Source organism: Mustela nivalis (assembly GCF_964662115.1).
Source record: "Mustela nivalis genome assembly, chromosome: 18".
NCBI lineage: Eukaryota > Metazoa > Chordata > Mammalia > Carnivora > Mustelidae > Mustela > Mustela nivalis.
Window position 1 is genome coordinate 22,975,467 of NC_139037.1, and position 72,089 is coordinate 23,047,555.

The following is a 72,089-nucleotide window of genomic DNA, read 5'->3' on the forward strand; positions in this document are numbered from 1 at the left end:
CCTGTCCCTTTTTGCAAAAGTCTCTCTTTGATACAGGTGGCCTGATAGAAAGAAACTCATGGCATATTTTTCTGTACCTTGTTGCATATCAGATTTGTTATATATACCTACTAAAGGTCTTCCCTGGGCCAGATAATCTTTGCTTTCTTGAATTTTAAATGTTAACATGTCATTAAGGGAGGTTTAATTAAAGTTCTCATGCTAGACACTTAGTGACAGTTAGGTATTTGTACTACTTAATCCATGACATTCTCTTTCACTATATATACTCATTACGTGAACAACGTGTCTTGGCCGTATAGCCTTTTACAATACATTTCAAATTCCTAGTGTTCCATTACTATTTCTACTCACCCATTTTCAAAAAAGCACTCTCTTTTTAATCCTGTTGATGCTTGTGTTCCTACAAGACTTGTTAATGTACTACAGTCAACACAGAAATGAGATATCAAAAAATTTTGGAACTAGAAGGAAAACTAATATTTACGAAACATCCACAACGGGCCCAACAAAAATCTCATTTATACTTTATGGTAGTTCTGTGCTATTGTTACCAGCAATCCCATTTTAAAGGTGATGAGACTAAGGTTCAAAGGAACACTAAACTGGTTATTTCTAGGTATAGAAGCAAGCCTCCAATCCATAAGTCACCAAAGCACAAACTTTTCCTCAGGTTATTTTGAAATATTTCAAAAGAGAGCAGAAAATAATAAAAGGGTCCTTGTTAGGGAAATAAAGGTCAGGAACCACAGGACCATCTGGCCATGGTCTTCCAAACCCACAGCGTTGATTAAATAATAATTGACTAGCTATTTATTATTAATGAAAAACATATACAACCCAGAGATCATAACCTTTTTTTATTTACATGAGGAAGCCAAAGTTATCAGGCTTAGTTCAAATAAGAGCGCCCATATTAGCAAAAATATGAGGATGCTTTGGCTCAGGCAGGGATTTCCCCACTTTTATCTATGATTCTTAATATATTTTTAAAATCTACTTTTAAAAAATAGGGTAAAGAGCCTCATTGTTATCTCTGTAGAGATAGAGATAGATATTTTAAAAAAAACAAACTTGAAATTTAGGAACTTGATCTGGAATCAATGGTTGGTTGACCTTCTACTTACTTGAGTAAATAAACCTTAGTTCCTCAAATGCCATAAGAAATTAAATGGAGAGCTAGAATTAAAACTGACATACTCTGTCCCTTTGACCATTATTCTCATGATTACTTTGTCTTTTTGTCTCTTCTTCCATGATCCAAATACTATCTAACATTGCATCTATTTTATGTCTTTAGCCTCACCTCCATATATACTTTTTTTGGTGTGTTTTTTGGCCCACAAAAGTCTTAGTATAAAATCTGAGAGAAGAGGTCGCAGTTCTAGAGAAATGGTATAACTAGGGACTCCTAGATGTTTATTTTTAGTCATGTTGCTTAAGGCAGTTTAAATAAGATGTCCCTCTCTAATGAATTCAGAAAGTCTACTAATTTAAGAAAGTTTATAAAAATAAAATAGAAAGGAAAAGATGGTGAGAGATTTATTGGCTTCTATAACTCAACAGTTCAGGGATGGTCCCTTGTGGCTCTGCCGGATTCAGGCACTCCAGTCATTTTTGTTGAACTCTGTAGCTCCTGCATTTCTGGGTGCAGCTGTCTTCTGTGCAGATTTCATTCTTGAGAAGACCTTACTCATGCAGTTTGGAAGATGTCCAAAAGTAGACCTAGGTTTAAATGGTTTTTGGAACTTCCCTTCCCGGATTTACTAGACTTACTATACTTTGAGATGAATCTGAAGAGCACTGCTCTGGTCATATCTACCATGCTCAGACTGGGAGGTGAAAAAATACCCTGTTTGCTCCATCAAAGTCCCTTCATTATACCTGCAGCCACTGTGATTGGGAGTTTACAAAAAACATGTGAGGTGGGCGAGAGGTAGTGCCCCAAGCTAAGGGAACATGGGTAAACATCTTCTATTGCAACTTTCCACGGGAAGCACCAAGGGTATTACAAAAGGTCCTTTCTTTGACAGAGGTCATTTCCACAGCAGACTCTCTCACTGAAGGTGAATCTGCTGTTTACTTTCAAATGGCTCAGAACGAAGTTCAGTAACCCACATTTTGCTTAAGGTTTAACTGACCCTAACAATAAAGGTTACATAATTTATATCCTTACGTAGTCGGAACCTAGCATGTGTGTCTTTTTCTAATGCCACAAATGGAAAATCGCTTGGCCTATTCTTTCATGAAGTAATGATCATATCAATGATACCTGTAATATCAGTATCAATGCACCTTCCACAAGAGGAGCATCAGAAAGTCTTGTTTCCACCCTCAAGGTATTTTATATATTTCTTATTGTAATATGTAGTTTAAGGCATAGAAAGCCCAATTACTTTGGTGAAAATCAGTCTCTACATAAGATTTCTGGACTGCCTGCTTCAGATTCTCTTGGAATGAGAGGTAACAAGGAGATTATAGTCCTCTGTCTCTAAATTCCTAGGGGAGTAGGGGGAAATAATTTGCATTTTAACAAGCACCACTGTATATGAAGCGTCTGGGATGAGAAACAGTAAAACCCAGATGAATCAGGTACAGGCTAGCCGTACTCCTCAACTTTTAATCTTTTCCATATGTTCATGTACCTGTATTTATTCATCCCTGTATCACTAAGCATCTAAAATAGCTCCAGGCATTTGATAGGAGTTCAATAAGATATACTCACTTTTCTCAAGGAAGGAGAGATTGGCAAGAAAATCAATGATTATAATGCAAAATATCAAGTGCTTTGATGGAAGAAGTAGAACAGAGAAGCAGAACCTAATCAAGTCTCAAGAGGTGCTATGGAGTATTTACATAAGATGATACAGGAGACAATTCACAGTGGACCTCTTACCCTCCTATACATCTTTCTGAGTATGTCAAAATTGCAAGGCCCCAATTCTCATGGTTCTTGCACCCAGACCACTTCTCAGGATTGATTATGTAGTTGTAAATTCCGAAAATGAGAAAACAGAGTGCACAGCACTGTGAGGTCCTACACTGCACCTGTGCTGTTTCTATTAACAGGCTTGCTTACATTTGCTATAAAAGGAGAGGAAATTTACCCTAAAATTGTACTCAACAATACACAGACACATAGGCATAAAGAAATTCATCATAGCATTGTTCATAACTGCTTATAATCTCCTGTAGGTCCTTACAATGAGGAGTTGACAAAATTCTGTTACATCCACACAATGGACTACTATGTAACTACATACAAAAAATGAAATTCTATGAATAAATAAAAAGAGATTTCTAGGATATATTCTTAAGTGCAAAAACAAAATATATTCGTATCTTTTTTTTTTTAAGATTTTATTTATTTGACACACAGAGAGAGATCACAGGTAGGCAGAGAGGCAGGCAGAGAGAGAAGGGGAAGCAGGCTCCCCGCTGAGCAGAGAGCCCGATATGGGGCTCAATCCCAGGACCCTGAGATCATGACCTGAGCCAAAGGCAGAGGCTTAACCCACTGAGCCACCCAGGCACCCCTATTCGTATCTTTATCATGCTATCTTTTTGTGAGAACAAGGAGAATCAGGAAAATAAAAAGTGTCTATTTATTTTTAAAAAATGAAGAAAGAAATCCAGACTAGTGAGATAGTTTATCTACAGGGCGTGGGTGAGAACAAAGTGGAAAATGACAAAAGAAATGTGAAGAGGGATGAGGACACTTCTCTGACTATAGCTTCAGTACAGTTCTGACCTCTGGAACCATGTTTATGTGCTGTACATTCTAGAATGATGAGTTTCTAAAAAATTAACAAGACTGGGTACAAGCCCCTAAATCACAAAAACAAATGAATCAAACCTTCTTTCAAATGAATAACACAATCTCACCAAAATGGGAAACAGAAAATAATTTTGAACATAATATTGATAGAACTGTAAATAAATATTGAACTCTAGTTAAGAGGTGTTTTATTTTACAGTAATATAGGTTAACAATTGTGACACTACATTTTGTATATTCTAGGATTAAGCAAATTCATTAATATATTATAGATAGGTATCTGCCATGTACCTTCAAATGGCTCAGAATAAAATTTATAATTATATACGTGGATGTGTGGATGCGTGTGTGCGTATGTGTATGCATGTGCATGTGTGTGTGGATATCCATGAGTGTGTGTGTGTACTACAAGGACAAATGTAAATTACAAATAAAAGGCTTAATTCTCCTGGTTGAAAATAAGGGAGGTAAGGCCCTCCTTTTACCTTAGAGCATTTACTTTAAAATATATGTCATTGTAAGTTCTTTCTCCGTCTTTTTGAAATGCATATAGCTCTTTCAAAAAGCTAAATATGTCTCTTGCTAGCTTTATAACTCAGGACTGTCCCTCAAGATCCTGGGAACAATTTCTTTGAAATATAATCATCAAGGAAGATAGAAAGCACCCTTTTCTCCCAGTTTCTGTGGTGGGGTAAGGACCCTAACTTTGGTGCTCTCCTTCATACCAAGGTAAAAATAGCTCTTATCATAAACACATGAAGAATTTATTTTTCCTTTAGTTAAAGCTAATTAACAGAGATGGTCATCCCCATTACCAAGTGAATTTAGTATGAAGCATGTGTAATAGTGCTGTCAAGTCTTCATACTTGAGGACTAGGTATGGCTTATCTTAAGAACACATATACAATGGCTATATTGTATCTCCTTGGCTATATGAAAGGCTGAGATTTCTATCTGCCTAGGCAATCTCTTAGCACATTGCCTATGATGTACATCACATTCTGGTTGCATGCTTATTCAACAATACAACTATTTTCTTTCTGAGGAGTGACATCAGCAAGATGGCCAGAAAAGACAACCTTCACTTATATTCCCCACTCAGCAACAACAACTTAGCATTTACCCATGGACAAAAGTGTCTTTGTGAGAGCAATGGGATGCAGGGGGGTCTCACTTACCTGTACGATGGGTAACAGGCAGATGGAATTCGGTCCTGGCTGTAGACTCTGCAGTGGCCTGTAAATCAGCTCCAGCCTCTGACTGTAGCAATCTGGGAATCCCTGGAGAGTGCTGTCTTAGACTGTTACCCACAGACAAGAAGGCCTTTGTGGAAGTCCAGGAGCACAGTGGAGAAGTTCCAGCGCACTGTTAGAAAGAGAGAGAGAAACAAACACACAAACAAACAAACAAACACACAAAGACAAACAAAGTTGAATGCAGTGAAGAGGGTAAAAGGAACAATTTGACTTTGCTCATGTGACCTCTTGCCCAAAGAGGCATAGCACACTGCCAAGAAGACCTTCTTCAGCCCTAAGTTTCTTCCCCTAGGGGTAAGTGAGGGTGTGAGAGCATGAAAGTATACACCCCTGCCTCTGCAGCTGTGTGGGATGCTGTCAAAGACAAGAGATAACAAGTACTGGTGAAGACAGAAAGAAAAGGAGACTCTTGTGCACTGCTGGTGGGAATGCAAACTGGTGCAGCCATGACGGAAAACAGTAGAGAGGTTCCTCAAAAAATTAAAACTAGAACTACCACATGACTCAGCAATCCTGCTTCTGGGTATATATCCAAAGGAAATAAAATCAGGACATCGAAGAGATCACTCCCATCATCACTGTGGCATTAGTCATAATAGCTAAGATATGGGACTCACCTGCCCGTGTATAGGTGAATGATTGGATAAAAAAGATGTGCTTCTATGCATATCAATTTCACCATCAATATTTATATTCACCATACTGTATTATGCATTGGAATGTTGCTACAAGAGTAGGTCTTAAATGTCCTCACCATAAAAAAGAAAGAGTAATTATGTGAATGGATGGAGTTGTTAACTAATCCTACTGTAGTTATCATTGTGTAATACATAAGTGTATCAAATTATTACATTGTATACCATAAAGGTTATATATTTTCGAAAAATTTAGGATTCCCTATGCTACCTATACTATAGGTTCCTCTCCATAAGACATGCCCCTCCCCCGCATGTGCAGGATTCACCTGGCCCTTCATGTTGACTCCTAGGGTTAAGATTCAGGGTAATCAGCATGAATGGTTAGCCATTAGGAAGATCATCGTGATTAACAGTGTAGGATGCTGGCACCAACTGGTGTTCTTAGTACATATGTTAATAAAGTGTTGTGATAAAGCATGTGCAGTGAGGGGAATGCTGTCTTAGTCAAGTAGAAGTCATCAGAGAGAAAATGAGAAGGTAGGATTCTTGACATAGTCCATGTCCCACAGGAAGCTGAGAAGGCTATAAATGTCAGTTATTAGAACTGCTGGCAATATTACAGTTCTAGGAGGGACTGGGGTCTGTGCTGATTTCATCAAGAAGGCGAATCAAGCATACTTTGTCAGGTGGGACAAGTTACTTGGACCACCAAGCAGTTACTAACACTGTAAGTCACTCAGATAGACCTTATATCAAATTTTAGCTTTAGCCACATGCATGATCTAATATAGTTCTCACATGGAGCCATGTTATAGAAAAGAAAACTATATGAAGGTTAAGTAACTGAATGAAGCCCAACATATTTAGTGTTCTGCTTGGTGTGTAACAAATATTAATTTCAATATATACTAATAATTACAATGGAGAGGAAGAGGATGATTCCATGATTATCTATGTAAACTACCGAGCACAAAACCAAACAGAATATTCCCAAACCTCTCAAAATTCATACACAATGGTGAGAAAAAAAACACGTTATAGATTAGGAAGCAGACTTAGAAATGTTAATTGACTTGCCCAAGGTTACACATCATGATTGATGAAGTTGGAATGTGCATTCATAGCTGTCTCAATACAAAGGCAGTATCTGAATGACATTTCACATATCTATACTGAGCTCCATCATTATTCAAGTGTTTTACGCAGGCTGTGCAAAAGTCCCTCCTCCCTCCCAAAAAGCTAACCAGAATAGCCTCCGAGTACTTGGTTTCCACACATAGGCATCCCTTCCTTGAAGCAGTATTGTTGTCTTTATACAAAATGAGCACGCTTTCTGGTCTCACAAGTATATCTGTGAGAGACACCATGTAGTTCTGACATCTGTTACTAATTTGTGACTTTAGGGCTCAAAATGCTTTAAAATAAATGAAGTACCATCAGATGTGTTTAGATGAGGAAGCTGAGAAAATGCAGTTCCTTTTTTTTTCTCCCTGCCATGAATCTAATATTTGATAAATAGTCATTATATGTCAGTACATATCTTATCTCACTTCATGTTTTTTTTTTAAGATTTTATTTATTTATTTGACAGACAAAGATCACAAGTAGGCAGAGAGGCAAGCAGAGAGAGAGTAGGGGAGGCAGGCTTCCTGCAGAGCAGAGAGCCTGATGTGGGGCTCGATCCCAGGACCCTGGGACCACAACCTGAGCCGATGGCAGAGGCTTTAACCCACTGAGCCACCCAGGCACCCCTTACTTGGATGTTTTAAAATTAACTTCTGACTTAGTTGTTTTAATATAATGTCAGCTATTTTAAATGTAGCATCACCATTACACTTTTACTAGTGGGAGTCAGGATCTTACTTTCAGTGATCACATTTGTGCACAAGTGTATGCACACACTCACACAAAAACATCAGAGTAAAGAAGGAGATAGCATGCTACTTTTTAACATTTGGTCAAGATAAGTTGTAGGAGGGAAAAAAGGACAAAAGTTGCCATTGTAATGTTCAACTGATCCTCATAGTCTCACAAGACATGTGTCCTTTTACCTAGATTTCAGATCATTCATACTGGTCTTCATTATTGCTCTACTGAGACAAAATGACATTCATTTGCTTGGATCAAAGAAAACTAATCCCTCCAGTCTGCCAGTCCTACTATTTCTCCTCCTTTCTCTGTTCAGCTTTGTTCCATTAGGCACCCCTCTGAATGAGTGGAATGGATTAGATGTTTGTCAAAACTTTAACAAAACAAAGATGGACGTTCTAATCAGGGATTATGACTATAGTCATGCAAAAAAAAAAGTCACTAATAATGCAATTCAGGGATGAGCACAACACCTTTTCTTCACCTTGATTAGTCTAGCTTATTATACGCATCCCTGAAGGTTGGCTAGAGATGGTGGGGGAGGGAAAAATGCGGTGTGTCTGCACATAGGTGAGGAACAAGTTCTTGGTATTTATTACTTTCTAAAGATTTTGTTTATTTATTTGAGAGTGAGTGAGCGAGAGTCTCAGCATGCACTGGGGAAGGGGGGGGGAGAAAGAGACGGAGAGAGAGAATCCCAAGCAGCCTCTGGGCTAAGCTGAGTGGAGCCTGCTGTGGGTTTTGATCTCAGATCCTGAGATCGTGACCTGAGCTGAAACCAAGAGCAAGATGTTCAACCGACTGAGCCACCCAGGCACTCCTAATTTCTTGGTATTTAAATGTCTCGCTCAGTGTGATCTCTTCCACTGGGCCCCCCAGCCCCCCCCCTCTCTCTCTCATCTTTATCTTGATCTGTGCCCCCAAAGACTTTCCTATTGCAGTGTCTCAATGGGTTCTCCATGCTCTAGGTCATGGTTGAGTTAGACCAGTGAGAGATATGGGAAGGAAACTGTAGGGTAATAGGACAGTGGAGTTAAGACAGGTAGTCCACAGTGCCCTGTTCGTGGTGTGCCCTTGGTCTGGTTATCTCATGGCCATAGCTCCCTAGGTGACCCTCTCTCATCAGCTTCTCTCAGCACTCAGATATTGACTCTGTATCCTGACTCTCTTATGTCTAGAAGTATATCTCTCCACTGTTACAAGCCCTATAGTATTGTAGCATCTATTATTTCTTCTTCTGAATGCTTCTGGTTTTCTTCCCAAATAGCCTGTTTTAGCCTTCTCCTCAAGCTACCCAGTTAGAAGGCACCGCCTTTTCATGTCATGACCATGACTGACAGACTCAAACACATCCATCCTAATACAAAAGCCAAAAGTCCTTCTTGGGGAGATCACAGTGCAATGTGTAAGTGTTAATGGGTCTGTTTGACTTCCCCCCCGCCCTTTTTTCCCTGAAGCAATTAGTACAGTTCCAGGTACCAAATGAATATTAAATAAACATTTAATGAATAAATGAGTCCTGAATGAATGAATGAGTGGATGAGTAAATGAAGAGACGGATGAATGAATAATAAAAAAACATGAGATCGTCATTTAGCCATTCACTTTCTAAAAGCAAAGACATGGTTCTGCTGATTTTTCTTATTCTTTTAAAAAATATTTTTTTATTTTAGGGATTGAGAGAGAGCACAAGCAGGGAGGGAAGGGTCAGAGGGAGAGGGAGAGAATCTCAAGCAGATTCCCTGCTGAGCTTGAAATCAGACTCAGGGCTTAATCCCATAACCCTGAGATCAGGACCTAAGCCCAAATCCCAAACTGGTTGCTTAATGATTGAGCCACTCAGGCACCCCTCTGGTAATTTTGTTTTTTCTTTTTTAAAAATTTATTTGAGAAACAGAGAGAGTGGGTGTAAGCACAGGTGGCGGGGGGAAGGGGGGGGGCAAGGGGAAGCAAGACTCCTTGCTGAGCAGGGAGACCAACATGGGGGCCCAACGCCAGGACTTTGGGATCATGACCTGGGCCAAAAGCAGATGCTTGACTAGATCACCCAGGAGCCCCTGATTTTTCTTATAATTTATAAACTTAATTGCCTGTGAAAGATGTAGATCTTCGATAATGAATGTCCATATCTATGCAATTTTTACCCTCTTTCATCTCCAGTGGTTAAGTGACACATCTTTTTCCTTGAGGCTTCTGATTGTTATTTGCTTTGTCATCTTCAGGCACTTAAAGATAAAAACCTTTCAATGTAATTAAAACTGGGTTTCAATTAATGTTACAAACTTTCAACTGGATAGGAGTTATTTTTTTCCTTTGTTTCTATTTTTTTATATTTATGCATTCTAAGAAGTGAAGTTTGGTATTGATGTTTGATCAGTTATTTAATGTCTTTAATAGTGTTATTATTAGTTATATGAATATGAGTTTTATCTTGGCCTACAGGACATTGAGATATAAAGTTAGAATACTTATTTAGGAAAGATGTCATAACATAGGGATTTAGATATACAGTAACTTTCTGAATGAATATTCAGAGTCATTTAATGGGAATAAATCACTACGGTAAGAAAACCACGGGAAACCTCTACAGATTGATGATTCAAGTAGGTAAAATCTTGGGGTTCTTGACTAGTTCAGTTGGTAGAACACATGACTCTTGATCTTGGGGTTGTATGTTCAAGCCCCACTTTGGGTATAAAGCTTACTTAAAAAAATATTTAAAGTAGTCAATCCCTAGATTGAATACCTCTGCATATATACTTAGAGTTGTATGAATTAATATCTTCTCAGCATGTATTTCTTGTATATAAAATAGTAAGGAAGGATTATATGAGATAAGACATTTCAGTTAATATGTGTTGAGAAGTTTCCTAGTTACAAGCACTGTTGTTATTTCTACTGATGTTTGTCATCTTGCTAAATTAAAAATGTCTAACGTCCTTTGTAAAAGTTTCACTTTTTTTTTAACCTGGAAGCATTTGAAACCTTTAATTTTAATTTATTTTTTGAATGCCATAACACTTTCACAGTGCTTTGGCTACATGCACTGAATAGGTTGGGAGACCCAGTATGTTTATCAGAAAATTAAGAAGTTCTTAATCTCAAAAAAAAAAAAAAAAAAAAAGATCTGGTATAAGCATTATACTTAGTGTCCCCAGGACTAACTGCACACCTTGAAACATGGAATTTATGTAATGTTTCAAGCCATTAGGAATATGGTTCATAATCCAATCATTAATTCATCACATTGACTTTATAATAATTAATGCCTGCTGCAGAAAGTTTCTTTTGCAAATATTGTTTTGAATATTAAGCAAAATTTGGAGCACCTGGGTGGCTCAGTGGGATGGGACTCTGCCATTCGGCTCAGGTCAGGGTCCTCAGATTGAACCCCGCATCCGGCTCTCTGCTCAGTGGGGAGCCTTCTTCCCTCTCTCTCTCTATGTCTGCCTCTCTGCCTACTTGTGATCTCTGTCTCTCTGTTAAATTAATAAATACAATCTTTAAAAAAAAGAATATTAAGCAAAATCTTATAATTCTGTGATAATTAATTTTAACATTTTAATAATCATAGAATTAAAAAGCAAATATCCAACCCATCCCACTCTCCAGAATTAATTCTTTTAATTTATATAAAACCCACTTAATATGACCATTACGAAGGTTACATTAACAGAGAAAAATCTGGTGCTCAGAGATACTGGGTAACTTGTACATGATTACTTACTACATGGAGTTAGACATTAAACCCAAAGAATTTAATTCAATGGACTGTTAGACTTCTCCCTATTATGGTTCCTTTTTCATGGGTTTTATAGAAATGCAATTGTCTTTGTCACCACATATAGATATACTTCATTTTATAGTCTATATATTATATCATTTTATACAGTACCATATTTTCTTTAGAAGGTGAAAAACTTTAAAATACTATAAATGTTCATCAGTAGGTAAAAATCATAAACAATTCTACAATATTCTTATACATACCATTGGAAATAGACAAAGATATCTGTAGAATAAAATTATACTTTTAGTTTTACTAACACAAAGTCTCTGTGCACTTCAAGTTTGGCAAATATTGCACAAGTGCCAAATTTGAATAAATATATATTATCAGCAATGATGTATAAGAGTTTATATTTCAGTGTATCTGCTTCAACACAAAGGAAATTTGTTATGCTCTTTGAGCAGAAGGCTATTGGGCTGACTTTGCTGACCCATCATCTGGTTTGACATTTTTTGGGCCATCTACAAATAACACTCTTTTTGAAACAGATGAATGATATCAATATTAAATATTACTAGATATTAAACATCAACTACTTTCCACCTATCATATTAGTTGGCTTAATCTGGAAATGTAGGGTTGCTGTCAGTTTCTAGGGAAAAAAATCTCATTGAAATACTGATTTAATACTTTCATCAATAAGTAAGTCTTCCCAGCAAGGGGAAAAAAAAAAAAAAGAGCTTTTTTTTGTTGTTGTTGTTTAAAGATCGCACTTGAAACTATTTCAAAATCTTTGAGACCTCGCATTGACATGTTTGTCTCCAGTATGTGATTTTTCTCACTAGTAGAGCAAGAAGCAAGCAAATATCACTTAAACACCCCTTTTCAAATAAAATAGCATAAAGTGGAAACAAATGAAGTTGCCTTTTAGACAAATGCAAGCTGTCCGCCCAGCATATGACCTTTTCTCTGAACTTTCTTCTCAAGCTACCCCAGAGGGTGGCATATAAAATAGTAAGGATTCTGCAGAAGTGTAGGAAGGATCGGGGGGTCGTGTTCACATCTGAGCCAAAAAGACACCCGACAGCCTCTTTCCAAGTAGAGAACACCAGCTTTTAGCCTAACATTTAAATTGCAAGTAGGAACAAACAATGTCTGGAAACTACACTGATATCAAACTACATCACAAAGCTCTGTCCCATGTCTTATATGTATATTTCGGTGTATGTTTATGGGGGTATCTTAGATTGCAGAGGCCAGTTACCACATGTTAACTTTGTTTAGGGGATGCCTTGACTATATTGATTCCTTGAGTTAAGACTTCCTGCTAAATCATATCATGTTCATAGTTTGGAAGAAGAGGAGAAACATATCTAATAAAGTAGATTATCACTATCAGCTACAATTACTGTTTGTTTTCAGGGTGCCTGGTTGGTTCAGTTGGTTAAGCGGTGGATTCTCAGTTTAGGCCCAGGTCATGATCTCATGGATTGTAGGATCAAGCCAGGCATCTGGCTCCGTCTCAGCAGAGATTTTGCTCCTCTCCCTCTGCCCTTCCCCCACTGTGCACCTACGCTCTCTCCCAAATATATAAATCTTAAAAAACAAAACAAAACAAAACAAAACTTCTCCAAATTTGGAACTAAAAAAATATAGATGTGCTTTAGGCTGTGTGTGTGTGTGTGTGTGTCTAGGGAATAAAGTCCTGGTTGAATGTAATACTATGAGACATTTATCAGACCAAGTTACAAACAAAAATAACGACAGAATTCTGAATTCTGTGCATTGGCTCGGGGGTAGGACCTAGAAAAATCAAAACTAGTCACCTGCTCTGGGCTGATACTACAGAAGCAGGAGCCGAAATGCCCTTTTATCTTGGAGCGACTCTGACAGGTCTTGAATCTCCCTCTGCCCCTCAACACACTTAGCTATCAGAATGGAACAATTTCAAGAGCTGAAGTGAGATAAACAGTAGGGGTCAGAGTCAAGAATGAGAGCCAAAATCAAGCACAAAGGGGAAAGTCCTATATTTCTCCACTTTATGAAAGCAAACCACTAGCGAGATGAATGATCATAAGCCAGATTTAGAGCAAGAGAGTCACCTCCCAGATCTGATGTCTAGCCTAGATTCTTCAGCGCAAACATCCCTGATGACACTGAAATGAGAGTGCCAAATATTATCACATCCCAGCCACATGGTATAAATGTCCTGTCTGTAGGACAGCCTCCAGTTCCTTTGATGCCTTTATTGTACTGGTCTTATTGGTGCCCTCCTACATAGTCTGACACACCACTCCAAAAGGGAAGAGTCATGAGTAAAACACACATGTTGAAGAAAAAAAATATTGATGCTTTTTTTTTTAATCTGTTGTTGCCGTTGCTATGTGTTTATTCTATCAAGTACTATGTTCAGCACCTGCTAAAATACGCCAACTCCCAGGTACTGAATCTCTTTAAAATCCAAACTCACTTATTATCTGTGTAGATATGGGTCAAACTCACTTTTCCTACAAAATGTAGATAGTTCTATCCCACTGGATATCTTTGTGAGTACTTTAAGAGATAATACTACTATGGGGTACCTGGGTGGCTCAGTGGGTTAAACCCTCTGCCTTCGGCTTGGGTCATGATCCCAGAGTCCTGGGATCGAGTCCCGCATGGGGCTCTCTGCTCAGTGGGGAGCCTGCTTCCTCCTCTCTCTCTGCCTGCCTCTCCACCTACTTGTGATCTGTCAAAGGAATAAATAAACTATTTTAAAAAAATAATAAGACTATAAAAAGTTGACATTTAATAAGCGCATCCAATGTTCCAAATGTGGTAAGCCCTAAAATGGAGTTTAGAATAGTGACAGTTATTCTTTGAGATAGATGGTATCATCCTTATTTTAGAAGAAATGAAAACTCAATGTGTTTCACGTGACTTAGCCTGGGTCGCAGTAAAAATAAATTGTTAAGATGGCATACAAACCCAACTCAAACCCTGATCTCCCCCTAGGACCCTAATCTTGGACAAGATGTTCTATCTATTCAACTTCTAGGATACTTCCTTGATTGTGCAAATAATCTATATCTTCAGGGTGCTAGTACTTTTTATTGTTACTGGGCAAGAAAAATAAGAAAAAACTTCTACGTTAATTCTTAAAGATAATCTTTTTAAAATATTCTCTTTTTTAAGTCTACAAGAATATTGAATGCTTTCCATATTATCACTAATTATATTAATAGATATGTAGAAACAGGGTATTAATAGACACGTGGAAACAATGTAATGGCTTCATGTAGTATTAATGCACTAATGGATATGCCAAGCTATTATTGTCATTCAAATTGATAGGGCATTTTGTCTTTAATGGCTTTGAGTGTTCATCTCCTTGAGAAGGTTTGGAGTCCATGCTAGTGTTTTAACATAAGCCCTTTCTGTTGACTTGATATTTCACAACTAAAAGGAAAATGTTCTGAAACTAACATATTTAAGGAGTAATGAACAGTATCTTATTGAAGATAAGTTACAATTTTGAAGTCTCTGTGTTAACTTTCAGTAGTCAAAGTAAATTAGTATTTAATTACGGGATGCATCTTGATCTGTGATTTGGAAACACCTTAGCTCTACCAGGGGAATGGAGAAACTGCAATAATTATCTAAATTAATAATGAACTTTTGCTTTTTAGGTGAAACAAGTATTTCAGAAGTGTTGGAAGAAGAGGCAGAAACAGAAAACAAAACCAAAACCAGACAGATGTAGAAGTTATAACTAATTGTTTCTATCTGTTCTCGTGTCCTAGTATCTAACAGCTAATCCTATATGATGAAAATTCTGTCATCCTAAAATTCTTCTCTATCAAAATATGCCAGTGGATTTATTTTTCTTGTTTTCAAATGTATCAGTCATATTGTATATTGATAATTATAGACACATTAGTTAAATACAATTACATCACCCATAAACATTAGACACATATTTTCTTTCTTCCTTCCTCTCTCTACCTCTTTTCATCTCTATTTTTCATTTGAGGTTTCTATTCAAGAAAGAATCATCTCTGTTTTTGAAGGAAAGTTCCTCATCAGGGCTTGTTTTATAAAACCAAAGTTGCTTTTAAAAATTCACAGAACCACCAACTAAAGTATTATTTTAGAATACTGACACATAATATAATTATAGAGCTCAAACAATGTTTGGATAAAATAAATCTATAACTTTGATACTTCATAACTTCCAAAAAATGAGAATTGAATCTGTTGGAAATAAGTCTCCCTAAGCCATCTGTAACTTATGTATTAAGCAATTCTCTCATTTTGTTGATTTAGTAATTTCCTCAGAGGATGGAAAAGTTTACAAAATCTTGTGGTTTAAATGTTTAATATATACATGAGTACTAATATTTTCTTTAATGCATAACACTTTTTAAAAAATCAATGAAAATGAATGCATTTTCCCCAGAATGTGGCAAATGTTTAAATTAATGTTACCATGATCAAAGGTGCTTAAAACACTTTCCATGCACTTTAAAGTATTGTCTTGCTTTGCCCATCAGATCTAGCTTCATGGTTGACCATTTTGATATTCTCTCTAACAAGTTAACCTTAATGATTTCAAGATGTCAAGATATGACACTGTGTCCAAATTAAATTTTAGAGAAACATTCAATATTATCTTGGATTCAACAAGTTTCTGAATCCCAACAATAAGGGAATGAAGGAATTTAATATATTGAAGATAGAACATATAGTCTCTATATGTCTATGGTCTCTAGAAAGTTTGTCCAAAGTAGCAGGGCACCAGATAGTCTGTTGATGTTGAGGAAGACGGCTTCTCTGTCAAGTGTCTGATGTAAACAGACACTCGGCAAGGACTGTCTTATCAGGGCTAATGGAAATTAATCCTAATTCCATTAGGGTGGCTCAATCTGTTGAGTGTTTGACTCTTGATTTTGGATCAGGTCCTGAGCTCAGTTTTGTGAGACGGAACCCACTGCTGGATTCCATGCTCAATGGGGAGTCTGAGATTCTTTCTCTCCCTTTCCCTCTAAAATAAATAAACACAAGTTAAAAAAAGAAGAAAAACTGGGTGATTAGATGAGGCATGTGGTCTTATAACCAGGAATTCTTATGTATCACAAAGTGAGAAGCAGTTCATCAATATCTGACTATCGAGTGACAGTTAAGTATTGGTAATACAGGAGTAAATATTTAAAGTTGGGCTCTTAGAAATCTTAACATCCTGTTGAGGAAACCATCAAGAAAACAAACAATCTGTGAATATGTTGGTCACCAAACTAAGAGTAAATTAAGAGCAAGGGATCTAGAAGTATGCTTTAGATGCTACAGGAAGTAAATCCTAAATCTTTTACATGCTTATCTGTCTTGACCTTGAATAATGAACCAGTGAGGGAAGAGAATCCCTTCTGGGTGAACACAGGGGATTTAATATTCATGATTTATTACAAAGATATTAGAAAAGCTGATAGGACAAAAGTGACAAATGAGACAACCAAGAGATTAGAATCCATAGGAAGCCATTATCACCTTTATAGCTTGGGAGATAAAAAGAAAGGTAGAGTTACGGGCCCTGAGGAGCTGAAGCCATTTCACATCAGTGGAACAATGCCAGTGGAGAGGCTGTTCAGTAGGCAGTGAAACCCTGAAAGTAGTCATTTCTGAAGATGCTATGCCATATAGAGAGAAGGAATGGGGTTATGCTGACTTTTTACTGTGCACCACCCTTCAAACTGTCCAGTGCCTCCTTCTATACAAAAGAAATTGGAAACCAGTTAGTAAGGGAAACTAGGAAATACAGATTTCAAGACATTCTCCTCTCTCCAGGACAGAGAAAGTATAAGGAAAGTATCAGAAAAAGAGAAAAATGACTGTGACTAGTGCAAATTATTTAAGATCTATGAATTCTATAAAAGTCATTCAGTGCCTTCCCATGGCAGTCAGACTAAAATACTTAGATCCTCACCTTGACCAAAACAAAACCACCCCCAAGCCCCAAAACTCCATGTGTTGCATTCTGCATAGTATATATACTCCCCTACTCCTACTGGAATTCAAAATTCATTTTTATATCAAATTCTTCATGTTCAAGGCCTGCTCTTCCCTCTACCTGGAATGGAATTCTTCCTAGCCCTATTGGCTGGTCCCATATTGTCATACAGATCTGTTTCAATATCTCCATGCAGCATTTTTTCGTGGACTACCTGGTATATAATAGATAAATCTCCTTTCCACCCAATCACAATCATGTCAGCAGATTTCAATTCCTTACAAAGCTCTTTTACTATTTCATATCAAACACTGAATTATGAAGCTATATTTAAAAATTTAAAAACAATCTGCTAATTCCTATAGAATATAAATGCTATGTGAGCAGGGACTCAACCTGCTTTATTTGGTATCTAAAGAATGCCTTTCATATAGTTGATCCTCGAAATATATATTTTCAGTAACTTGGATGAACAAGAGGTGTTATGAGATTTTCAGTCCCACTTTGTATATGAAGAAATTAACGTTTGGAAGATTTGAATACAATGAGATATGTGAACCTACATAGAGTAGATGTGTTTTATGTGCAGGATCTAAAGTAAATAATTATTCAATCAGAAGAATTTTCTTTCTTCTTCATGCCAAAGAAAAAGAGAAAGATAGACTCAAATGTATGAATCTGTCTTATTTTCAGAAAGACTGGAAAAATCACATCTCTAAGGGTTTGACAAATTCCTCAATGAAAATATATTTTATAACAACACTTCAAGGAGGGTTCCACTGTTTAATTACAGCATTATTAATCAGATAGATTTATTTGATTCATTTTATTATTAAGATTTACTAGGGTGATGCCTGGATGGCTCAATTAGCTGGCTTTTCATTTTGGTTCAGGTCATGATCGAGTCTGCTTTATGATTCTCTCTCCCTCTCCCTCTGTCCCGTCCCCCCTCTGTGGGTGCTCTCTCTCTCTCTCTCTCTCTCCAATAAGTAAATCTTTAAGATAAAAAGATTTACTAGGATTATGTTGATCACTATCATTTATTAATGATAGGGATTTACTTATTTATGTTGGGTGATTTTATTATAAATACATGCATCATATGATGCATGATTTCTCTTTGATACTATCTACCAACTACCAGGTTGAAAAAGGTCCTGTGGTAATCTGAATATAAAGCCCTATTATCCTTTTACATTCTACTTTTCATCTTTGGAAATCCTTTTCACTAGTCTCCTCAGTTGTTCTCACAGAATAGGTTTATATTGGTTTGATTTTGGTGAAAATATATATTCATTTCAGTTTGAAACCAATATACAGTATAGAGGGGCACCTGGGTGGCTCGGTTAAGGCAGTCAGTTAAGCATCTGCCTTCAGCTCAGGGTCTTGGGATGGAGCCCCACATTGGGCTCCCTGCCCATCAAAGAGTCTGCTTCTCCCTCTTTCTCTGCTCTCTCTTCTACCCCTTCCCTCACTAATGCGCACGCTCTCTTTCTCAAATGAATAAATAAAATCTTTAAAAAGTAATAATATACTGTACATGTATTAGAAATTATGAATGACACAAGGCTTGATTGCACAATCCTGAGATCATGACCTGGGCCAAAAACAAGAGCTGCATGTCCAAATGACTAAGCCACTCAGGTTTTTAATTTTTTGAAGAACTGCCATTCTGCTTTCCATGGCACCATTTTACATTTTTGCTAATAGTACACAGAGGTTCCCATTTCTCCACGTCCTAACCAACACAGGTTATTTTCTGTTCTCCATTTGTTTGGTTTTTTTTTTTTTTTGTTTTTTTTTGTTTTTTTTTGATAGTAAACATCCTAAAAGATCTGAGACGATACTGCCAAAGATTGCCAACAATCTTCCCATCCATATATATGAGCATACCACTCTCTTCAAGGCGTGGAGTCTATTTCTGGCTTTATAACTTGTTTGACCAATAGAACGCGGCCAATGTGACATTGCTCCAGTTCTGGGTTTAGTCCATATGGACTGGGGAGCTTCTGATTTTGCTCTCTTGGAAACCAGCCACCATACAAAAAACAAAACAAAACAAAACAAAACAAAAATCCAACCCATGCTAGTCTACTGAATGAGAAGAGGCCATATGGAGAGAGAGTCAGAGAAGTCACATGGACAAAAGCCACAGCTCCCCACCTGGTTGCCAGCACCAGTGTCTCAGATATGTGAGTGAGGTCATTTCAGTTTTCACTGTCCTGGCCAAGTTCACAGCTGAAGGAAGCCACCTCAGTGACTCCAGGTGGAGTGCAAGGGAAACAGAACGGCCTAGCTGAAGTCAGCCAACCTACAGAATTACAAGAAATGACAAAACATCACTATTTTAGGTTTCTAAATTTAATGTGTTATTAATATTATTATTATGAATTAATATTAATAAATAACAGATGTTGGGACTATTCACATTCTCAGAGTATAGCTGGGTCAGATATAAGGAGAATGATAGGTAATGGGGGTGAGAGTGAAGTGAGGGACATTTCATATATGGAAGCTGAGAACTTTGCTGTCAATCTTCTTCATTAGACTCTCTGTCTTCATGGGGAATCAGCCTCACAGTTTGTGCAAGGTAGAGAACATTCACTAAAATTCATCATGGCAGTTCAACTAATATAATTCATGGTGCCATCTCTTTTTTTCCCAATATATACATGTTATTAAGTGGGCTTTATTTGACATCTGCATTATGAAAATTAAATGATAAAATCTGAGTGACCTTTATGATTTTGCATGGGGCTGTTCTCATCTGCTTATCTCAGATTTTGAAAAGGTCATCACCAGTTGTACTATGGGATCCGTTAATAATGTATTAATATTTGCTTTGTAGGCCAAGGATTATCCACAAATCAAAACACACAAACATTATGAAAACAGAGCTTACAAATAGGTGTGAAGCAGCTCATGTGGAATGGGTAGGTTATCTTTATATAAATTCATTGCCTGGCAGTAACTACAAGAGATTAATGATATGGGTATAAAACACTTTTAATGCACAAGCCCTACTGAATAATGTGGTATGATGATGGGGGAGGGGGTTGGTGGTGTTGGATTGAAATTGAGACAGCCTGGATTCCGGAGCCAGTTCTAACACTGATTATAGGACTGAAAACAAACTCTTCTTTAATCGCCTAGTCTACAAATGGGGATAAAGCTCCTTTTCAGGCCTAACAATAGTATAGCTGTGAAAATCAATTGCAATACTGTTCAAAGTGTTTGTGAACCACAGAGCTCTTTATTTCAAAACTTACTCCAAACTAATGAATGTTCTTGTTCAATAGAAGTTGTTCCAATCTTTTCTTTTCTTTCTTCTTTTGTTTTCTTTTCTTTCTTTTTTTTTTTTTTTTCCAGAGAAACTATGGGAGGGGTGGGTGGTTGTAGGTGGTGGACAGAATTGAAATTGAACCCAAGTTAAACTTGGGCTCTCACTCTTCCACTCTGACTCTTGATTTCTTCAACCGAAATATGCAATATTTTTAGGGGTGCAGTGAGACTGACCTGAGGTAGCGTGTCAATGCAGATTGTTCTCCATTTCCTCTGAATACTCACCGTTCCTCCTCTACACTTTTGCCTCACTGATCCATGGTCCCACAGGCTGACCTCTACAGACTGCACAGTCTGGGTCCTCCATGCTCTTCAGTTTCTTGTGGGGTCCAGCCAATGAGGACCATTTATAGGGGATTATACAATAGGAAGAAAGAGGTCAGACTGTGTACCACTGGCGCTGTCTGAGTTCCTCCAAGGCTAAGGTCCCTGATGAGATGAGAGTTCCTCTTCTACCTCTCTCTCTTTGACCTCCAATAAACTGCCTTCTTTTGCTTCTTCAGGTTTTAGGGTATCAAAGACTTCTCACCAAGTCATCCCTTAGTGTCTTGCCACCTCTTCTCTGTTCTTTCAACTCTTTACATCACTTTAATTTGGAAATGTTTTCTTTATAAACCATTTTAAGCATTCCATCTGTTTTCCTGACAAGACCTTAAGGCTTTGAAGTGCCAGTCACATAAAAATCTCTAAAAGCTGTTAGAATATGTTATTATCGTAACTGTAATATATAAGGTAGAAAAAAGTCAGGTCATTACAAAGCTATCCTTCTATTTTTTTTCTATCTAACTTTTATATTGTTTGTTGGAGTGTGGTGGGGGACTTTAAATATCTGGAATCATTAGAGAAAGAAAACACTGCCCAAAATTGTGGGACACAACTTAGTGAGGAAGAAGTCAAGGGAGAGTATCTGTCAAGGAACCAGACAGAGATGTTGACCCCAGACATTTTGGCTGACCATTGTGAATGATTTGGGCGTATGTATGACTGCAATAAAAACACGCTATTATAACAGTTGGACCTAAAATCCAAGTTTACATTTCACCTATACCGACACTAGACTGGGGATCAGAACAGAAGCATATGAGGACCCAAACTGTGTCAACTCACATACCAACCCAATGCACATTTTGGCGAGATTTAACTACTCTTTTTGCTCTTTAGTTCTACAGTTACATTAAAATGACTTATATTTCCTTGAGCCTATTAAGAATTCTGCTAAACTACTCCAAAGATTTATTCAAAGTTGCAACTGTCTTCATAACGTCCCCCATTCACCAGGTAGGAATATTAATTTATATAATAGGTATGCAGACAAATAAATACAATAATATTCAGCTAACAAGCTTATTAGCTATTGAGAGGGTAGATAGATGATAGACCGCTAAGTAGGTAAGATTATAATTAGATCGCATTTATTCTCTATGAATATTTAAAATTTATTTAATTCAAATGGCTTTTCATCACAACCCTATTAAAAAAGAAACAAACCTCCTATCTCTGTTCAAAAATTTTCTAGGCCACTAAACCTTTATTTCCATGGGTAATTCAGTCAATCTTTCCTTTAGGGAATATAATTTTCTGTATTTTTACTCCCACTTTTCCCTAAAATCCCCATTAAATATTATCCAGAACACTTTATTTTGATCCACCCCTATCTCGGCTCCTTTCTTTTTGTTTGCATCTGAAATGGAGCAGACATCTTGTTTACCAGGGACCATAGGAAAGCGAATTCACTTATTGATTGACATTATCAAGCAGTCAGACAGACACTATCGTAGGTAAAATTGCTTTTTTTGTGTGTTGTTGTCTGCCAAACTTTAACAGAGAAAGTGATGTGTTTTTGCCAGGCAGGGCTACTCTATGAGCAGGTAATGGGTCTTAAAAATGCTACAAACGTTAATGGTGTTAGATCAATAATATTACTACCACAGGTAAAATGCTATTGCATGTATTATTAAGACATGGTTCAAAATGGAGTGACTCAAAGGACTTTGAGAATGCATGAGTAATTGCTGTATCATTGGTACAATAAAATGCTAATGGAAGTTTTGTCATACAACATGCTGTGTATATATTTTTTTTCACAAGATTTCACACAGAGTGGTTCTGCATTAATGCATCACAAACTAATTGCTCAATTGCAAGCCCAACTACTCCATCATAGCCTCATCCTCCTCCTAAACATGAGCCAATGGAAAAGGCAGAAGATATTTTTATTTTTCTACTCATTCATTATTTTTTCCAAAATCTCTCATGAAATGAAAGGCAAACAATGGTCCAAGCTCTGCTATTATTCTTTATTTTTCTAAATATTTAATATATTGGTTAAATAAAACTGGCCTTAATACTTCTACTTGAGCAGAGTATAATATCAAATGTCAGCTCGAGACCATTGTAGACGGCCACAAAAATAATGTCTGCATTGACTAATTGATTCCAAAGATAGGCAAACATGTTCCTTCAGTGAGATTGGTAAATCATGAGCTAGACTATTTGGATGTTATACAATGCATTCCTTCAGTTAACTTAGTCCTTCTGTGTTCTATTTAAAGAACATATGCACATACATGCATGACGAAAAGTTAAGTAGATGAATGGAAAGCTCATTAGATACGAGAAGATCCCAGATTCAAATAGTGTAGCTCTTTTTCGAAATCTTATACACTTGTTTATTCATTTTTATTGCCTTAAATATGTATCATTGAATTTTTTTCTCATTGCAATTCTGTCTTTTTGAAGGAAAAGATAAAGAAAAACAGACAGGAAGGAAGCATGGAGGGAGGGAAGAAAGAGAAAGAGAAAGAGAGGGAAAGAAAGAATCAGATAGGTAAGCAGTTCAAGTAAGAAGGGAAAAAAAATCACTTAGTAAGGAATATGGAAACACAGGCTAGATAAGGGTGAGATAGACTTATAGGCCTTTCAGGAAGAATTTATCCCCCATAACTTGTATTCAATTCTATTTCCAGCTCAAGCAACTTGAGCACTGTATTCCTGGTATCAATTTTAGCTTGTACAAAATACAGCTGTCTAATTGCTAACTGAGAGGGGAAAAATATATTTTTTCCTCAAATTTCTGATGATCTTCATTGGTTTCTAATCCTGTCACATCTTTATTTTAAAAGTGCATCCCTTTTGTCTTTCTTAATAACTGGATGAATTTGTTATTGGAATAGATGCCTATTATTTGCGTATTCTAAATTATGGAGCTTATAATACAAAAGAGTACACTGCTAGTTGGTAGAAATGGGAAATGATTTTTCAACTCTTCAGAATTCTCATTCTATAAAATATCTATGTAGATGTATGTCTGTTCTGACTATGAATTAGGCAGGAGGATGAAGAGACAAATTATTCCATGGCACAGACAGCAGCCAGCTTCTGAGCTTGACTAGGATCTCTGTCAGTACTAAGCTTTTAGAATTAATCAGATGGCCCATTTATACTTCAACCTTGGGTATGGTAATGCTACTCCCCAGCAGGAATCCCAGGTTAACTACAGAGATGCCCAACCTGAAAATAGTTTCAAGAACAAACAGATAAGTACAAATTTACCAAATTTTATGAGGGGACACAGATAATAGGTATGTAAATGCAGAGAGAAAGAGATGGAGAGATAATCAATTAATCTGTAAGTTAAAGTAGGGGGAGCAGGAGGTTTGACCTGAAATGATGGGGATTGCCAAGATATCACATATATTCATAGACTTTTTGTGGCTGCTGGAGTAGATCATCCCTGGGGGCCTTTAAAGATACAGAGAGGACTGGACCCTATATCCACAGTCCATTTCTATTTATATCTATTGCCATATTGATGTATGTCACCTTCACCCATCAAATTCTTTCTGGAAATAGAAAAAAATGCATATATAATCAAAGTGAGGATACATCTATAGAATTTAGCTATTATCAAAGTTGGGAGAAGAAGGGTTCATGAACCAGAGGAGAAATGACTAAGAATGGTAGCTTGGATTTAGCAGGTATTAACTTGAAGTCCCTGGCCACAAGACCAAAAGGGAAACATGATGATACACAGAGTTTATGTCACGAAATATAGGGACTAGATGAGAACACATTTTAAAATTTTGAATTATGTCATAAAATTGATCCAAGGGTAAAAAAATACCCTATCAGAGGATATACTATTAAAACTGTTTAAATACCTTTCTCAAGTATTGGGAAGTACTTAACAAATGAATAATTAATGATAATGACTTTAATGGTCTAAGCACTCTGTGTGAATTATTCCATTTAACTCTCAAATAAGGTCTACAACATAGATGTGAATAATACCTCCATTTCTAAAGGTGAGGTAAAGCATTTTCCCTAAGATCACCTTGTACTTAGTGCATCAACACCTGCAGAACTCATATTTGAAACTAAGCACGACTGACACCAAAGGACAATGGCTTTACACTATCCTTCATATGTTCAATTAAAAATATATATACATATATCCATCTTTACTAGTATGGAAAATGATGATTTAAAATTCTGGGGATTTTTTAACCAATCTGATGAAGAGCTACAGGAGAGTTTATGAATCAGTTCAACAGTCAATAAATTAACCATCCTTGTTTTAAAAATCCAACAGTGGCTTTATATTTTAAAAAGAATACCTTTATTTTCATTATCCACCTTAATATGTATTTATAAATTAATATACATAGGTTACTTCTACAAAAGAATTCAGAATAGCATCTGGAGAAAGAATCTTTATGGCACATGGGGCCATTTTGGAACAAATAATGCATTTAAGTGTTTGTAATTATTAAGTGTGTCCAGGGACAATTGCCATTTCACACAATTGTTCTCTTTATACTATCTTCTAAATGTTGCTCGTCTCATTACTTTAATTATTTTTGTAATTGATTCCTAAATTTTACCATTAGGTAATTTAATTAATGATTCCATTGATAACTCCATGTTGTTAAAGTATTTTTAATGCAACCTTTCCGTTTGGGTAAACGAGCTGTGGATTTGAAACTTTTTTTTTTTTTTTTTTTGGTTAATAATTATGAAATTTGTACCCAGAGTACAAGAATGACCCTTGGGGGATTTTCTGTTATTGTAAAGTAGATAGCATTAAAAGAACACTGAGCATTGATCAAGTGGAACAGTTCTCCAGTGATTAAAGCATCAATGAAGATAATTCTCTATTCCTCCTTCGATGGGCAAAAAGGAGAGCAAAGATAATTACAGTCCAAGAGTTATCCTAACCATTAATTAGCTTCCTTTTCTAAGTAGGTTTATATCTGGGAGGAGGGGACTGACAGCCGTTGTTTTCTTTTTAAAGCATGTATCTGATAGTATCACCCTTTTGATTAAACCATTTGAATGAATTGCCATTGCACCAAAGATGCGGTGGACAAAGATGAGCTTAGTTACTTTCGAAAGCTCTGCCTCCTCTAGGCAGACCTCTCTACCCTGTTATCCTGTGCTGACCTCCCTGTCCTGAGACTCTCTAGTCCTCACCTTATGGGTTTTTTTTTTTTTCCCCCTTTTTAAAAAAAGATTTTATTTATTTATTTGAGAAAGAGAGAGAGAGAGAGTGAGAATGAGCACAAGCTGGGGGCAGAGGCAGAGGAAGAGGGAAAGGAAGAGGGAGAAGCAGACTCCCCACCGAGCAAGAAGCCCAACACAGGGCTCAAGCCCAGGGCCCTGGGATCGTGACCTGAGTCGAAGGTCATGACTTGACTTAACCAACTGAGCCACCCAGGGGCCCCACCATAGGGCTTTTGTATGTTACCTCTGCCTGGAAATCCCTACTGTCTTCTTCTAAGTTACTTTATCCTTTTAAAGTGACGTCGTTCTTGACTACTCAGATAATGCCAGATTTACTTTTTATTAATCTCTGAACACTCTGCATATCTCACTTTCAGAAGTCTGAATTAGAACTTTACATTTATATGTATAAATTGAATAAAGTATGTCTCCCTTTTTAGACTGTGAGCTTCAGGTAAAGCAAAGACCATGTCTGTTTCTACTCACCAATGGTTCCATTTATGTATTATAAAACATAGTTCATTGGAACTATTCAACAGATTAATGTAAATGAGCAAATGAATGAATGAATGAATACATACTAAACTTTTGGATATTCCAAAAATAGTACAGTATAATAAATACAATCTAGTTTAATTGAAGGATAATACAATGTGTTTTAGAGAAAGAAACATTCATGTTCAAATGATGTTTCTTCAATTTGACAACTATCTCATTTGTATAGTGGGCATAACGCAAAATGGGGCCATTCTGAGTATTAAATGAGTTAATTTTGTCATTGTGCTATAACCAAATTTTGTTAATTAATTGTTATGAAACACCACTTAAGTAACTTATTGATTGATTGATTCAATAGTAAACATATATAAATATCTGACTCTGTGTTGTAGGTCCCCCTTCCCTTCCTGTGCTGTGGGTTTTATTCTTTCTTTCTTTCTTTAAAAAATTTTTTTATTTTTTATAAACATATATTTTTATCCCCAGGGGTACAGGTATGTGAATCGCCAGGTTTACAGGGGCACGTGCACCCGAATGTTTATAGCAGCAATGTCCACAATAGCCAAACTATGGAAAGAACCTAGATGTCCATCAACAGATGAATGGATCAAGAAGATGTGGTATATATACACAATGGAATACTATGCAGCCATCAAAAGAAATGAAATCTTGCCATTTGTGACAACAGGGGTGGAACTAGAGCGTATCATGCTTAGCGAAATAAGTCAAGCAAAGAAAGACAACTATCATATGATCTCCCTGATATGAGGATGTGCTGTGGGCTTTAAAGCAAAACTCTTCAGGACTATTCCCTGGCTTCATAAAGCTTTCCTGATCCTATACGAACTGTAGTATCACTATAGTTATGAAAAGACTAAAAAAGAAATCCACATGAGATCATATAAAACTGTAACACTTTAGATACATATAAATTATGTATTATTATCTATTATGCCTTTATTTTAGTGATGAAATTATAGTCATAATTTAACTTTTGAAATACTGGAGCTCCTTAACTAAGTTCAGATCCGCAAACTCTAATATGTCATTACAACCCCACGGCTTTACATCTGAATGACTTCCTAGAAATTTACTTGGAAAATTTTTTGTGTTTTGCTTTGTTTTTCCCAGGTTTCCCTTGACTGAACAATTACCTCTTGATTCAATGACAACTCACTAAATAGGGTGGGAACGTGTTGAGTAATATGAATCATTTCCAATAGGTCATGAAAAAATGGGGTGACCCAGATTGAAAGTACAAAAATAGCAAACTACACATCATTGGCAAAAGTTCTGCATGGAGCCTGAGGTAGCTGATCTGCTTATAAAAGAGAGAAAGTTTAAGTGGTAAGAATGTTATGGAATTTGCAGCCCATTTTACAAGTAGAACTTTAACAGTCTAGAAAGGGACTGTTTACAGGATTGATTTTTATTTTATTTTTTGAACTATAAATGGATTTGCACATGAATCCTAAGCTATACTTTCGGGATATTATGGTATTATTGATATAAATATTCAGGCAAAGTACAAGGTAATACCTGAAAACAACATTTAAAATGAGACCAAGAAAGAGAAATCTTAGCTACTCAATCAATTGTGCTAGACATTTAGTGTGAACAGAACCGCCGATTATCCTAACAGCCACTAGACCAGCCTATTATTTCCCCACACTTTATGGGTGGTAAAATTAAGGCTTAAAGGTGATAAGTAATTTGCACAAATAACATGACTAATTATAAAATTAATTCTTTCCTCTCAGACTGTCTGAACTAGAATATCACCTCCATGAGAGCAGAAACACAAGTTCCTATTTCTGAAAAATCCTTGGAACCTAAAGGACGTCAAAAACAAAATAGGTATTTAATACTATTTTCTTGAATCAATGAGCTTTTTATATATTTTAAATAGTTGTGACAAATTATGATGATAAAATAATATAAAATTAAAAGGGTTGCACAGCTTTATAAGCTCAATAGTTTTTTATTAACTTTACTCTTTTAAAACTGTGAGCTCCTTAACCTTTTTAATAATGTAATTATTCTTCAAATTTGTGTACACTGTTTGAACTTAATAATTAAAAAAATTAAACACTCTATCAATTTTTTTTTCTGATTTTATAATTTACAACTACATGAGCGGAACTTGAAGACAGGTTAATCATCAGAGTGCCTCCTGATGTTTTCATTTTCTTCCATCTATGAACCTCATTATATTTGTGCTATATCATATTAAGATATAATGCAGAAAACAGACTAACTTCATTGTGTCTTCAGCAGTGTTTAAACCATTTAATGTGGGGTTAGTTACTTCCTACCTCCCAAATAGGTGTCTTCAGCATCAGAAGTTATAGTAATTTGTTCTGCAGTAATTTGTTCTGCAGTATATTGTATGGTCAGCCCAATTTCTCATCTCTAGACATATATCCACTGCAGATTTTTATAGGTCAACAGGTCAAAAACAGAAGGGTGTTAATATGGATCAGGAAAATAGTCCAGAGGAGATGCAAGTAGGCCCACGTCAACATAAAGGCCCTGTGGTAGCTAGAGGGAATTCCTCAGCAGTTGGGTTCTTCTACTTAAAATAGATCATAGTAATCACTATAGAACAACATAAATTCACTCAATGAAAGTCCCTTCACACTAACTCTACTAAGTTGTTTCACATAGTCTTTTCCTAATCAGTTTCTTTGATGGTATCACGAGATATTGTTACGTAAATCAGACTGTTGGTCATGGAAACAAAGAGTTGGATTTATGTTATAGTTATGGATTTATGTTATGTTATAGTTGACAGATACTCTGTATACTTGACGGATACTCCAAGGGGTGGAGAGCATTCAGTCTGTCAGGAGGGGGAGGGAAAGAACTTCTTCAAAAGGCAATAGGGGTTTATTGTTTAATTGTCCATTTTAATCCTGTGAATGGCTGGTTTTATTTGTTCCTTTCATGTGTCAGGCACTGTACAAGACAATAAATTCAGGGGCTCAAAATAAGGAAAGAACAGATCTACTCAATCGGTGGTATTTTTATAGCATGCCTCCAGATCTGCACGATTTCCTTGGCAGTCCTAGCTCTCATGGTGGTCAAAAGTAAGGCCCAGCAGCAGGGTCCCCAATCCAGGGGGGGGACCTACTCTACTCCTTTCCAGGGTTTTAATTCTTATTTTATTTCACATATTGATTGGCACAAAATTGCAGTTGAAGCTTAAATTCAGTGGCTGCAAAAATGTTAGAAAACCGCTACAAGAATCATGAGATGAGAATAAGAATCAATGAGACTGTAAAATGTGAACAGGGGGAAAGAATGTTAAGTCCTAATGTGGCAACTTTGATTTAGAAAGTCGTGTCCTCACAGATGTTCATTAAGGCAGATGTTTTCAGTTTTTCAGATGAGGGAAGGGAGGGTCAGAGGCAGTTCATGACTTGTCCAAGGGCAGGGCTGTGCTGTGACAGAGAAGCTCCCAGTCCTCTTCCTATCCCTCAGGGCATTTGGGAAATATTAAGCCATCTTTCCACCCAGTGCTCTGAGAGGACAACTACTCCAGCCCCACCTTCACAGGAGACTGTGAAGAATGATGTATCGCTAAAGCAAATGGAGCCTCTTTAGTTATGGCCAGAACACTTGCAACCAATATGAGATGATACTCAGAAGCGTGATATTTGAATCAAAGGAAAAATCTGAATCTTGATCTTATTGTTTATGAATTGCAGTAATGTAGAAAAATTACTTGCTTCCTTTGGGCCTCCATTTCCTCATCTATAATGTACAGGTAATAGCTACCTTATGGGACTATTGTTTGCTCAAAGTCCGTAGTTAGGAATAGAGTCACCAAAAAACAGATGCCAGTTTCGGGGTGGTCTCCTTCAGGTTTTACTGCTACATCTATAAATATAAATCCCAGTATGGAAGCTCTAAAATGTATTCCATAATCCGCAGATGTGCTCAAAATGTTCTCTGACTCTTCATTTATAATACTGTTAAACTGAGAGCAATGTAGGTGTCCAACAATACAGAAACATTTATGTATGTCATTATTTATACCGCTTATCTTCAGTATATGTCCTATTACTAAAATAGATATTTTCCGTATCTCATTATGTCTTCTTTAATATAAAAAAATACAGGTAAAAATGAATCTTAAAAATTGACCTATGACTTAAAGAGTCCACGGATATCATTCTGAGGAGGCTCTGATTTAAAAATGTACCCAGAAAAAAAAAATGTACCCAGTGTACTCAGTGGCCAAAGCAAGTATAGGACCAAGGTTGGAATCTGTTGGGAAGGGACCATACACAATGGTAGGTACTTGGAAGAAATAGAGAGGACTTATTGTTACCATATTTGCAAACAATCTATTACTCAGATAGGTTAAAAAAAAGTAACACCTACTTTATAGACTGTTGGAGATTAGGCAAAATAAATCATGAAAAGATGCTGAGAACAGGACATGACTTGAGGTCAACATTTATTAAGCCCTTATATTTGAGCTCATGTTAATAATGAGACACTGAAGATAGGTAAACTAGAAATAAGAAAAATATAGGTACTGCCTCCCTATGTTTAAATAATCAATCTTAAATGTCCTAACCCTCCAAATTTCTGGTTCTGGCATCTAGCAGCATACCAAGGGAAGAAACAAATTTTAAATTGCTATTATAAATACATAAAACACTGCAACTACTATCAAGACAGCCACAAAAATGCTCACTTTAACATAAAGTATTTTATTTTTAATACTGTGATCAAGATCCTATGCTGGAAGTCACTCTGGAAAATAGCATGGAGGTTCCTCAGAAAGTTGAAAATAGAACTACCCTACAACCCAGCAATAACATTACTGGGTATTTACCCTAAAGATACAAATGTATCTTTACAAATACTGGGTATTTACCCTAAAGATACAGATATAGTGATCCGAAGGGGCACATGCACCCCAAACTATGGAAGAGCCCAGATGTCCATCAACAGATGAATGGATAAAGAGTATGTTTTATATCTATATATCTATATATATAATGGAATATTATGCAGCCATCAAAAGCCCTGGAATCTTGCCATTTGCAACCACGTGGATGGAACCAGAGGGTATTATGCTAAGCGAAATTAGTCAATCAGAGAGAGACAATTATTATATGATCTCACTGATAAGAGGGATTTGAGAAACAAGTCATCAAGGATCATAGGGGAAGAGAGGGAAAGATGAAACAAGAGAGAGGGAGACAAACCATAAGAGACTCTTAATCTCACAAAACAAACTGAGGGTTTCTAGAGGGGAGGACAGTGGGAGAGATGCGGTGGCTGGGTGATGGACATTGGGGAAGGTATATGCTATGGTGAGTACTGTGAATTATGTAAGGCTGATGATTTACGGACCTTTACCCTGAAGCAAATAATACATTATATGTTAATTTAAAAAAAAGATTCTATGCTGGAGACAGAATATACTTAAATGGCTAGAGAGCTTATTTTCCCTCTTTGGATGGAACTATAATGCAAATTAGAAAGTGATTTTTTTTTTGAATACATGAAAACCATACGCATTTAGGAGGATGAGGAGAGAGTTCACAAAAGGAGGAATATTTAGGACATGTTGAACCTCGCACTTGAAAATCTCTGTCTCTTCTTCCACGTATATCTACCCATGTGTCTCTTCACATGAAGATACTTCGAAGCATGGGATTGGAGGTAGAGTAAGGACTAACTCTTTGGTATTACTGTCCAAGTGAGTTGGGAAAACAAGGAGAATTTCCTATGGAATGGTACGAAACAGGATCATTGTGTAGACAACAATGTGCCTTTTATTTTTTATTTATTTTTTTAAAGAGTTTATTTATTTATTTGACAGAGAGAGATCACAAGAAGGCAGAGAGGCAGGCAGAGAGGCGGAAGCAGGCTCCCTACTGAGCAGAGAGCCCAATTTGGGACTCAATCCCAGGACCCTGAGATCATGACCTGAGCTGAAGGCACAGGCTTAACCCGCTGAGCCACCCAGGTGCCCCCCTTTTATTTTAAAATATGGAGAAAGAGCAATGGAAGGGAGAATTTTGCTGGGTACTAAACTATTTATGAATAAATCCAATACCTTTCCATTTTCCCATCTAGAAACTTGATAGATGTGGTCAAAGCCAATGTGCAGTGCTCCTTTCTGAACGTGAAGCATCAAATTAAATGTAAGCCCCTGGCCTTCAATAATAGAATATTAACATCTGACTCAGACCTACAAAGACTGATCACTTACCCAACTTCATGTGTACTGCAGCTCACATGCTATGGGCACATAAATTAGATCCTGAAGTTTTGGTTTTTTGGGTTTGGTCTTCTTTCTCCCCTCACTTCTACAAATACATCCTCCCTTAACTTCTATTTACTGAAGATGAACTGGGAATGTTTCTCACATTTTTGAAAAAAAAATCAATAAATTCTTTCAATGTTACCTGAATGAATTTTCCTTCACACCACAAAATGACTAATTGCAAAGAACTCATTTGTAATCTGTTAAATAATGAATTCTTTTCATTATGCCCTTGGTCTAAAAATGTGCTTTTTTTTTTTTTAAGACAAAAATGGCACATGGGTTCTTTACTATGACACTTATGTTGGCGTTGATAAGAAAGCCCTTGGTTGAGGGTGGGGATTGATGTCAAGTTACTAACAAAAATCGTAAGTCGGAATTGTGTATTAATTCCTATATGAGGAATAATATTAGTGGTATTATTTAGGATTCACGGGCTTTGCTATGCATTATACAATATCTGAAAAATATTTCCTTATGCAAAGCTCCATTAAAATTAATGATGTAAGGCAGCAGTCTCATAAAGTTATGCACTCATAGTCTCATAAAAAGCAACAGCAATTGTGCTCATGTGTACCAGGCAGCTCTGAGGTGTAACTTAAGATACTGTATCTGTGGGGGATTTGCTCAGTGGCAGTCTCTGTAGTAAATCGGATGCTAAAACTCTCCTTCTGTGCATTAATTCTGCTCTTGATAACAAAAAGTCCCCTCCCTTTAACGTGATAAACATATGGTCTTATAGCAATCTGTAAATTCATTAAGTAATTACTTGAAATAATATTTCAAACTGTTAACGAGTATTAGACCCTTCGTTAAGGAATTAGTACAGTTATAATCCTTCAGTGGGTAACAACCAGGGATAAGACACTTAAAGCTAACCCCAGCATAAGATAATTTGCCTCTCTCTTGTATAAAAAATATTAAATATTATTGGAATGTTTCTGTCACTAGTATATATGAATTCAAGTCCAGACTCCCACCAATTATGAAACTTGTGACCATGCAAGTTGGGCGGATTAACTAGTTGCTGTGCATACAATTGGCTTAGAGTTCCTAATTCAGGGCTTAGTGATTTGTAAAATATTGGATGGGAAGTGGTCCCCTGGAAAAATCTTTAAGTCCACCCCTCAGGATAAAGTCCAGGTATCAGGGAGGAAGACAAATTAACGAAATCATCTCTCCTGATGGTGTTACTTTAAAAAGAAAAGGAAAACCGTACATCAACAACAAAAATAGTGCCTTCCATACCTAAAAAGAAACTGTTTTGTTTATTTGATTTCACCCATTCCCATCAGGATCTCATGATTGGTTTTGATTAGAAGAATTCAAATCAAAACAGCACAATGTTATTTACAACATGGTGTGTGCCAGGCCATGTAGTAGGCAATGAGGATGCCAAGAAGAAGTATTTTGTTTTGTTATCAAAGAGCTCACATTCTCAAAGTGAACCATGCACAGAGCAATGTTCTCAAAAGCCTGTTCCACTATTTTTCTAGAAACCATGTTTGTATTTGTTGTCACCTGTAATAATGGTAACTCAAGAGGATTCCCAGATATTCTGCTTGCTCTTTATGAACTTGGAATAAGTCTGGATGGAAGCTAAGCCAAACACTCAGGTAAACAACTACTAATCAATTTATGAGTATGCCAAAATAAAGTTCTAAATCTTTCTGTTCTACATTCAGTTTACAACTAGAAATATATGATATTGGCCATTTTGTTGGAATATGTTAGTATTTTGTCTCTTTACCATAAAATAGAAATAATGGCTAACTCATAGTGTTGTTTATTTGAAATGTTATTAACACTTGCTATTGGGTCAGGCGCCATGGTAGTCTCTAGAATGCTTTGGTAATATAAAACTGGTTATTTCCCTAGCTTTGTGAAGTATATATTCTGAAGATTATGCATATGTAAGAGCCTACCTCCTACATTTTGCTCCCTAACACAAACTTCTGGGAAGAAGAGAGTGAGATAGATTATTCTCACAGGAGACCTCATTTTCCACCTTATTTTAAAAATCTAGTCTTCTGATAGACACCACAAAAACATCCATAGCCAACAGAATCTGAAAACACGTTCTTCTTCTCCAAAAATCCTTGCTGTGTAGGCTCAGTAATCCATAATTTTAAAGTGACCTACGAAATTCAAACGATCAGTGGAGATTTGGTATTTTACTTTTAATTAAAAAAAATCTCAGGGGAATGACTTTAAAAAGTCAGTCTCTTGACGTCATCTTAGGATTCCATTTACACAATATTCTTGAAATAAATTTTATAGATGGAGAAAATATCAGCAGTTATTAAGTGTGAGGGATAGGAAAGGAGTGGGTGTGTCTACAAAAGCACAACTCAAAGAAGTGTGGTGACGGTAAAATAGTTTTGTATCTTGTCTGTGTTGAATCATGAATCAACATAAATAACATGTACAATAAAATTCTATAGAAACACACACACACACACACACACAAGTAAAATGGGTAAAAGCTGAATAAGCTCCTTGGACTGTACTAATATTAATTTACTGGTTTTTGATACAATACTCAAGTATTAAAAGGTGTTTCCACTGGTTATTGTACCTAAGACCTCTTGTACATTTTCCTAAAAGTTCCCATGAATCATCATTATTCATTCTAAAGCAAAACATTAAAATAAAAAAATACTTATTTCAGAAAGAGCAACAGATAAATAAATAAAATATTAAAAATAAAACCTCCTTGTTATTGGTAATTCCTTTGCCTAGGCAACTAAGTTAAATGATGACTACAGACAATGTCCAGATTGGACATAAATTAAACTATTATATGTATACCTATTCATGCTGTAATTTTGAAATTCCCCAGTGCTGTTGACATCTCATAGAATTCATTTATTCAAGTCACAGTCTGCTAATAACTATTCAACTCATACTAATGCTACAGATTAAAATTCTATGGAAAAAATATGCAATTTATGACTCAGTCTCAGACAGATGGTCTAAATGATTATTCCCCAAAGGTTCAACTTTGTGACAAGATCAATTGCTATGGCAAATATATATGGTGTTTCACATCTCACTCAGCTTGACTATGCAAAAATGAATATAGGAAAACCATCCAATATTGAATATATATCCCATGCTTGCCCCTATTAAAAATGGATCTCAACATTCAATGATGTGGGTCTCTTCCCTGAATTTGGGAGGATAAAGAGAGCTTAATTAATGGCACAAGTGGTGTGAAAATATTGCTGTGTGACGGGAAGCACATGGAGTTTTTAACTGTGCAACCAAAGAATTGGCAGGGATTTCTCATGTCCACTGCCAGCAGTTCTCTTCCTCTGTTCCTCCAGATTTTGCCAGCTGGGAAGCACAGGCTGTGCTGTCTTTCCGCTTTCCCCCAAGCAGTGAAACTGGCTTGGCTGTTAGACACCCATACAGATTCACACAGATGAACCTTGCCTGGGTTTCAAGAAATCAATAATTCAGTGCATTGAAAATGGTTAAAAGCAACATACAGAAATAAAGGAATAGGAATTTCTTATTGATTTATTTAAGCATCTTTCACCTGGTGGTTTTTCTCATCAGGAAAACAGACCCACTTGCCAGCCACACAGAAGAACTTCATGGTAACGAGTTTTCCTTCTTAAAGTTTTATCCATAATTTTTCCCAGCGTATGTTAATCTTTCTTCAGTATTTGTCTCATTTGCTTATCTTCTTCTTTAAATGTTTTCTCTTCTGTACTTAGTGACAAAAAACTTCCTAGAAAACTTCTCCAATTTTATGTACCTTCCTATTCAATATCTCCACCCCCTTTCTCTTTTAAAATTTTTTTTTTAAAGATTTATTTATTTATTTGACAAACAGAGATCCAAAGTAGGCAGAGAGGCAAGCAGAGAGGGAGAGTGGGAAACAGGCTCCCTGTTGAGCAGAGAGCTTGGTACGGGGCTCGATTCCAGGACCCTGGGATCATGACCTGAGCCAAAAGGCAGAGGCTTTAACCCACTGAGCTACCCAGGTGCCCCCTCTTTTTAAAATTTTGTAACAGTTTTAAATTTAGACAAGAATTGAGAGGCTAGTAGAAAGAGTTACCATATGCCTGACATTCAGTTTATCCTGTGATTAATATCTTGTGTTAGAGTGTTAATTTACCATAATTAATAAATCGTCTTCAATACATTATCATTAAATAAAGTTCTTTTTTTTTTCAGATTATTTAAGTTTGTACCTAATATCCTGGAGTTCTCTGGCTTTTAAAATGGTTTTTTTAAAATGTGCATACATGAAGGATGCTCTTTGTCCTATAAAGTTCTCTGGGTTCTGATAAAAAAGAGCAAACATTGTGTCATGTTTTCACCATTAGAGTGTCATAACAATTTCCACACTCTAGCAACCCCTTGTGTGTCACAAATTCAACAGCCTTCCTAAATCCCCTGCAACCAGCGATTTGTTTACTATCTCTAAAGTGCTACTTCTTCTTGAATATCACAAAAGTAGAATTTTACAGTATGTAGCCTTTTCAGAGTGGCTTCTTTCACAATTGCAATATGCGATCGAGATTATCCATATATTGACATAGCTTGATAGTTCCTTCCTTTTCATCCCTGAATATTGTTCCATTGTACAAATGCACCAAAGGTTGCTTATCCACTCATCTGTTGAAAGATAATTGTATTGCTTCCAGTATTTGGTGATTACAGAAAAAGCTGTCATAAATATTCACAGGCAAATTTTTGTGTAGACATAACTTCCCAAATAAGATGATCAAAGACCAATGAGTGGGGCACCTGGGTGGCTCAGTGGTTTGGGCTGCTGCCTTTGGCTCGGGTCATGATCTCAGGGTCCTGGGATCGAGCCCTGCATCGGGCTCCCTGCTCCGCAGGAAGCCTGCTTCCCTCTCTCTCTCTCTCTCTGCCTGCCTCTCTGCCTACTTGTGATCTCCGTCTTTCAAATAAATAAATAAAATTAAAAAAAAAAAAAAAAAGACCAATGAGTGTGACAGCTGGATTGTACTGAAAACCACATTTGGTTGTGCAGGAAACTGTTCCACTGGTGTTTCTACCAGTGCCACTTGGTGTTTCTACCAGTAACGAATGAGAGTTTGTCGTTGACATCCTCTGCAATTGTTACTGCCATTTTTAAAAATCTTTAGTCATTCCTATAGGTTCTAGTGACGTCCCATTGTTCCTTTAATTTGCATTTCTCTAGAGATAGAGGAGGCTGAGCATCATTTCAAATGCTATTTGCCACCTTTACATTTGCTTTGGTGAGGATCACCAGCTTGTTCCAGTACTTTAAATTGAATGCTTGTTTTCTTATTGTAGTTTTAAAAGTTTGTTGTGTTCATTTGGGCCTTTAACATTGTAAACTGATATCTTAAATTCGTTCTCTGATAATTCCAACAATTGTACTGTATGTGAATCTGGTTCTGATGATTGCTTTGTCTCTTGAGATTTTATTTTTTCTTGCCTTTGGCCTGTCTCTGAGTATTTTTGTTGAAAATTGACATGTTCTATTGAGTAACTGGACCTGAGATACATCGACATTTTATATATTTATGTTCACCGGCTAAGAGTTAGGGTGAGTATAATGGTTTTTGTAACTATACGTACTAGAGCCTTCACATCCTTTTAATAACTTGTGTTTCCATTTCCTGTTTCTTCTGGGTTTTCCTAGATACTCCCTCTGAGAAAGTCTATGTGTTGAAGTCCCTTCATCTGTAGTCCACTGTTTAAACACTAGATTCCTGTTGTAGTATAAAATGCTGGTGATGGGAGTATTCTACATCCGACTAATTTAGTTTTTGTCTTTTCATGGAGCTGTGTCTTGACATTATGACCTTAATAAGCATTTTTACATTGATATACCAATTTTCTCCTGACCATATACTTTCCCTGGCTGCAATATCCCCAATCAGTTTCATTGAATTTTTTTTTTTAATCCCTTTTGACTATGTTTTCTTGTCCCTCTCATTCCATACAAGAACAGTAGCAGTGTCTGGAGAGAAAAGGCTCTTTCTCTACCATTTGGAAAGGCTGTGGCAAAGTTTTGTTTGTTTGATTTCTTCCTGGATGTACGCCTTTGATATGGAGAAGGTTCTGGACACATTTCACAACAACTTCTTTTCCCTTCTCCTCCTCCTCTCTAACATCAGAGAATCACCAGGACACCTTTTTCAGATCTTAACTGTGAGAACCTGGTGGGATTCCTGGAGATAAAGGCTATTAAGATGTAGAAGCCTCTAAGACAATGGCCTCAGCTCTTTCTCACTCTCAAGAAGCCAGTCCACAGTCATTCTACAGAAACTCGTCAAAAATTACCATTTAATTGTACCTAGACTTTGTGGTTCCCGTGGCTTCTGCTCAGGGCAGGCAAGATCCCCACTGTGTTTTTCCGGATCTACCTGCCTTTCTAGGTTTTGGTTTCCCTATTTGCCCTGAAACCTTAGTTCTTTGATGAGGGTCAGAAAGATGTTGGATTTTCAGTCTACACATCTTGTTCTTGCTATAAGGATGGGGGACACAACTTCTAAATTCTTTCCATGTTATAGCTGAGACTGGAAACTCTCTCTTTTCTGGCTTTTTCACTTCTCATTTGATACATGGCACATTAGATACACTACATGACTTCTCTCCTTATGAGATATCCTATCCAATATACTAGGTTTAACGGTAATACCTGACCAAGTGTCTCCTATAGCTAAATCTTTATTATTTTCCCACCAAGTGCTCCAGCTTCTGATTTTTAGCTACTTAATACAAGGATGGACATCAATGAACTCCTGAAGATATGTTTAAATTTAATGTTCAAAACTAGACTCATCTCTGCTACTTCTACTCAATACCCTTTCTAAAATTATCATGTGTATTAAATAGAATATGTTTATTCCTGTAACCTATGTTCTGATCCTCACCACTATTTTTGGATATGTGTTACAAAAGGGAAATGGGAGTCAATTTACAAACCAGGCATTGTAAACTTATACCATAGTCTCTGCAACAGCTCAAAAGACACTGGGGCTTCCCTACTTCTCTTTGTAATTTCTAATTCCAAACTCCCATTATCCCTAATTTTAACTCTTAGGAGAGCCCCAAATTAGTTCCTGATCACTTTCAGTTTCTTGGGTTTCTATAGACTCTTTTTTCCAGGCTGTTTTCAGATTACTTGCATGCAATGGAGATCACTAAGAGTTTAGACCTGAAGAAGAAGTGGTCAGAGCTCTGGAATCAAAAGTGTTGTTACTTTGCTCAGCATCTCACTCTTTTTTTACTTCCCTTCCTGCTACTACCCTCCAAGGATCACATACCTCAAGGCATTTAATTCACATAATACGAAATGCCTGATTTTTCATACTTTTCATCCTTTTTACATTTATTAGCACCATCCCGCCACCCAAGACAGATCAACACCCCCTTCCCATGTGCAAACTTTACCCTTCTTTACCACCAAGTTTAAAGTCACCCTACATGATAGCTTTCTTGGAGCATCCATCCAAGGAGTAAGTTCTCTCTATGAAGATTTATGTATTTCCTAAAGCCATCTCACATCTGTATTATACATACACCTGTTTCATATCTCTGTGGCATCATCAGTGCGTACTGTACACACTCAAAATAATTTCAAAGGATGAATAAGTCATAGCATAAAATTACACTTTTGTAAACTGAAAGCTAAACTTGAAATTATATAAAATGCCAAGTATTAAGTGTGGAATCTGAAATAAAGTGATGACCATGACAACAAAAACAAAATAAAACAAAAACCAGAGGTTTTCCAGGCTGTGAATGCCTTAGCCAAATGACCTCAACTCAAGTTATACTTGTGATTCGACTTTCAAAATGTTTAAGTCATTTTTTAATCCCTTGATATGTGAGCAAAATGAGGTGTCAAAATTTGGAAGGTGTGTATGGTGACCATTTGTCTTGAAACTGAATTAAGTGTTTGGGGGTCTGTAGAAGCAAACATTTTCAAGGAACGGTGTTGTAGAGGGGAAAGAATATATATCCATAAACTGTGATGAATGTTTAAAAGCTTTCAAAGGATATCTCTCAATATGAAGAAAAAATGCAATTCTGGGAAATTCCTGGAAAAGAGCAACAAGCTTATTAAAAAAATGACCGTGACTACGATTATGGTCTGTGTTTTTCTCATGAGCTTATCTCAATAACATGACTCTGGGAGAATATGTCAGTGAGGTAAAGAGCTTTACTTGCCCATTCTTCAATACAGAAGTGAGAAAAAAACCTTTAAGAAGAGGTACAGTCTTAACTGAGAATTAGTTTGAATTCCATTTATTCAAGGAGGGTTACTGAAACATGAAAGTATATACCAGTTTATCAAATGTGCATCTAAAAATAATGGCAACTGGTTATCATCAGTGAATCAGTCCATTGCTCTGCTGTTAGCCCATGTCTGAGAACTTTTTCTCATGGTTAAATAAAATGAAATAATTAAATATTGTTATGGAAAACTGAAATGGTGTCATCTATAGAAACCATCTCCAGAGAAATAGCATTCTGAGCATATACCTAAGTCCTAAATTTGTGTAAAAGTTAATTAGCTTGTCTAAAGAATTAATCTTTGATGAGAAGTACTTATGTATGAATAATACTGTATTTTTTACAGTATCTGCAAAATATTACTTTAGTATTGAAAATTCAGGCAGAATTCTGTAGAGCAGAGCCTTAAACAAATTATGTTATGCTCATACAAATTATAGTAAGTATATTAAGGATTCTCAAAGCACATCAGATGCTTCTGAAGTAGAAAGCTGTGGGCACTATGGCATAAATGGGTTGAAGAATAACAAACAAAGTTAAATATTCTTGTTCTCATGACTTAGGTATAAAAGATGACTTCCGCTCGATGCAGGGAGTGCTGAAGCCTGCCAAGACGAATGCAGATATATGAGGCATTGTGAAATTGCACTCATATATTTTTCCATGCCTGTGATTATTTGCTGATTTACTGTTGTCAAACTGTGGTGCTCATTCATTTAATCACAAGTCCCTTCACGACATAATTTAAGGTGATCACTCATGAGGATCTGGGGTGTGCCAGGAGCCTGAGGAACCACAGTGAGTTAGTGCTCTTGTGGATTCCTTGAGGAGCAATGAATTTCATGACTCAAATGGGTCCAACATGAAAATGAGGTTAGTAGCCATGTGTGCTTGCAGATTTTCAAGCACTGACATACATTTTGGCAGACTGGGAAAGATTTCTTCCCAAGAGACTTCTGGAACTTGAGTCAGCAGGCTGGTGCAGCCCAAGACTACAGAGTTTCTGAAGGCCTGTGGTTAGAGCACTGGCAAAGGCTATCCCTCTGCCCGAGTAAAGTGGCTTCAGGCATAATAGTCAACTGTCCCCTACCATGTTTCAGAGAGATTGAAAATAGATTCTCACTTACAATGTTGTGCCCCAACTACTTGTGTGATTAAATGGATAATTGAGTTGTCATAAAAAAAAAATGTATCAGGCAGAGATCAGATTTTGTTTAAGACTTCTAAATTTTTATGTTTATGGTTAAGAAATGATGGTGCCTATAAACCTTGGATAGCACAGCATGACATTTTAGTTGTATTTTTAAGGATCCATGGTGTTTATAATACTGTATTTTTACTGGTTTCAATTATTTCCATCCAAAGTCCAAACTCTCAGCATTGTGAAACTCTCTTTATGAACCACAGATCCAATGATAATTCTACCCAATGTCTTTGACAGATATTTTTAACAGTTTTTACATATTCCCTAGCTCACCTCTTAAGAAAAAATGTTTCACAGAATTTAAAATCCATGGGATACTTGGGACACAATGGATTAGTAACATTAAAGTGTTTACATAAGCTTCTCAGAATTTTTAATAAGGGAATACATCTTACTAATATCCAAGAAGAAAAAAAAAATGAAACACACTCAGAAGAAACCACACATTATTTAGAGCTTTGTAGGACTAAGTATTCAATTCTTATACTCCAAAGATATTAAGTCACAATTTCTTCTCTTTAACCAATGAACTATCAACCCATTAAATGGGATAATACAGGCAAAATCACTTAATAGGTGCACACTAACTATCAACCATTATTATACGGAACAGCTCTTTTTTGTTTTTTGTTTTTTTTTTCAAAAACATCTTTAATTTTTCTGATTTGTATATAGCATAAAATGTATAATCCTTTACAATGGTTTAATTTTACCTCCCTTTCCACTTCCTTGTGCCTTTCCTCACTTCCTATCTTCTTTCTATCAATACACATTTCTTTGAGTCCCTACTATCCTCCCACTCCTCCCTGAGTTAAGGTCTTCACGTTGGCTGCTTTTTCAGCCTAGCGCATTTTATAACCTCACTTCCTCCCTGCCTGGTTAATCCCTACTGATAACCTCCAATCTCAACTCACAGGCCACCTTCTTGGAGAAGCCTTTAAACCTCAGCACTTGACACACACCTCAGCCACTTCTTCTGGTCATCACACCAGTAGTAACTAAATAAGTAGAGGAGTCATAAATATATATGTATATATATATTTCCTTACAAGCGATGGAAGATAAAATTGTGTTCTGTATATCATTGTATTTTTATTTTTTTATGATTTTATTTATTTATTTGACAGATCACAAGTAGGCAGAGAGACAGGCAGAGAGAGAGGAAGGGAAGCAGGCTCCCCACTGAGCAGAGAGCCTGACATGGGGCTTGATTCCAGGACCCCACGACCATGATTGGAGTCGAAGGCAGAGGCTTTAACCCATTGAGCCACCCAGGTACCCCCATCATTGTATTTTTAAAGCCAGCATAATAAATGATATATAGTAGCTACTTTATAAATACTTCCTGAATTAATAAATGACTAAAAATAGAGGTACGTTAACTGGTTAGCAAGAATTATCTAAAATAATTCCAACTCCAAATTAGAGAGAGATAAGTTCATAGGCTCTCAAGGCTTAAGGGCTGGGAAACCAAACAAACTCTTTATTGATAAAACAATTTTCCCCTGTGTCAATATTTAAGGGACATTTTTACATTGTAAAACTGCAATGGAAAGCTTTCATTTTAAATTCATTGAAAATCATCTTGGTTCTCTGATAGGTACTTTTTCCAGTGCTTTCAAGGGTTGGCACCTTAACGGGCATCTGCCTATATTTTGTCAGCTCTGCTCATCGTCTGCAGGCCAATTTTTGATATATTCCATACATTTTATTTCTATTAACACTTTTCAAGGGAAATGTCTCCTTCTTATTTGTGATGACTTTGACTCCTCATTTAGTCTTTCAATTTTCTTGCACAAATGCTCAGGGAAATCTGTATTTTATATTTGAAAATGTATTTTATTCATTTAGATAAAAATTCCTTTCCATATCTCCCACAGAAAGCACCACATATCCTTTTATTCTGCTTTTGAAGATTTTTTTCTCCTTCAATCCTTTTGCCAAAAGAAGTATAAAGATTCATTTTATCTTGCTTAAGGAGTGACAAAAGACACTCTTAACCCTTCTGAGGTCTTTTTTTTGCTGAAATTTACCAGGACCTTTCTTTGTATCCTAAGTCAAAAAGATTATGTTTGTCCTTACGTGGGAAAAATATCCTAAAGCATCTCAATCCAATTCACAGATTTAGATTCAGTTTCTCCAGGGAGCTGAAAGCCAAGATCTACTGAATTTCTATACATGAAAATGGGGAGAGAGCTGAAAAAGTACCTGGGAGCCAGATTGTATGGACATGGCCTCAGGCTCCTACCTTCTGTCTCTGTTATACAGACTGGATGATGGGTGTAATAACAAAAAATTTTAAGAGTGTTTTACTTTGGCTGTGTTCACTGGGAAACTTTACTCCTTTGATGATTTTTTTTTTTTAATTTAACAGAGAAAGAGAGAGAGAGAGAGAGACAGAGAGAGAGAATATGTAGGCAAAAAGGCAGGCGTGGGGTGGGGGGGAAGCAGGCTCCCTGCTGAGAAGAGATTCCCAATGTGGGTCTCTATCCCAGGACCCTGAGATCATGACCTGAGGCCACTTGAGCCACCCAGGCGCCCCTCCTTTGATGATTCTTGGTTCTTGGAATGAAACCTGTGCCAAGTTGTCCTTCTCACAGCTGGCTAGTATTAAAATCTTCATAGATAATTATTAAAGGAAATACCTTGTATTTTAATATGAAGATAGTTTCAAATAAAGTAACTGTACCTTGATTGCAGATAATGTAAAAAATAAACTTACATTTATTTATAAATATAAATTCTAAGGGAAAAACAGAGCTGACCTCAAATCTACCAATCTATCCATGTTGATCACCTTGAAATAACAAATTTTTTAAACTTTAAAGGGCATCTCCCTACACTCCAGTCTCCACTACATCTTCCCAAGGCCATCTTGTGTATGTAGTTTTGCATTTTTTTTTTTTTAGAATTTTATCTTGTGAATCTTTCCTTATATTAACTATCTCAAAGAATTATGAAATAAAAATATCAGTGGGCTTTCAGAACTCTTAAAGTACAATGTCTCAATCCCTGAACTACCTCTGCCCCATTTTTAAACGTCGTTTTTTATGAAATTTAAAAGATTTTCCCCATTCTCTTTTATCTTTACTAAAACCCTATGAGAAGAGAAAAATGGCGCTTTTTATGAGCTTTCTTTCTCCACAATTATTGGAATAAATGACATATTAAAGATAATTTGCACACATTGCAGGATTAGTTCCCAAGTACAAAGTGGAGATCAGCATTCAACATTTTTCAGGAGAAGAAGGTTTTGGAATATGTAGTTATGCCTTTACAGTTCTAAAACACAGTTCTAAAATACTTAAGCCAGCATTGTCCATATGAGCTACACACAAATTTCTAAATTTCCTAGGGTCCATGTATAAAATGGAAAAAGTAACAGGTTAAATTAATTTTAATAATATATAATCCAATATAATAAAAATCCTGTACTTCAACATGTCATCAATATTAATGATTATTATGAGGGGGTTTTTGTATTAAGTCTTTGAAAACCAGTGTGCATTTTACTCTTACATCTCATTTTGATGTAGACACAATTCAGCTGTTTATGAGCCATATATAGCTGTCATACTGGACAGCCATATATTTTTCTTTTATGCAGAAAAAGCAGTCCATGGGGAAAATTGGCTACTAATTCAGAAATTAAATTCAACATATCAGAAATCAAACCATTTTAATACTTCCACAGTTTTCTTCGAGAGAGTAGACCTTATTTATTTATTTACTTATTTTTATTATGTTTAGTTAGCCACTGTATAATACATCATTAGTTTTTGATGTTATGTTCAATGATTCATTAGTTACATGTAATACCTATGCTCATCATAGGACGTGTGCCCTCCTTAATACCCATCATGTTACTACCCTCTCCACCCACCCCTCTCTCCTCTAAAACCCTCAGTTTTTTCCCGGGGTCCATAGTCTCGCATGGTTTGTCTCCCTCTCTGATTTCTCCTCCTTTGGATTTCCCTCCCTTCCCCTATGGTCCTCCATGTTATTGCTTATGTTCCATATATGAATGAAACCATATGATAATTGACTTTCTCTGCTTGAGTTACTTCACTCAGCATAATCCCCTTCAGCTCCATCCACATCAGTGCAAATGGTGGATATTCATCCTTTTTGATGGCTGCATAATATTCCATTGTACTGTGAGCTACATCTTCTTTATCCATTCATCTGTTGAAGGGTATCTTGGATCTTTTCATTGTTTGGCTCTTGTGGACATTGCTGCTATGAACATTGGGGTGCACATACCCCTTCTTTTCACTATATCTGTATCTTTGGGGAGGTGCAGTCCTTTTTAATCTTCAGGTGTCATGGATACAAAATGATAGTGACACTCCAAGTCCAATTGGATATTTGAAAAAGCCATTTATCTTAAACACAGAAAAACCTGCCATAGATTTTTCTTTATAGTACTACTCTTTAGATACTTAAAAGAGTTCATTGCTGCCATTGTTATTTATTTATTTATGTGACACAGAGAGAGAGTGTGAGTGGGAGGGGCAGAGGTAGAAAGAACCTTTCTTTAAAAAATTATTTTATTTTTTTCAGTGTTCCAAGATTCATTGTTTATGCACCGCACCTAGTGCTCCATGCAATATGTGCCCTCCTTAATACCCACCACCAGGATCACCCAACCCCCCATTCCCTTCCCCTCCAAAACCCTCAGTGTGTTTCTCAGAGTCCACAGTCTCTCATGGTTTGTCTCCCCCTCCAGTTTTTCCCAATTTACTTTTCCTTTCCTTCTCCTAATGTCTTTCATGTTATTCCTTATGCTCCACAGTAAGTGAAACCATATGATAATTCACTCTCTCTGCTTGACTTACTTCACTCAGCATAATCTCCTCCATTCCCATCCATGTTGATATAAAAATTGGGTATTCATCCTTTCTGGTGGCTGTGTCATATTACATTGTATATATGGACTGTATCTTCTTTATCTATTCATCTGTTGAAGGGCATCTTGGCTCTTTGCACAGTTTAGCAATTGTGGACATTGCTGCTATGAACATTGGGGTACAGATGGCCCTTCTTTTCACTACATCTGTATCTTTGGGGTAAATACCCAGTAGTGCAATTGCAGGGTCATAGGTATCTCTATTTTCAATTTTTTGAGGAATCTCCACACTGTTTTCCAAAATGGCTGTACCAACTTGCATTCCCCTCCAACAGATTAAGAGGGTTCCCCTTTCTCCACATCTGGAAGAAAGAATCTTAAGCAGACTCCATATCCAGCCCAGAGCCCACTATGGACACCTTGTAGAGACCCACCTGGGGCTTGATCTCATGACCTTGAGATCAAGACCTGAGCCAAAATCAAGAGTCAGAGCCTTAACCACCCAAGCCATCCAAGCAACCCAAAGAGTTCATGATTATTAAACACATAAATCAGTGCCCAGTTTGGCAAATGTTTTATATTATTAAAACTCTATAGCTCTGTGGGGAAAAAAAGCTAAAATGTTAATTTCACAGACAATCTAGAATCACCATGGAGTTATGGGAGGTATGTTAGAACTTAAGCAAAAACTAGAGGAAAACAAACAAATGACACCAAACCTCAACAGAGGCTTATGATTATTTTACTGAAATTTACAAGGACACAGACAGAAATGGAGAATGAAGAACAGAATGGTTGTGTTTCCCCCCACCCCTTTAACTGGGGAAGAAAGCGAATTGAAAACAATTAAAATAATAGTAAAACATTATTTAAGTGAGATGTTGCTTGCTATTTATATAACAAATAAAATATATAAATATAAAAGTAACATATATAAATATAATACATATAAATTTAACAACTGAAGCATCCTTGGGTGCTTTTGAATTTCAACAGTTAGCAATACATTAACATTAACTAATGTCTAACCCTTAAAATTCCTGTGATCCTTGTTTTTTTTGTTTTTTTGTTGTGTTTTGTTGGTTTTTTTTTAAATTTTTTATTTTTTATAAACATATATTTTTATCCCCAGGGGTACAGGTCTGTGACTCACCAGGTTTCTGCTCCATTAAAAAAAAATTAATTTAATTTTTTTCAATGTTCCAAAATTCATTGTTTACGTGCCCACCCATTTGTTAAATTATTTTTTGCCTAAAATTCAGGACACTATCCCCCATTATCTTTATCTATAGTTGAGATAAATTAAAGGGGGAAAAAAAGATACTTTGTCCTGATACAGGGTTAGACGTTATTTGCTCTGAAGATTTAAAGAGAAAATGCAATGGAAAACTCTTGAGCACATGTAAGGATTATTTTTGTAAGAAATGTGTTCTGCCATTTGGAGACCAAGAAAGTGAGTCTGGCCTTCTGTCTTTATCCCTGGTTTGCCTTCCTTCGGGCATCCTGAACTGGGAAGCAATGTGTATATTTCAGGCAAGGAGAACAGTGAGCAAGTGATTCCATCTTTCCTGTGTGAGTTTTACATTTTGCAGTAGCTGACACTACACAACTTGGCTGCACCACATGTCTGCTCAAGACGATCCGTGTTCAGGTCTGACTATTCTAAAAACCTCTTGTTGCCGAAATATCATGTCAATTTCAGTCCTTCTGGGGATAAGATGTATGCAGGAAATTATAACATCACCTTTTCAAGCCAAGTGTGAGATTCGTTTTGGGAAAAGAAAATTGGTCAGCTTAGAAGGGAGGGCTCAACCACGTTATTTGCCGAAGTTGCGTCTCTTGTTGTTAACACTGCCTCAGCGTGCGGAGACAGCAAGGGGAAACCTGAGCGCTTGTCTGTATGTGTTTACTATATCGAGTCAATTTGCATTAATAAAGATTTAAAACTAGCAAATTAATTTGTGAGGTGGCATGTTTGAGTGAAGGCCTTTAAACACCCTCGGGAGAGCTATTTTAAAATTACTGAACACTTGGCACTATATTTAGAATGTGTGTTGTGTTTCTGAAATCTCCATAGCTATAATGTGCCAGTTTCTGAAGCGAGGACTGCCTCCTTGTGGGATTCCATTGTGAAAAGAAGCGAGAAGGTCCCTGAGTGATAATGACATATCCTCAGTGGTAGAGTGGTTCTCACGTGGTCTGCATGTTCAGAATCAAAGAACTCTTCATTTACTCTTTTCAGTAAATATTTAGTATGCAATGTTTTATGTGCTGGTCCATATACTGGACTCTGGGAAGAGAGCAGAAACAAAATTTATCATGCCTTGCCCTCGCTTAGCTGAATGTACATTCTAGTAGGTATTCAAATGAATGAAATAATTTTTGAGAGTGAGAATTGCAAAGAATGAATTCATCAGGTGATGTGCTAAAAGAAGGAGGAGGAGGGCTTTACATTTTGTTATTGTAATGAGGACATTCGATGTGTAATATACCCTCTTAACAAATCTCTAAGTATATAATACAGTATCCTTAACTGTAGATACAACGTTGTACAGCAGATCTGTAGAAACTGTTCATACTGCATAACTGAAAACGGATGCCCATTGAACAGTTGAGTCCTCATTTCCACCTCTAACCCCTGGAAACCATCAATCTACTGTGTTTCCGAAGTCTGACTTTTTTCAGATACCTCATGTAAGTAGAATAGGGAAGTATCCGTCTGTGATGGACTTGTTAAACTAGAGTCTATATTTTTCATAGGGCCAGTCAATTAAGGTTTTACTGAAAAGATCTGAGTGTTATTAAGAAGCCAGGTGATCAAATAAGAAAACTGGAAGAGATTTCTTGGTAGGGGGCACACAAATGCACTGAGGTCAGCAAGAGATTTGTGTACAGGCACAGCTTGAAGATACTGTGGATTCATTTCAAGATCACCCCCATAAAGCAAATATTGCAATAAAGCAAGTCAAATGAATTTTCTGGTTTCTCAGTGCATCCAAAACTTATGTTTACACTCTAGTGTAGACTATTAAGTGGACAATAGCATTAAGTCTTTAAAAAAATAGCAGAACACATTTCTCTGAAAAATAATCTTCACATGTACAAGTCTGAAAGATTTTTCCATTGCATCTTCTCACTAAATCCTCATACCAAATAGCATCTAGTCCTGTATTGAGACAATCTGTTATTTTTTCAAGGCATATACCTTAATTACAAAATACTGCATTGCTAAAATATGCTAATGATCATTTGAGCTTTCAGTGACCCAGAATTGAGGAAGCCAGATCATGCTAACAGATATAACAATACAGAGAAGTTTGAAATACTGTGAGAATTATCAACAATCAATATGATACAGATGCATGAAGGGAGCAAGTGCTGCTAGAGAAATGGCACTGATACACTTGCTTGATGCAAGGTTGCTACCAACCTTCAATCTGTAAACAAAACAAAACCAAGCCCCACAATATCTGTGAAGCACCATAAAGTGAGGTATGCTTATATTTGATAAATAGATGAGAGATAATCATTTTAGACCACATCTGAAGTGTAAAATTTAAATAAGTATCTAGTAGATGGTGACTAAGTGATTATTATTATTATTTATTATTATTACTTTTTGCTTTTGGTAGCATCCTTCCATTGTTTCATGTTGAATGGTGTGTCGCCTGACAAGAGGGGGAGAGAAAGCTCAACAAGGTCTGTACTACAGTGGTCCAGATCGATGACAGCAGCAGCGTGGACTGGGGTGGTAGCAAGGAAGGTGAAGGAAATGTGGTTGGAACAAAGGGATAAAGATTGGGATGTGGAGGTAAAAGAAAAGAAGGGATTGTGATAACTCTTGGATATTATGCTGAGCAACTGAGTAAATGATGAGGGACTGTCTTGGATGAAGACCAAAGGAAAAAGGTGCTTGGAGACTAGAAGCAAAATTTTGCATTTTGGACATACTAATTTTGAGACAGTGATTTTATGTTCCTCTTCCTATTGGATATCTAAGTCTAGATGGCAGGAAAAACCATAGTCATTGGAGATATAGGACTTGGAGAACATTCATGTTCAATAGAGAAGAACAAATGTCTTAGTAGCTTGGTAGTATCACTTGACCACTATTGTTCACAGGGGTAGAATTCAGGGCGCTATGAGTGCTGAGTGCTTGATAAATATTGAACTATTTATGGGCAAGAGAAGTTTTTAATGCAGAATGAGTCCCCCAATTTTCAGGGGACGGTATTGGCAATGAGGTAGAATCTCCTTAGTAGCAATACATCTATCAAGATTTAAATGCAGGCAAGAACCTCATCTCTCCCAGGTCCGGCTCAGGACTTGGAACACCCTAGCTGCTCAGCAGGTTTTCATGGAATCAACTACATGAAGGTAGACCAATCGCTGAGAGTGATACTTGAACTAGCAACTTTCTCTCTTTTCCTGGAGAAGAATTGAAGCCTACTGAAATGAACTTATGTATTTGTTATTCTCCTTTTCCTCCAATGTCAAAGATTATACAAAGTAACACAAAACGGTCTGTAAAAGAAACAAGTAAGATGAATGTTGCTGATTGCAAATATCATGAAAGCCGTTCCACTACACTGGTCAGTTAGAGGTTTCCTGAACCTCTCTAGGAAGAGACGGACTGGCACTTCCATCAGCGTGTCTACCCCCAGAAACACCCCTCTCAGATATTGCGAATTGCTACTGAGATTCCCCAAGGGATTCCAGTTTTCGCAATGCTATTAGTCTTCAGAAACGAACATTGAAGGTATTTGTCCTCCTTTAGAGTAGATGCAGCAGAAGTCCGACTGCACCACGAGACTCAGAGGATACTCGGGAAATCTCTTGCTGTCACTCCAGTTTGTGAGCTTGTTTTATGTACTTCTAATCATATTGCATCTCTGAACAAAGACAAACCTCTTCAAATTTAATTATCTGCCCTATTCACCCACATGATGGAGCTGGGTTTTTGCTAAATCGAAACGCTGCTTTGGATCTTCAGAGAGGGTGATTATGATAGCAGAGCAAGGGACTCAAAAAGCACTTGCACTGATCCCTATTCACTCAGGAGAGGTTTACAATGCACAGTCAGAAGTCTTTGAATACTTATGTTCTGAGTACCAAAAGCTCCTAAGACCACCTCCTACCGCATACCCACCAGGCTGGCAATTATGTCTTCCCTTAACTAATCATGTAGAAGATACTGAAAAATGTCTAAAAGGAGTTTCTACATATTCTGAGAGAAATACTGGAATAAGTTTCCAACAACCAATAATGAGATTACTTGAGAAAAAGGCCACAACATGAAAATATCCATTCTGGACTTTTAGTTTTAAAGGGCCTTTTTGCTACATTATTCAGTAAGTTATTATTTATAATATTTCTCGAACTCTTAGTAAATGTAGGCATGAAGCAAGGAGAATTTTGAGGACCTCAGTATTTACTGCAACTTCCCTGCTGCATTCTCACTCTGAATATAACAGAATGTGCTTATAATTACTTCCGTTCCCTAAAAAGAAAACAGCGAGTTCTGTTTCTATTATTATTAGCATGAGAGGCTTATATAAGGGATGCATTAAAAAAAATCACACCCAAATACAACAACTGACAGTCTGTGACAATCTAATTGCATTTCTGCCATACCAGAGAAGCTATTTGTTGTCACTAATAATGATGCCATAAATTAACAATCAACTGGAAAGAGACAGTTTTAAATGCAACCTCTTCATAATTTAAAGCAGGTCTTTGGTACTATCAACATGTTACCAGTACAGCTACATGTTCTTGGAAAGTAAATGTGTCTCTCCTCCTCACTTTGTAGAACAAGCTCTGATCAAAAGGGGGGATTGCAAGGCAGCAATCCTCTGCAGAAGCAGTCCTACCTAGTGAAATGTAGGGTTGGCATCTATTACCTCTATTCTTCCTGTGTCGGTGATAGCATTTTCTGTATCAGGGAGCCCAGAAAGCATGAGAAATGGAGTAGTTCAAGAATTTTTCTTTTGCGGGGCACCTGGGTGGCTCAGTGGGTTAAGCCTCTGCCTTCGGCTCAGGTCATGATCCCAGGTTCCTGGGATCGAGTCCTGCATCAGGCTCCCTTCTCGGCAGGGAGCCTGCTTCCCCCCTCCCTCTGCTGCTCCCCCCACTTGTGCTCTCTCTCCTTCTCTCACTCTCTGTCAAATAAATAAATTCTTAAAAAAAAAAAAAAGAATTTTTCTTTTGCACATTTCGAGTGTTACGCTATCGGGCGGTAGTTAAGAACATGGACTCCTGAAGTCATGTCAGGTTGATTCCAAATGTTTGCTTTCTAGAGCTATACAGAAACCAGAAACCAGTAGCCATGTGTGATATTTAAATGTACATGAATTAAAATGAAATAAAATGTGAAAAGTGGATCCCACACTCACACTAGTCATACTTCAAGGGCTCTGATATAGATACCATCACAGAAAAGTCTGCTGTTCGGTGCTATCCTAGATATCAGTGCTATTCACTTCCACTGCTGACATCTCCATCACCCATCTGTGCTGGAGAAGTCATCTCTCTTCTTCCACTTTTGCTCCCCCCCAAATTTCTTCTGCAGTCAGAAAAAGTCAGTGACATCATTTTAAAACTTAAGTCAGGTCACTCTATCCTCTTCCATAGTTTCTTTTTATACTAGAGTAAAACACTAGCTCATTATGGCGACCTACTGAAGTTTACATAACATGACTCTTTTATAGATCTTTCTGACCTCATATCCTACCACTCCACATCTTATCCCCCGCCCCAGCCCTTACTTCTTTCAAGCCACAATGTCTTCTTGCTGGTATTTGAATGTGCCAAACTTTAAGGGTTTTTACCTAGAAACTCCCATCATGAGAAATGATCTTCCTCTTTGCTCTCATATGATTTACTCTTGCTCAATCAAACTCGAATTAAGATAAATTTCTCCTAGAAGACCATGCACGGATACTTCCTTATGTTTTATAATTTTATTTTATTATATAGCCCTTACCCTTACCTGTTTGTTAGATTATTGACATATTTTGTTTATTGCTTGTCTTTAACCACTGAAATATTATCTCCATGAAATTAGTATTCTTTATCTTTTGTTCTATGCCGAACGCTCAGTGCCTAGCAACCTCTGTATCTAGTAACCCTCTAGTATAGATGGCAACAATAAAATAATTTCAGGTGACAACATTTTAAATGTGGACTACCTCTCTGAGCGACTGGAAGGTTCAGTTATTTAATTTATCTATTAATTTAATTATTTAATTCTCACAGTTTCCTTCTGAAGGAAGCAATAATAATAATTTGGTTCTATAGATGAAGAAAGTGCTTAGACAATATTTAGTGTCCTTCTCATGTTTAACAAATGGCAGTACATAGCAATTTCTTTAGACTCCTTACCCAATGCAGCTACTGGACTGTGAAACACAAAAACTGGCAATTGTTAAGGAAGCAGAAGCAGAGTAAACATTAGCAGCAATCTGGTTAATCTCTCCTTAGCATGAATTACCCACTCCTAGCTTCTGCCTCATCTGTCTAATGCCTAAATTATATGTACATGGTTCCTCTTGTCACATACCTGCCTAAGATGTGACCTAAGTTGAACAGGACAACCCCAGCCAAGCTGGTCACATTGCTTATTCTCAAGAGCAAATCAAGTTTTGAGGTCTACATCAGAATGTTTAAGTAGACACCACCACAGGGATAACAGCACATGATGAAAAATTGTGCTAAACTCTCTAAAGGTTTCTCTTCTTATAAACGTCTAATCTTACATATGATTACACATATAGACTCCTATTAGTAGATCAGTTATGTGAGTTAATTTACCTCCTTGAACCACTGCAACTTTTATGTGCATCAGCTTTTATACACAACTAGGAGATGACCAAGCCCACTAGAGAGAGTACAAGATACACAAGTATTTTAAATGTCAAAGATACCTCCTATGTTTGGGTATTTACACATATGAGACACCAAGAGGACCTGACATGTTTTCTAAGGACAAAACATAAATATATTGAGGATTTGAGTTATGGATCCAATTTTCATGGCCAAAATACAATGATCACCCATTCAAGCTCCTGAAAGCTCAGTGTTCGCTTCCTGCTGATTTATGCATGGAGGAAATTGATTTTGACACCATTAGCTTGACTTATCAAACAAGCTATCCTTCCTCAGGGACTGCACATTCTAAAGAGGAAATGCCAAATCCATCGGTCCATCCAGCTCTAACAAGAAATAGGATGAAATTGACCATATTCGGTAGAAGTTAAAGATGGTCCAGCTTAGTGCTTAGAAACAGAAATCAATTCTGTTACATTTTCTCCTAAGGGTGTATTAGCTTTGTAAGATCACCAAGGCAATGACTCAAACTTTGTCAAATATGTAAGGGCCAGAGGAGGACAGTCACAGTGATGGTGAGGAAACACATATCGGAGAAGAAATTAAGGGAATGGTCGCTGGGGTCTTTTTGTTGGTGTAGTTTCTAGAGGATGTGTTCTTTATCACAAATTATCCTCCACAAATTGCCTTTGTCTCATGATTCTATATCTGGCCTTACTCCACCTGATCTTCTCCATACCCTATTCTCTCAACCTGCTCATCACTTCTCAGATATACCATACATTTTCCCACATTTCTACTCTACTTGGATAAAACCTTCTGCCTGAATTTTTTATTTCCATATTTATGGTTAAGGACAGCCTGGGAGATGTATCAGATTTCAATATTTACAGAAGTGGAAGGAGAGAGGTGGTTTCTATCCCACAAAATGAAAATGAGTAACTCTTCCTCTAGCTTTCTCAGGAGTATGATGACAATTCTCTCCTTAATTTACCAACAGTGATTGAGTGACTGCTGTGATATTAAACCCTTACTGTTACCAGTAAAACAATCTGTTTTACCCATAGGGGTTTATAAGCCTCTTAAGGTCACGGTGCACATCTAACTCCTTTTTTTAATTGCCCAGAGGTTCTAGAGGTATTCCATAAACATATTAGAAGGTCAATGACTATTAAATAAACAAAAGCATGATCCATCAGCTTCAAAGTGAATCTTAGCCAGAAGGAACCCAAGAAACCTCTTGACAGAAAATGAACAGCTCAAATCCACTGCAAACTGTGCCAAAACACTTGCCTTGCTTTCAGAAATACTGAATCTGTGTCATACATTTGGACAAATCTCAGGCATGAAGAAAGACTCACCATATGACATCTCCCCTGGAGGTTTAAGCAAAGGCAGATTGATTTGAGTACCTGGCCAAAGAGAGGCATTCCTGTGGGGTAGGAGGGGCTGAGGACTTTCGAGAAGATTTTGGTCAGCAGGAAGTTCTCCTCAGGAAGGGAAACAGGGAGGAGACAGTATTTATTAGGTAGATTATGGATGGATGGGCAGCCAATGGCTTGATGGGATAAGAAGGAATAGTTCTAAATCCACTTCCCTTGCCCCTGTCAAAAAATTATCCTATTCATGTAATAGGACCAGGCTTCTGTCCAGTACTTTGGTTTACCAGACTATATATCTCTTTATTCCTGAATGGAAAAGATATAAATTCTAAGACTGGCATTACATTTACTATGGCAATGTGGCTATAAAAATAGATGGAGACTGATATAGCCATATCTATTGATATAGACACAGATATTGTCTGATTACCTATAGACCAGGGATCATCATACACTGGAGTGCATCAGGATCATTTGTGGAGTTTTCAATATGGGGATCAACTAATAACTAATACCTAAGTCCATAAAATCAGCATTTTGAAGAAGCATCTCATTTAACTACCACGGAAAATCTTGGAAGCCCTTGCAACATGTGTCCATTGAGATGACTACAGTTCTCTTTTCCCATTTCTCTCTTAAAATGGTGTTTGCAACCAATAAGTCTCTTGAGAAGAAACATTTACCTTGTTTTTAGGTGTTTTACACATTTCTAGAGCAAAAACATTATATTATATAGTTTATTATCACTATTTTGCATGGTAAAAGGAATTATGTAATGAGGTGAGGATTTATTTACAGACTAAAACAAGAAATCAAGCTTGTGGAATGATTCTCATTCTTTAGAATCTTAAACCTGGCCATCAGGATAACAATGATTTCTTTCTTACTATCATTTACGATAAAAATAATATTTATTTTTTCTTAGATGCAGAGAGTAAGTGGCTTAGATCTGTCATAGGAAAGGTCACTACACATTTTAAGGGATGTGATATAAAAATATTCCAAGATCTAGGAATATTAAGATTTAAGGGAGAGAAGACAGAAGAGAACTAATATTCATTAGTCACTACAAATCAAACCAACATAGAAAAACTTGCATAAACTCAAAAACAACTACAGAAAAATTATTACACTCATTTTACATATTAAGACAAATCTGGGGGCACCTGGGTGGCTCAGTGGGTTGGGCCGCTGCCTTCGGCTCAGGTCATGATCTCAGGGTCCTGGGATCGAGTCCCGCATCAGGCTCTCTGCTCAGCAGGGAGCCTGCTTCCCTCTCTCTGCCTGCCTCTCCGTCTACTTGTGATTTCTCTCTCTGTCAAATAAATAAATGAAATCTTAAAAAAAAAAAAAAAGACAAATCTGTAGAAAACCCTTTAACAGGTCTTTAGATTTATTAAATAACAAAAATTCAAATGAGTCAATTTGAAGATCTAATTGGCTTTATCAACCCATTCATGAATCAGGCAGCATCCCATCTAGCAAGTAAAGAATGATCCACAATGCTAAACAAAAACAAAACAAAAAGGTTTTTAACTGCAGAGAGAGGGCTGAAAGAAAGAAAGAAAGAAAGGGATTTATTTAGAAGGAATGCATTGGCAAGATTGCTGTCCTCCTAAAGGGAGTGAAAGGATTCTACTGGTAAATTTCCTAGTATTGACCAGGGCATTCCATATTGACTGGTTAAAGGTTATGTTCCCAAGGGGTTGAAACCGTAGTTAGGCTGGGTATTAAGTCTTGGTTTGCCGGACTTGGCGTAAGTGACACCATTTTTGGCTTATGGTTTTCTTTTTAAACATTTTTCAACTGGCATTTATTGAGTAGATCTTCTTTTTTTAAAGGATTTATTTATTTATTGAGATAGAGCAAGAGAGAGCAAGAGCAGAGGTGGGCTGGGCAGAGGGAGGGGGAGAAGTAGACTCCCCGGTGAGTAGAGAGCTGGACTTGGGGCTTGATCCCAGGACCCCAGGATTAGGACCTGATGGGAAGGCAGATGCTTAACTGACTGAGCCACCCAGGGGCCCCTACTGAGTACACCTTATGTGTTAGGTGCATTTTATAACATGACAGGCAGCCTCTAAAATGGACTCATAGTCCCCATATCCAGGGAATTCATGGCCTGGCATGACGTTCTTGCTTTAAGTGGAACCTGGATTTAGTAGCACTCACTTTTAATGAATAGAACTAATTGTGGCCATTCCGATGTCCATGCAACATCTACTTCCTTGGTTTTATTTCTGACCATTTTCTGATCACTCTTGCACAGATAATTCGGTTAAGACTAGGTGCTAATATATTGTACAGCTGCTTCAAGCAACCTTCTGCTTTGGCTGCAGCTGGGAACTACTGACTTTCCCAGCAAGTTCTGATTAGCATTTTGATCTTGACAAGCACTTTTCTCTCTGAATGCCAAATGCAGGAGTGATTGTTGTCACTGCCGCACTCTAGGCTTCTACTGCACGCAGACTCTGTAGTTTGCCGCTGCTTATGGAAAACACACGAGCCACGGCTGACACACTCCAGATGGGAGGCTCTTCCTAATTTCCAGGAATGTCCGCTTTTTGACGGGAAATAATCCCATGCCGACTGCACTTACTGCGGATTTACAAAGTATGTGGGGTTGGAACAGGCATTTTTGAGTCCTTTTTTTTTTTTTTTTAAGATTTTATTTATTTATTAGACAGGGATCACAAGTAGGTAAAGAGGCAGGCAGGGGGGGGTGGTAAGCAGGCTCCCTGCTGAGTAGAGAGCCCGATGTGAGGCTCGATCCCAGGACCCTGGGATCATGACCTGAGCTGAAGATCAGAGGCATTAACTCAGAGCCACCCAAGCGCCCTTTTGAGTCTGTTTTTAAATGCTTGGTACTTATGATAAATGAGCCTCTTTAATACCTACCTGACATAATTTGTGAGGATTTTTTTATTTCCTCACCCCTCAGATTTTTATCTACGAAATGGAGAGAATAATTTGTTTGTGTCTAGAGCACTGATCTAAGTTTATCTGACTCGTTTCTAAAATGGGAAGAAATAATTCCATCAATTATATTTTTCCTCTGACCTTTGAAACGCAGCAGGGCCTAGCACTGAGCCAACACGTACTGAGCGCTCACTGCATACTTTCCTACTTTCTTTTAAAGAGATGAAAAGAAGGGGTCCACATATTTGTCCCAAGAATGCAAACATATTTTATAATTTCCCTTCTTTCAAGCCTTCAGAACTCTAAACAAATTAAAATTTCGAAGAATTCCAATAAATTCTATTTGGGTTATGAACAAGTCTACTTCAACTTTCCATAAATAATTCCAATCTACTGTTAAATGGGTCTCACCAAAACGCATATCTGCGGCTGTGGCATATGGAGTGATTGCTATTGGCAAAGGGGGTTGAGGAAAATTAGTAGAAAGGCTACGATTCCAAGCCTGCTCTTTAAAATAGGCCTCTCGGGGTGCCTGGGTGGCTCAGTGTGATAAAGCCTCTGCCTTCAGCTCAGGTCGTGATCTCAGGGTCCTGAGATCCAGCCCCGCATTGGGCTCTCTGTTCAGCATGGAGCCTGCTTCCCCCTCTTTCTCTGCCTGCCTCTCTGCCTACTTGTGATTGCTCTCTGTCAAATAAATAAAGTCTTTAAAAATAAATAAATAAAATGGGCCTCTTTTCTCACTGAGTGGTATAATAGCCATTATTTATTGAGAACTCACCAAGCCTAGGATACTTTATCTCCAGTTCTCACATCCACTCTTGCAGATAACGTATAGTTTCTTAGACTACAAAATGGAGATGAGGATTTAGATAAGTGTCTTAACGTCACAGATGATCAGTAGTACTTAGGACATAAAAAATAGTTTGTTTTTCTTTTCCAGATTCCCAACACACAACCCTATTCACTATCTGTATCTGGCTATTATTAGTAGTATTAATAGTAATAATCAGAAAGGATGAAGTCAGAATGGAGAAAAAAAAAAACAATAAAAAATGAAACTGAGAGCAAATTTTTCCAGTAAAGCAGAAGGATAAAGAGTGTTATGTTCATGGGTGAATTTGATGGAGGCCTTCCAGAATAAATAAGCAAACAAACAAACCTTGGTCCCTGAGGTAGAGATGGTTAAGAATCATGGTCATAAATCCTCAATGGAGTAGGTGGTTTTCTGTTAGGATAGTACATACTTTTCCAATCTGTGTTGCAAGGATTGTGAGAGATCATCTGTACTAAGTTTTGTCTTTATGTCTACTTTATGTTAGAAGCATCTAAAGTTAGAGAAGCTATGTAACTTGCCAAGGGCACACAATGAGAAATCAAAGGGGCATATATTTGCCAAGTAGTCTGACTTCTAGGCCATCATCTTAATTACTCAGCAAATACTGTTTCCTATCAAATGCTGATGTTTGTTATCTAAGGAATGTTTAAGGATACAGGGGTTGGGACTTGACATTAAAATAAATAATCCAGAAAAAGATGAGAAACTTTTTTCACAGATGAAGGGAAAACATTTATTACATAATCAGATGGTGTGCTATGAACATGTTGAGTGTTTTACTGAAAAGCTATACTTTTTTTTTTCCACAAAGAAAACATGGTGGTGAAGTATGATTAGCATATCAACAGAAGAGAAGGCTTTAAAGGTGGAAACATAGTGTACTAAAAAAAAAAAATCAATAAATTTTAATTAATAGATTTAATAAACCATAATGAATCAACACGAGACATAATACAGTTCAAGATAATTGTTTTTTCCCTAGATTTCAATACCTTTTAGTGAAATTCTGTAGTAATTTAATTAATTGTATTGGTTCATGGCAATGAAGTACACATAACATACACTCAAGATGACAAGAGAAGGAAAAAAAGTAATGTGATCATGGCTTGGAAAGATCACACTGAAAGAAAGCCTGATCTGAATCTTTATGATTATCCTTCATTTGACACAGGTAGTATTGGTTAGGTAACTGTATCAATGGTTCCTACTTTGCTAGTTATCTAAATTATTGATACTGAGTTGCCATTACTCTGTGGTTGGGAATTGTGATAGTTTAAAGTCACCATTTTAAGCTAGCATGGCATTGTAGTGAGTATGCTGGCTTTGAAATCAAAAGATACGTTTCTGAATCCTATAACTACTTCAACTATGTGTGTGGTTGTCAGATAAGATGCAGAATCCCAGTTAAATTTGAACCTTAGATAAACATATTATTTTGTGTTTGTTTTGGCATAGAAATCTTCCAAATATGGGTATGGGACTTGCTTACACTAGAAATTACTCATTACGTCTGTAACTAATGAATCATTGAACACTGCATCAAAGACTAATTATGTATTATACAGTGGCTAACTGAACATAATTAAAAAAAATAAATGACTCATTATATCTAAAATTTAAATTTAAATGGGCATCCTCTGTTTTTAATTGCTACAGATGAGTTTGAGAAAGTTCTTGGGCTAAAATTTATCTATTGGATATTATAGATTAAATAATTATTTCTTGCCCACCTTAGAGATTTAATGAGAGAATCAAGCATTGGATCAACTTCCACCATTCATGTCAGTGACTGTGTCAACATTTCTGAACTTATTTAAACAAAACTAATATTGCATTACATTAAATAATGCATTAAACAATCTTTGCCCTTGAGTATGACATTCTTTGTCCTCTTGATATAGTATAACCTACCATTTAATGTACATGAATGTTTCTATACTGTTCACTTGCATATTATTCTTAGATACATGTAAGAGTATTAAAGAATAAAAATTGCATTGGAGTGATAATCACACTTTATGAATGGCAAGTGCCAATGGATCTGAGGGGTGATGGTAGATCAAAATATCTCTGCCTTTGAACAAGGTTCCTTGCACAGAGGAAGTGTTTTGTAGGAATTTTTTTTTTTGTGTGATGTACATTTATATCCATAAAAAATAAATGCATCAACTAAAAGAGATCTCAGGAGATATCTGTTCAATGATGTGGATTTAGCTGTTACCTAGTTATTCAAGCCTATACATAAGAGTGAAAAATAGTGGTTGCCGAACCAGATATGCTGAATTAGCTTAGTATCTCTATTAAAATATGGGCAAAAAATAGTAAGTTGGAAAAAATCAGTCAATTTGAGGTCCTGAGTCATCTAAACTCAGAAGTATTAGCAAACCTTAGTATATTGCTTACACATTTAGATGAGAGGAACAAGACAGATTCAATTCAACTTTATGTTAGGATCCAGTTGGTCCATATTTACATAAATAGAACCAATAGATGGTGCAGGTGTCAGCAAAATATTAAATGTTCTTGGACATGCATTTCTATCTCAGTTGTCAATGGAATCCTGGGTCTCTTTCCAGTTCCAATTTCTAGTGGCCACAATTAAATCCTTTAAAATTCTATCAGCCTGAACTATTTTGCATGAACTTTAGATTTAATTTTAAAGATTTTTGTGGAAAAATGCTGAAGTCAATAACATTTTGAATATTGTAGAGCAGCAAGAGCCAGATTGATAATAAGAGTTTAAGTCAGTTTTCCAGTGGACCTTGCAAAAATTTAAATAATTGAATTTTATTGTTCTTTTGATGAGTGGCTTCTATGTTTCAAACTTGCTTGTCAGCTGAAATTTATTTTCTGAGTAAGGCAAAAGACCAAAAAAGTGTTATTCATTGCTATATCCATTTGAACATTTTTCAAGCATATTTGTAAAACTACAGAGCTAATTCAATAATTTATTGAAATTATCATAAAAGTTTAGCAAATCATGCATTGCGTTCAGATCCTGATATATGCTAGATTTCCTGTTTTTACGAGTCAGCAGCTTTATAACTATAACCATTTGAATTTCAAATGATAAATTTATATCTACCACAGTCCTAGAATGCATAAAAAATGATAAGAGGGCACCCTTTAGAGAAATTTAAAAAGAATTGTGCATTTCATAATTTGATATATGTAACATCATCCATTATACACCAGGGTTTACGTTGTGCCAGCAAATATAAAAGGGAATGCAGACTCCTGTCTGTGCCCAGCACAAGGCAACACAACAGAGACATGTTTCCTTGAGTTATGAGCAACTGGTTCCCTGGTATGCAATGCTCTCTATCCTCTGTCGGAAGGGGTGCATATGTAACACACCGAAAGGCTCTGTGGGCTTAATTACTATGTGAGACTTTGGCAGAATGAGAAAGAAGAGATGCCAAGCAAAGTGAGAAAAAGAACTCTGTAGTCAACTCCACAGAGCTAGAGAATCCGTAGAAATATTAGTCCCCAACCCGAAGTCTATATCTTCTGTACTTGGGGATGCCTTCTTTCAATATGTCTCTCTCATCAAGCCTGTTACCTTCTGTACCTCTTACCCCAAAGTAATTACTACCTTATTTGAATTTTCATTGAACTTTCCCTGTCAAGGTCCATTAACAAAGGCATGTACAAACAGATACTGTGAACAGGATGATTTTTTTTTTTTTTTTTTTTTAGCTCTGCTAAATATGAAAATTCTCAAGGACAGGGATTCTTTGTCATTAGCATAGCAACCCAAGTACTTTTCCAATGACTAGAAAAAAGGCAGGGGTCAATCAACTGATAGCTTATGGGGCCACAGATAAGGGGCCTTAAATCCCAGGTACCCATACGTGTTGTGTGTGATCAAATTAATTGAAATCCCCTGAGTTTTACTATGATTATGTGTAAGAAAAATATAAAACAGGAGACATTGTGAGATCAGAAAAAAAATGATCTGATGAGAACATATGGCACATTAATCAAATGTTAGTGCTCATTCAGTTTACCCATCTTCTGCATTCCTCATGTCCATAAAAGTGATTGTTGTGATTGTTTACTTAGGCTCTACCTCCTAATCACAGTCAACCAAGAATTCATGCCTTGAGACTTTGGGGCTTTTGATTTTAAACGATTAGTTTATAAAGGGATCTTGGATTAAATTATGCAAATACTACTTATTTTATTCATGAACATGCAGAACAGCTAGATTAAGAACTCTGCCCAGGCCATACAGTAAGTTAGGGACTAAGTGGAGTCTAGAACTCTACCTGCAATGCACCACTTATTTTTTCTATATAGGTAACTGCTCAAGGAAAAATCCCTATAATCTATTCCAACCCTCAGATCAAATGACAATGGAGCCAAATGCCTGGCATCATGAGTAACAAAATTGTCCCACAGAACTTTGTAAAATTATTCATATATGGGAAATAAAAAAAAATGTTGACTACATTTTATACAAACTCATAAGTATTCTATACTCTATTTTATAATCTGCTCATCACATGAAATTTACTATATAGCTAACCTGTACTATAGTGGCAAAAACTAAAGTCTAATTAGATACCCTATACAAATACTGAGCATAGAGCTTAAAAACTACTAGGCATTCAAGAGCTCTTTGTCAGACAGTCTTTACTTTCCTTCCTTCCTGTTTAAAAAAAAAAAAGAAAACAGCAGACACTTTTTGGGGCACCTGGGTGGCTCAGTAGGTTGGGCCTCTGCCTTTGGCTCAGGTCGTGGGCTCAGGTTGTGGTCTCCGGGTCTCCGGGTCCTGGAATCGAACCCCGCATCCGGCTCTCTGCTCAGCAGGGAGCCTGCTTCCCCCTCTCTCTGTGCCTGCCTCTGCCTACTTGTGATCTCTGTCTCTGTTAAATAAATATATAAATTTTAAAAATCTTAAAAAAAAAAAAAACAACAGCATAAAGAAAACATAAAGTACATGTTCTAAGAGAACAGAAACCATCAAGACGAGAAATCTTCAGAAATGGCTGCTACTGTGAGGAAGCTGAATTGGAAAGGAAGGGCAGAGGCTGACCTTTGTTCCGATTTCAGCGGTGCCTGCACCAGTCACTTAGAACCTCGGGAGGCGGACGCGCCCTCAGGCCGTCTGTTTCAGGGTTAAGGCATCACGTAGGAGGATGCTACTCTTCTCTACTTCCGTTTTGTTCTGTGGCTTATTTTTCTCACTTTGCGCATCCTGTCCTCACCCGCCCACAAAAGAAGCCTACTAAGCATGAACACAGAAAGGAGTATTTCCCTCAATTCTGGAGCATTCGAGGGAGAGGAAAAGAATCACAGGGCCTAAGCTGGAGAGAAGGAAGGAGGCAGGTCCACGTCGGTGCAGGCACAAAGTGGATGAAGACCAATGTGTGGCTGAGTTGACAAATGTGGACAGTTGTTCCCGAGAGCATTCAAACCCCAATCCCCATTTGCTGTCCCCAGAATTTAGCAAAAATTCCATCTCCTCCTCCAGCAACATTTTTGTCTCTTTTTCCCTTTATAAATACCTTATGTCGTGGAAGGCGAGATGATTAGTATTTGAAACTATCAAGGACTCTTTAAAATGCAGCTGAAAGACACTCGGTTTTCCTGTGAGGACACTGGCTTCACAGTTTAGAAGTGTAAATAGGTCTCACTAATTAGAGCACCTGATATCCCCCACCCCCGCCCTGCTACCCACTTCTTCAAAATAAATAAATAAATAAAATAAAATAAAATAAAAGCCTCTGACATGAAAGTGCTTATGGCCTCAGGCAAATGCACTAAGCGTACTTTGGGAGTCAGCCTGCCAGGGCCTCCCCATCTGCTGCAGCCATCACACGCTGGCCTGTGGAGCCCACTGCCTTCAGTGCCTCTTGTGGGGCTGTCCGCCGGAACTTTCGCTCTGGAACTGTCAGCTAGTGAGACACTCTGTGGCTACCTTTGACCTCCATCCCTAATCCACTCTGACACATTCCAGGCTGTCGCACTGGATCATTCTATCTGGTTCATTGCACACCATTCGAGCTAACAATCGGCATGTCCTTTTTCCCATCTGTGTGTTCTAGTTTAGGCTGGGTCAGGAGAGATGTCACTGTTTCTCTGCCTCACTCCTGACAGCTCTCTGATTTTCAGCATTTAACTTTATAAACACTAACTTGCAAAGACCTGAAGTCAAGGGACAGATCTATTGGTAAATTCAGCTTTAGGAAGAGTATTTTTGTTTATTGGTTTAGAAAGGCACTGGAAGGTTCATTTACACATAGCTTGTCTTTCTCTCATCTAACCATCTTTTCCACCTTCCTAAGCATTACAAATAATTAATGTTATTATGATTATCCATTCTTCAAGGCTCATTTCCAATGCCACCTGCTTGAAAAGCTTTTCCCAATTGCCCCACAGCAAAGGCAGATCGATCATTCCTATGTCAACTCTAAACATGTTAACTCTACCTCCTTTATAAATAATCCTTCCAAAGAAATATAAGGATTGACTTACTTAGTATATTCTCCATTTCAGGCATCTCATTAGGTACCAGAAATATGGCGGTGAAAAGTAATCTGATTGAACTCTTAGTCTGCAAGGTGGCCCACGTGATGAAACATAATTAAGACAGAAAAGTATAAAGGAAATAAAACAGTTGTAAGGAGAGTAGTATGAATTATTCCATAGGGGATCAAGAAAAGCCACATTGAAGGAAGGTGGTAATAACAAAAACAACAAGACTTGAGTTTGAATTCTGATTCCAACAGCTTATGAGATAGTCAGTCTTGGGCAAGGCATTCAATATATTTGGCCCAACGTGTACCCCAAATGGTGACAGTAATAACTAACCATCACCCACATTCTGAGGATTAAATGCCATAACTAAACAAGATAATGTGTATTAATCATTTGGCACCACAACTAAAACTTAAATAGTAGACGCTTCCCTCATATTGGGGAAAAGGTGCTGTGTTAAAGTATGAAACAGAGACACTGTCCATAACTCTGGTGTGGTATGGACAGCCCATAAATACCCTGACTAAGTCAATGACACTGGCATCACTAGGTTCAAAATGGATGAAATTAAGTAGCTATGGAACACAGGAAAAGTAGTCTGAATAGAAAACCTTTCCTGTCTGACTTTGGTACCTCCACTTCCATTCACTCTTCTGAATGGAAGACCTCAGCTTCATACCATAAGGAATCCTAGTGTGCATGTGTGTGTCCGGTGTGTGCATTTGTGTGTTGGTGTGTTGTGTGTGTGTGGTGTGGGGGAGTTATCACAATAAAGACAGTGACCAAATTCCAAAGACAGTCCCTTGGGGAGTATGGGTTTACATGCGAGGGCAGTGCTGGTGGTGGTGGAGGGAGGCTAGATATGCTCTAGAAGATGCTGTTCTGACATCTGGCATGAGATTATTCCCTCCCATTTTATTAGAGCTCTTTCTTGTATTCTGGTGTAATTTTCCTGCTAAAGAGCTATATTTTTGTTTTAATTCTATCTTCAGCTGAAGAAGGAGCCGAAGAAATTATCTTGCTGGTAAGAAAATGCAGTGTTCAAGGCCACCCACTCTCCCAGCCGGCTGGATTCACAATTGTGGGGTTGGGAGAGGTCAAAAGAATTTTGACTTCATTGTGATCCAGGTTTTTGGCCAGATCATGGTAACAAAGGAAAGATGAATAAATATCTGGCCTACTTTTTATTTAATTCTGACATACAGACTCCTTCCTTCTTGTAGAATGATGATTTGGGGAGGAGGAACAATGGGTTCTTTCATTTAAATTAAATTAATTATTATTTTTTTGAATTCTCTTTTTATTCCATTCTATAAAGCAAGGATTTAATCCTCTTTGTTTTCAGCCTAACTTGTGTCATAATACGTAATAGTGTAAGGGGAGAGAATATTTGAGAGAAGCATTTTATAAGTCTAAACCTGAGATAACTAAATTTTCTTTGAAAGAAAGCAGTAGAGCCTTGGAACAAAGCTCTGGCATCAGACAAATTTTCATCTCTTGGATCTAGCTGTCACTTCTAGTCAAGCCATTTAAACTCTTGGCATCACATATGTTTACTTATTAAAAGGGACTAGTAACACTTGCCTCATAAAATTGGTCTGATATTTATAGTCAGAACTTGAATCATTTTGGTATCTTGTGTCTTTCTTCTTCTTGTATCCTTGCTCTCAAATCAGTGTCAAACACCTAATCTGTGGGCACCCTGAGACACACAACCACAGTATGATAGAATAAGAAGAGTGACACAGAATGTGGAGCAATGAGCCTGAGAACCAAGCACACCAACCTGTATCTTATTCTAGGTGGCACACGAAGGTCTTACTGAGAAGTGATTTTTAAGCTGAGGATGAGTAACATTTTGAGGCATAGCATTCTAGGGATGGTAAACAGTTGGTAAATTGGACTTACATGACAGCTTGCTGTAATAAAGAAAAAGAAGTCCAGTATGTTCAAAGCTTTAAGAGGTACAGTGACGTGGACTCGGGTAAAGAAGCTACATTAAGACAAATAAACAAACAAACACAACACAACAAAACCAACCAACCAAACAAACAAACAAACAAACAAAAACCCAGCTACAATTGGAGTAACCAGCTGGTGTCATTTAGGGTAATCCACTGATCATTTCCAAGACTGAACTGTCTTGCGTGTAGGACAGACTGATGTAGTGAATGTATGTGATGGAAATCACTGCTCCTCATCTTTTTTGTCCTTGACTGTGGGTCTAATCCTTGCAATTCCTCCAGAAATACACAAATGCGTTTGCTTTACCATTCAGGTAGAAAAAGGCAGCACTAGGGGCGCCTGGGTGTCTCAGTGGGTTAAGCCTCTGCCTTCGGCTCAGGTCATGATCTCAGGGTTCTAGGATCGAGCCCCACATCTAGCTCTCTGCTCAGTGGGTAGCCTGCTTCCCCCCTCTCTCTGCCTACTTGTGATCTCTCTCTCTCTGTTAAATAAATAAAATCTTAAAAAAGAAAAGAAAAGAAAAAGGCAGCACTAGAGGCTATAACTGGACCCTTCCTAGACATCAATGTGAAGATTTTGCCAGTTGCAGTTCAATTATCCATTTCAGAACTTGGGAAACAGCCACAGAATGGCTTCTGTGACATATCCAAACTCACCATGGAATGGAACAGGACCAAAACTTTATTAATCACTTGACCTCTATCTTTGGAGTCTGCTGATGAACAACACTGGCATTTTGGTTCTTTACAATTGAGTGACAGGTGAGATCAGTGTCAGTAACCTTTGAAAACACTGGTCATTCTCTTTCCCAGTGCACAGTTACTTTTGGAGCTGATCATAGGATTCTTTGGTAAAAGTTAGGAGGAATATTTTTCAGTATAAACTTTGGGTGGTAAGATGATGCAGACTCGGTTCCTCCATTCTAGGGGTTCTGAGTCTGTGAACTGGTGAAAATCTTGTAACTCTTTGAGAAGTTGCAATTCTTTATTGTAACTATTCAATTCAGACTTCTGTTCACCAGTCCAGGGATTCGGGGCCACTCATCATGGTAACGACAACCACCTTCTCTCTGGCAAGTAGGGATCCTCACTTGGCTCCTATCATTCTGGCATCTCATCTTCACTGGATTCAAGAAGCAGTTAAGTGGCAGCATTATCCAGTGCTTTTCCCTGCCTACAGAAAAGACCCATGACAGTTTCTTGAGAACGTCACTGTTCCCCTCACTAACATATTTCTCAGAGTCTTAGTGCAGGGGACAGTCTCTGGAATCTCTCAAGGGACATAGCTCAGAAGTGGCCAAAGAGGTGACTTCTCACCAGAATTCTAATGTCCCTAAGCTTTTGATAATTTTCTCTATCAGGAAAGGCTGAGAGTCTCAGCTGAATTCAATATAAGCCATCTTTGGAGCTAGGTTTCAATCAATCAACCAAACAAACTGTAAACCCAAAGATATTTATGAAAGCAATAAGAGATACAGACAAACAAATAAAACCCTTGCATCTGAAAAGAATTTCTCACTCTTTTTTTTTTTTTTAAAGATTTTATTTATTTATCAGAGGGGGGGGGGGGAGCGAGCACAGGCAGACAGAATAGCAGGCAGAGGCAGAGGGAGAGGCAGGCTCCCTGCCGAGCAAGGAGCCTGATGTGGGACTCGATCCCAGGACACTGGGATCATGACCTGAGCCAAAGGCAGCTGCTTAACCAACTGAGCCACCCAGGCGTCCCAAGAATTTCTCCCTCTTTTTCCTAACACATACTACTGGGCCCAACTGGAAAAGCAGAAATGGCACTGGCTCTGGAGTCCAATGGATAGGAGATCAATACTGGCTTCAATATTTATAGTTCTGTGACTTAAAAATGGACTTCCTAAGGGTACAGTTTTAAGTGTTAACCACCTCCATTTTTACAGAAAAGAAAAGATATTAATGAGACAATGTATATCAAAAAATACCAGACAGTACTCTAGGAAAATCCATGGAGGAAATGATGTCTCATCAGGTGCCACTCCATTCCCTAGAAGCAACCTTAGTGGCCACACATTGCAGTTCATATTTTATTCATTTATTTTTATTTTTTTAAAAGATTATTTATTTATTCGACAAACAGAGATCACAAGTAGGCAGAGAGGCAGGAGGTGGGGGGCGGGGAGGGAGCAGGCTCCCTGCTGAGCAGAAAGCCCAAAGCAGGGCTCTATCCCAGGACCCTGAGACCATGACCTGAGCTGAAGGCAGAGGCTTAACCCACTGAACCACCCAGGCATCCTGTAATTCCCTGATTTAACAACAACAATAATAGCAAAATACCCTGAGGTCTATTCTAAAAAAGATGGTATAAATTTCCAGAATTGAAAAATTGGTAGTATATAGAAAAATGATTCTTTGATCCACAGAATTCCTTTTGAGATCATTTCATATGATATTTGAAGCATTTTGTTGAACTTGAACTCTTCTAGAATTAGAGAAACTATGTGATGAGAGTCTCAAAAAAAAAAAAAAAAAACAAACCAAAAAACAAAAAACCAGCAAGGTTAGAGCTATGTACCTAATAATATTTGGGGAGACTACAATGTTAACTTGGTTCAAAGACAATATATTTTATCCTGAATACACACGAGGGATATGTTAATAATCCAAGGAAAACTATTAAGCAAGGAGCAATACCCATTTCTAACCACATAAAATGTTATACTAATCAACCTAAACTTTGAAAAGTATACAGATTGGGATTATTACAGTCAAGTGGAACCTTCTAGTATGATATAGATGCTGTTGTTAACAGAGCATTTATTTGTTCACTGAATATTCAGTGAAGCATTCGTCCTATGCCAGGCATCATGAGCTTATGTGCTAGGGAAGCGGCAATGAACACATGTGAATCCTTGGTCTTGTGGACTTTCTACTAGAGGCAGGGGTGATAGATAGGTAGCAAATATATATGGTAAATTTGAAGTATGCCTCATGTAGGAGAAAAATAAGCAAGTTAAGGTGATAGGGGGTGGTAGGAATGAAACCACTCTCTTATGAAGAGTGAATAGGGAAGACTTCACTGATAAGGTAACATTAGTGCAGAGATGCAAAGGAAGAAGGAGTGACATGAAGCAGTATGTGCAAATTCTGGGATGTTGGAGCTTGGTTAGAATATTTCAGAAGCAGCAAAAACACCAGTGCCAGGGGCAGAGGGAAGGGAAGAGAGCTGTAGGAGATGAGGCCAAATGTGTAATAGATTTGAGGTCGGGGGGAAGATGAGTAGTGGACACAACATGCAGAGCTTTAATGACTGGGGTGTATATCCTTTGAGGTATGAAAAGTCATTTTATTGTTGTTGTTTAGGTTTTATTTACTCATTTGAGAGAAAGAGAGACAGCACAAGCCGGGGGGGATAGGCAAAGGGAGAGGGAAAAGCAGACTCCCTGCTGAGCTGGGCACCCCACCACAGCACTCCATCCCAGGACCCAGAGATCACAACCTGAGCTAAAGGCAGA